We start from the raw sequence: 72,089 nt of genomic DNA, 5'->3' as shown, positions 1-72,089 counted from the left end.
GATAAAAACAAGATATGGGACAGATACATTGTATCCTACCTAATCTTATGAAACCCTAAAGTTGGAGAGAGAGAATCATGTGGGAGAATTATTCCAAATTTCTATTTAAGGAGTCATAAGGTCACAAAGCTAAGAGGTTGGTCAAGTATGAAAGCATGAAGTGCTAAAGAAGGAGCTAAGGAGGAAGAGAGCACAAAAACTCTATTTTGATAGGTGACCACAGAGATGATTGCATTGGTATGATGAGCAAGAAGACTCAAGGAGATGAACCTTGAGAGGAAGACAAGCTATCAGAGCCATAGTGATTGAAGCCAAGAAAAGGATTGAACTAAAGTATGATCTAAAATTTGCAAGATATCCTGTGAGGTGTATCAGATCAAAATCCCTTATTGTTACTCTCTAGCAATTGTAACAGTTAGTATAAATCCTATGGACTTAGGTTGGTTTAATAGCCATGTTGTAAATCCCTTAATAGGGTAACATTCCAAGTGAATGTTCCAAAGTCCTTTGACCAGGCCCATTCCTAACAGTATGGTGAAATCCTCTAACAAGGTTACATTTAATAGTGTGTTGTAAGCCTTTAACAGGGTAGGCCTTTAACAGGGCATCACTTCAAAAGAGTGAGAATTGAGTAGCATGTTACTGGTGGTTTTTTCCAAATTGGGTTTCCACGTAAATCACTATGTCATGTGTTGATCTTGCATTTTTTATTCTTGCATGTTGATTTGTTGTAACTTGCTAAGATGGTTGTTTTAAGCTTGGATGCATGAATAGTTTAATGGGCTCATTATAATTGGTGAAAAAGTATTATTAGGGCATGTAGACCTTGGATAACTAATTCACCCCCCCACCCCCCCCTCTCAGTTATTCTAATACAATCCCAACAATAGGATCCATCAAATAATAATTTCAAATGAGACTGCTATTCTTTTACCATACACAGGTGTTCATTGAGAGAATCCATGATCAAAGGATATGCGCCCACTAAAGGTGCATTGACTAGTTGATCTACAATGACCCACCCTTGAATACTTTCCTATCCACATATTGGATGTCAAATTCACCAAGCATCATGACTCATTTAGTCATTTGGCTTGTAAGAGTTATGCACGAGAGTATGTACTTTAATGGATTATTTTTAAGATAAGTTGGACAGTGTGACTAAGCATATAGTGGAAAAGTTTCTAATTAGCAAAAACCATTGATAAACATGCCTTTTCCATTGGAGTGTACTTAAGCTCATAAGAGACAAGGGTACAACTGATGTAGTACATTACTCTTTATTTTTTGTCATCATCTAGTTGAGCCAGAAGTGACCCCAATGTCTTTAGAGTGGATATACATAGGATTAGTGGTTGTCCTATGATAGATGGAACCAAGATGGGTGGGTTGGCCAGGAATTATTTGACCTTCTCAAAGCTCTATTGATAGATGAGACCCACTTGAAATACTTATCCTTTTTTAGTGGGTATGTGAATGGTTGACACTTATTTGCATTGTGAGTTGAGCCTTTGTACTGACTATAGCTTTCCCTATACTACATAACTATCTCAATATTCTAGAAGGGGGAATTTTGATGATATCTTTGACCTTTTTGGGGTATATTTGTATGCCTCTTTGTGATACTATGAAACTTAGAACTTTTCCCTATGCGCATCGAAGACACACTTTTTAGGTTCAATTTAAGACGATACTAATTGAGATGATAAAATATTTTTTCGAAGTCATAAAGGTGATCTATAATATGATTTTATTTGTCTAATATATCATCCACATAATCCTTAGGTGTCTTTTGGATCAGGTCATGGAAGATGGTTTTCATTTCTCTTTGATAAGTTTCCCCTCTATTCTTTAAACAAAAATGCATTGTATTGTAATAGAAGGTACCTCAGTGCATTGTGAATGTTGTGTTGTGTTGTGTTGACCTTCCTATGAAATATAGATCTAGTTATATCCTAAAAATTCATCCATGAGAGACAATATCTTATGTCCGATTGTGAGATTCGCAATCATGTAAATGTTGGGTAGTGGAAAGTCATATTTGGGGAAAGCCTTATTAAGGTCTCCAAATTTTGTGCAAATACCAATGTCACCTAATGATTTTGTGAGTGGTACCATATTGGAGAAAATTTTAGAAGTCCATTTCCCTAATAACTTTGGCATGAAGGAGCTTCTCCATTTTGGGCTTAACCAATAGTGCAACCTTAGGATGCATTTTTCACAATTTTTGTTTCATTGGTTTTGCCTTTGGGTTGACAAAAGGGTGGTGCACTAATAACTTCAAGTCTAGTCATGTAATATCTTATTAAGACCATGCAAAGTTATTGATATTCTCTTTGACGAATTTGATTATGCAATCCTCATCTACCCTTGATAATGTAGTTGTAATGTATGTTATTCTTGGGATTTAGATTGTGCCTAGGTTGATGGGATTTGTTTCCTTGATAAGAATGGATGAGACCTCTAGCCAATATTCCTATTGGAAAAGGAATAAATATCCATCCTCAGGTTCCTCAAATAATTTTTCACCATCAAATATGTCCCTTTTTCTTTGAGTTTGATGGTGCTCCAGAGGATTTTTCACCATGGAATCCTTTATTCTCTATTTTTTATTTTTATGTTTTATTTCTTTTTTGAGACTAGAGACTTCTTCCTCCCTTAAGTAACACTTTAGTTCTAGTTTATAGATATATGTAGTTTTTCTTTTCTTATTTGTGAATTATTTCACCTCCTATGAATCTTAGGAGTGCATCCTCAGTATGGAACTCATCGATATGTGGTATGTTGGTTAGTTACAATCTATGAGTTCAAGATGGCTAGTTCATGGGGCATAGAGGCTCAAAGAAAAATTTCATCATCAACAATATCACCATAGGCTCTCTTTTCTTCCTCTTCTAGGATGATTTTGACTTCCATGAGTTCATTTTGGATGTTAAGAAAGGTAATGCCAATCTTGTTAGTGCACCCATTCGTGAGGAGTTGAAGGGAAATGACCTAATTATGGGGTTGAACATGGGCCTCCATGAGGTCTCTGAATTTTAGATCCCTCACAACCTAGGCCACCTCCTTGGTAGTCCTATTACTCAGTGGCTATTCTAAATGATTTGGTATATTTATCCTTAATGTATTTGAGCAATTCTTGATCTTTCAAAGGGAGATCTCTGTATAATGAGTTGTCAATACTGGGGGCCATCTCTTTCCCATTTAGGATTCCATTGGAAAAAATTGTTGATGGCCCTAGTTGCTTCAATTGGGGTTCATTATCTTTCTTTGGGCCTTGATGTGATATACACCCTTGTGTACAAGGATTAAGGGGTAAGACAACAACATTAAATACATTTGATAAGCTATAATCACCATATCCTTGGTGGTTGATCTTGACACATGATAAAGTGTATACAAGGATGGTGTGAGGATCATGTCAATTACCAGAGGAACAAGCAAAAAATGTGCCTATAATTTGATTACGGGAAAATGGTTATTATGGGGCTAAAAGGCCTCTAACACACAACAATATGTGAAGGGTTCAAGATCATATCAAATGGTGACCTTAGTGCCCTGATACAAAAAATTGATGCACTAATTGTAATTAGATGGAACAAAATTCACCAAATAAATCCAAGGTTGATCAAGGAGGATTCTTTAGGGGAGGTCAAGATCAACCATGTAGAAAACTTTTTCTTGAGTGGTGGGGCCCACTTTGATAGGAATAAAGATAGTGCCTTCTAATGTTATTTCCAAGTTGTTATATGTCTTGATGGTGATTATGTCATCCATGATGTTTTCCTTACAGTAGCCTACTTGCTTGATATATTTCAAGGTACACAAATTGAGACTTATTATCTATCATGACCCATTTGACTACAATGACATTAAGCATGATTGCAATGAAGAGTGGGAGGTTATGATTTGGGAAAATGATGTAGATAAGTCTCTTACTAGGTTTTTGAATCGATGGCATTTATGTTTATGGGGACACAAAACTCCTCAAGAACGTTATTTGAGTCTCTTGATGGAGTGAGCTTGTACAAAGGATCTTTGAGATGGATATTTTGGCTAACATGTTCCCAAGATATTCCAATAGATTATATTGCACCCCAAGGGAGTAGTTTCATGCGGTCCTATGACAAAAATCCATCCTCACCATATTGTAGCAATGCACTGGCTTTCTATTCCCTTGATATGGATCACATTCACCAAGGGTTTGACTTGGGACATGTACCTGATAAATTTATCATAGTCAATGTATGCAATTGTATAATATTTCCCATCACAAAAGTCTCCCTATTTGTGTTTATTTTTATTGTTGTCATTGTCTTTTTTTGTGTTGGTGTTTTTGTTGTTGGCATGCACTTTGCCTGTGTTATTATTATGTGGAGGGAATACATTTTGGTACATCTGAAGTCTAAAATGAGGAAAAGCTTATGTAGCAGTGAGCATAGTGATATCCTTGTGATAAATGATATCTTGCATGTAATATTTGATCTTTATGTACTTGACTATTATACACCCTTTGATAAAGTGATTGACATAGTATTCATTCTCCTTATACTACATAGGTTTAGGTTGACTCTTGTTGAGTGGTTATGTATATAGGTATACCATGATATTACCTATTACCATCTTGTCAAATATGACATCTAATGGTTCTTTAAGAGGAGTAAAGGTCCATTTTTAAATTATTTTGGATGTGTGGTTTTTGTTTAGCTATCACTAATATTGCATTAGTTTGATTGGAAGCTGCCTAATGTGAAAATGTTGGCGTGCATTTTTGGCATGTCTATTGTTGGGGTTTTTGGTATTATTGTTGTTTAGAGGTTGGTTTTTGTTGCAACTCTTGTTTTTGATATGTAACTTTCTAGTAACATGAGGTTGTTGGTTTTGATGTAATGCCTACCACATGGACATGCTTTGTGTCTATAGCACCATCTGTTACCATGTTCTTGTTCTTGTTTTGATATCATGATTTATCATTTGAGTTAGAATGATCCCACTCTTAATGGATTTATTTGTACAATTTTATGACTCTATCCTTGATGAGTCCCTTCTCTAGGTTTGTACCTTCCTCTCTTATCTCCATGTAAGTTTTCAAATAGTGCATACACATATGATATCCAAGTTTTGGGTGTGTGTTATCGATGAACATCTTAATAAGGTAATTTTCTAAGAGATCGCAAGATACTCATACTATAAGGGTTTGTTACCTTTGTAGGTAATCGACAAGGCTTTTGCCTCACTTTTATTTTGTGAGACATAAGTCAACCATTGATAGCTCATTTTCAACAAAGTGAGCATATTGTGATATAAATTGTTCAAAGAGTTTTGTAAATGTAGTAATGGTACCATGGGGCATGTGATAAAACCACCTAAGAGAGAGGTCCTTGGGGACTTTTTGGAAATAGACACCTAAAGAATATATTATTGTAGGCCACTCCCTAACATGCCATACATAACTCTTTGGTATGTACCACTGGGTCTCCCTTCCCTTTGAATTTTTTTAATTTGGGTGTTTCAAAATGCTTTGGGAAGGGTGTTGATGTTATAGAATTATCAAATGGATATAGACACACGTCCTAAAATTTAAATATATTGGCCTCATTTCCAACCTTGAGCTCCCTAATGATATTTCTCATTTCCTCCCACTCAAGGTTAATAAGTAAGGCAAGGGGTGCCCCCAATCCATGTGACCTGGCACATAGTATGTATCTAATGGAGAAGGAAAGTATAGAATGTTTTGATGTGTAAAGTGAGAAGCTTATAATTATGACTATCTCACCATGACTGGAGCTTTTGGCTACTACAAGTGCAAGACATACTACTAGTGTAGATTAGGCAAGCATTATTGTGCAAGGTAATTGTGAATCTTTTCCACAAAAGGATAAGTTTGTTGTTGCAAATTTTATGCATACTATACCATTGGATTGATGAGGAGTTGTTGTTATTGGGCTTGGTAAGGGTGAATGAAAGGTTAAGAGGCCATGTTTTTCCTAATGCATGATAGTTGTGTTCCTGCATGTGATAGTTCTTGGATGTTGGCTTTGAGTGACATGAGGTAATTCACATAAGGGGTTACTCCCATCTATGACTATTGTGCTACTGGAGTAACTTGGCTACTTTTGAGCAAAGGTAGGGCCAAGTAGTTGGTGGTGGGTGGTAGTAGATTTTTTGGAGGAGGAGGTGGTGGTTGTGATGGTTACACCTAGGTCATTTTTGGTAGAGTAGGTGCAATGGGGGTTATGGTTGGAATGCTTCTGACATGCATTTGAACTTTTATCAATCCCCATGGGATGAGTAGGAATAGTTTGGCCATGCCTTGGATAGCTACAAATGGGTTAGTGGGAGTGTTGGATGAAGTAGTAAGGGGTTGATTATAAGGTCCTATTTGTGGCATCCCTATGGTTTATTATGGTGTTGGTTATGAGCCTTGCTAAGAAGGAATGGTTGTGCTACTAGTAGGCAAGGGGCATGATGTGGATGTTTGTGACAGAACATTGTGGGTGGTTACTTGGGTGATTGTTTATGTTGTAATCGTTAATGGTGTGGATGTTAATTCAAAGGGTTTTGTGATAGAAGTTGTGGCAATGAGAATGCTAACAACTATTGTTTACAATGCATTGGGTTACTATGACATGGCATGGTCCAATGGTTGTGCAGTGGAAGGTTAGTTGATTTGGGGGATGGAGGTACTTATTAATGTGGATCCTACACTTGGGTTTGTAATCTATTGTACCATTGGTTGATAGAATTTCCTTGGGATGTACAAGGGGTGAGTGGCATTTTTGGGACCAATAGCTAGACCTGATCTTCCAAAACCAAATATCCCAACATTATTTCTCTGTAGATGTGCTAGAAGAATGTCTCGATTATTAGGATTGAGTTATAGTTTGAATTTTTCTATTGTCTAAGATAAGACTCAGATCCTTTAGATATGTCTCTTTCCATCAACTTTTCTAGGGCATCATCTATATAGTCATCAATAGTTTTATGCATCATATCATTGAATATAGTTGTCATCACTCACTAATGTTGATATCTGATTGAAAATATCATTGATTGTTGAAGAAGACTATGTGTTTCAATCATTGTTTTGTCATTGATGTCAAACCTACTATTTTCTAGTAAGACAATTGCTTATATGTTTCAAGTAGTATCACTTAGTTGATTGATGAGAAGGATTTGATCAACAAGATGTAACAAAAGTACCTAGAGGAAAGGTTGAGTTATGATTATGTAATGAAGTACAAGAATTAGTTAAGACAATGATACCATAATGTATTGATTATCTACTTGAGGTTACAAAATGACTGGCTACACTTAGAAAGTTTAGAAGAATAAAGTTAAATAAAGTTCATTTGCCAAGCTTGACCAAGTGGATAGTAGGTGTCGAGCAAAGTTAGTTCAAGCTGAGAAAAAATTTAGTTGAAGTTGAGTGAAAGAAAATTCTAGTGGATGCTGAGCAAGTTAGTAGATGTTGAGTAACTTTTCAGTTGATTCCAAGTAACGTAGTATGTGCCAAGCATCAAAAGATTGATAATGCCAAGATGCTGCATTATGACAAAGATCAAAGATTCACCAAATCAAAGCCAACAAGTTTGTTTTCTTGGAACTTGTGAATCAAGAGAAAGATAAGATTGATGAGATGGTGGCACAAAATCTTATGTAAACCACTTTGGAGGAAAATTCAAATGGATCCTAAGAGAATTTTCTAGAGAAGATAAGATATGGGGTAGATACATTGTATCCTACCTAATCCATAAAAAAAACCTAATTTTAATGATGGATAATGAGCAGGAAAATGTTCTAATTTCTTGTATATAGGAATATCTAGTTATGAAGCAAAAGAATTAGAGATTTTGGTGTGAAAATCTAATAAGGAGAAGGAAAGGGCTTTCTCTTGATCAAGTGACCCAAGTGAAGAAGTTTGCAATGGCATACTAAGTAAGAAGGCTTAAGAGGATGAATGCTTGAAGGGTTAACAAGTTGTCAGAGCTACAAAGAATGAAAGCCAAGTAGAGTTGAGGACTGAATAGAGATCTTTAATGCAAAGTTGTATCAAATCAAAGCTCTACTATTACTTTCTAACAATTGTATCAGCCTAGGTTAAATCCTTTGGAGTAAAGTTGACTTTATTGTAAAATCCTTTAACAAGGTGGCATTCCAAGTGAATGGCCTAAAGTCCTCTAAAAAGTATCACTTTTAGCAAGGAGACTGAAATCCCTTAACTGGGTCACATTTAATAGTGTGTATTGTAACCTTTAATAGGGCTGGTCTCTAACATGGCATCACTTCAGAAAAGTGAAAAAAGAGTAGCATGTTACTCATGGTTTTTCCCAAATTAGGTTTCCATGTTAAATTATTATGTCACATGTGCTGATGGATGTGTTGTGTTTCATGCTTTACATTTATGCAAGTTGATTTGACAGTAACATATAAGTTTTAGTTGATACATGCATGGATAAGAATGTTTTATGGGTTCACTAAATTGTGAAAAGTTTTATTTGTACATTTGGACCTTGAATAAATAATCCACCCCTCCCTTAGTTATTCTAAAAGAACTCCAAAAATTGCTATCAGATTCATCTACTTAAGAGGCTTAGTTTTAAGGTACTAGAAGCACAAAGATCAAGATGTCAAAAAGAGAAGTATCCAAGCTCAAAAAAGATAAGTTTTCTACATGGAAAATTTTGATGAAGCTACACCTTGGAGGACTTGGAGATTATGCACAGTCTTGCATTTCAGTGGAGCATGTTGATCTAGCAAGAGCCCTAACTACTAAAGATATGAAGAAAAATAAATAATACAATCAGGCAATGTTTGAGATTGCCTCTGGCCTAAGCTATGCTGAATTTGATGATATCAAAGGCCTTAACAATGCAAAGAAGATGTGGGATGCCCTAGACACCATCTATGGAGGAGATAAAAATGTTCAAAGAGCCAAGTGAGAGAATCTCAAAGGTAAGTTTCATGACATGAGAATGGAAGAATGTGAGAATATTGCTCGATATGTTGCTAGGATAAAATAAGTTGTTAGTGCAATAAAAGGTGCTATTGGTAAAATTGATGATGATACTGTACTAAGTAAAGTCTTCAGGACATTATTGCCTATTTATGCCATTAGATTTTCTACAATCCAAGAGTTAACATGTATACCAGGAAATGATCTAACCCTTGAAGGTTTGGTAGGTAGATTCACTACTTTTGAGCTATCTAATTTTGACAACTACAAACCAGAGAGTATTGAATCAACTTTCAAAGAAAAATTGTTATTGAAGGATTTTGAGGAGGTAAAGCATAAGAAGAAGAAAAGAAAGATAAAGTATGCATCAAGTGACAATAACAAAGATGAGGAAGATATTGAACAATTGGAAGCATTGCTGGCTAGAAGATTTCACAGAGGAAAAGTAAAATTCAAAGATAAGTAACCCATCATTTGTCTTAATTGTAATGAAGTTGGTCATATTGTTGCAAGATGTACATAGAAGAAGAACTACAGAGAAGGAAACAAGCACAAAAGTAGAAGAGAAGATAATGGAAGAGACTACAAGATAAAGGCAAGAAGTCATGCTACATTGCTGATGAGCATGACTCTAATGAAAATGATGATGAAGTGGTATATGTTGCAATTAAGGATGAATCAGATGAGGATGAGGCAACTGCATTTATGACTTTTGTGAATAAGAATGACAAATGGATCATTGACAGTGGGTGCTCACATCACATGACTGGAGAAAAAAGTAAGTTCATTACCTAAACTTGTTATGATGGAAATAGTGTAAGGTTTGGTAATAATGCACCATGTTTGATAAAAGGAAAAGGGTCTATCAAACTCACAGAAAAGATTTCATGTGACAATGCTTATTATGTTGAAGGATTGAATTACAACTTGTTAAGTGTATCACAATTGAACAATTTGGGATGCAAAGTTGATTTTTAAAATAAATCTACCAAGATATATGACACAAATGGAAACTTGATTGGAAAATGTGATCAAACTAGAAGCAATCTGTTCTATCTAGATATAGAAGATGCTACTTGTCTTATTGCAAAATTTTATGATTTATGGCTTTGGTACATGAGATTATGTCATGTTAATTTTGATAATCTGATTAGTATCAATAACATGAAAAGATTTAGAGGTTTGCCTAAGTTGAAGAAACTAGATAATATAACATGCAAACAATGTCAAATAGTCAAGATGACAAAGTCAAGCTTATACCTCCAAGGAAATACTTGAAATTGTTCATACTAACTTGTGTGGACATATTGAAGTGCAAAGCTACAAAGGAGATAAGTACATAATGCTACTTTTTGATGATTAATCTAGGATGATGATAGTCATGTTTCTAAAATGAAAATATGATGCTTTTCAAATGTTTAAGTTTACTTGGCAAGAGTTGAAAAAGAAACAAGTAAAAGTCTGAAATGCTTGAGATTAGATAGAGGACGAGAATTCACTTCAAATGAATTTGAGATGTTCTGTAAGGACAGAGGAATCAAAAGACATACATCTACACGTAGGACCCCTTCACAAAATGGAATTGCTGAAAGAAGAAACAAATCTATAATGGATTGTGCCAGAACACTCATGATGAGAAGAATGTTGCTTTGAAATACTAGAGAGAAGTTGTATGTACTACTACATATACCTTGAACCATGTACAAGTCAAGAAAGGTACTCACTCAACACCTTTTGAAGTATGGTATGGATATCCACCTAATGTTAAATACTTTAAGATATTTGGAAGAAAATGCTATATTCTTAAAGATGTTAGGAGTGGAAAGTTTGATGCAAAAAGTGAAGAAGGTATATTCCTTGGTTACTCCACAAGAAGTAAAGCTTACAAGTGTTTAATTACTAACACTAACAATATTTTGGAAAGTGAAAATATGAATTTTGATGAGCTTACAAAAGTACATGAGGCTAAACCTACAAAGGAACTAGAAGAATACAAATCATTTGTATATTTCTATGAAGGAATGCCTATTGAAGAAGATGCTACAAATCAAGTTGTAAACCAATAGTAAGTCTCAATAACTTTTGAGTCACAACCTATGAATGTTGAGTTGCAGAATGAAGAAAATGCACATTCTGATTCTAAGATTAGCACACATGAAAGAGATGCTAAAACACCTGACAGAGATGTACATAGTGACACTGAAGCTAAGAGACAAAATGTAGTTACAAGAACTGAGCCTAGACTATCCAAATATGTTAAAAGACATCATCCTACAAATCAAATCATTGGAGACAAAGATGCAAGGCCAATAACAAGAAATAGATTGAGAATTGAATCATGTTTGTTAAGCATGAAGGAACCTAAGACAATGAAAGATGTATTGGAAGATGATGACTGGTATAAGACTATGGAAGAAGAAATTTAGAAGATAGAGAAGAACAAGACATGGAGTCTAGTACCAAGACTAGAAGACAAGAATGTGATTGGCACTAAATGGGTATTCAGAAACAAGTTATATGAGAATGGTGAAGTGACAAGAAACAAAGCAAGACTAGTTTGCAAAGGGTATGCACAAGAAGAAGGAATTGACTATAGTGAGACATTTTCCCCTATTGCAAGAATGGAAGGAGTGAGAATTTTTCTTGCTTATGCTGCATACAAAGGTTTCAAAGTTTATCAGATGGATGTCAAGTTTGTATTTCTGAATGGCATATTAGAAAAAGAAGTCTACATAGAACAACTAGAAAGATTTGTTGATAAAAATAATAAGAACATGGTATGTAGACTACACAAAGTCCTATATGGATTAAAACAAGCACCAAGAGCATGGTATCAAATACTTTATACTTTTTTGAAGATTGGGTTTGAAAGGATTGATGATAACAATAATTTGTACATGAATATAGATAAAGACAAAGGTATACTATTATCTGAAATATTTGTTGATGATATCATATTTGGAGGACAACATGCTTTGTGTAAGGACTTTGCAAATCAGATGAAGCAAGAATTTGAAATGTCAATGTTTCGTGAGATCAAATTCTTTGTGGGACTACAAGTATATTAGATGAAATATGGTGTGTATATCACTCAGTCAAAATATGTTAAAGAAATATTGAAGACATTTGGACTAAAGGATTCCAAACCAATAAGTACACCTATGGTGACAACACTCAAGCTATCAAAGAATGATGATTCAGTTGAGGTAAATCAAACATTATATAGATCCATGATTGGAAAATTGCAATATGTAGTACACAATAGACCTAATATTACATTAGTTGTGGGGATAGTTGCAAGATTCTTTGCTAATTGCAGAGAGAATCACTTGATGGCTATGAAAAGGATAATGAGATACTTGAAAGAAACAAAAGATTTTGGTTTATACTATAAGAAGAATGAAAAGCTTGAACTGAGAGCCTACACTAATGCTGATTGGGCTAGAAATATTGATGATAGAAGGAGCACCAATGGAGGAGCATTCTTCTTAGGAAAGAGACTTGTTACATGGACTAGCAAGAAGCATAGTTCTACTTCCCAATCTACTGCTAAAGTAGAGTATGTTGTTGTTGCTATTAACTGCAAAAATATTGTATGGATCAAATAGCTACTTAAGGGAATGAAGGAAGAAATCACAAAACTAGTGACACTTTATTGTGATAATACAAGTTCTATTAATATATCAAAGAATCCTATGATGTAAATAAAGACAAAACATGTTGCAATCAAGTATCATTATGTAATGGAATTGGTTCAAGACAAAGAGGTAAAGATGGAATATATTAACACAAAGGAGCAAATTGCTAATATCTTCGCAAAAGCATTACCTAAGGATGATTATGAGTATCTAAGAGGTAAACTAGGGGTGATACCCCTATCAAAGGCTATGTAAAAGATAGAGGGAGTGCCCTGCATCAAATAAACTGACACTCATTTAATACAAATTGATGCAGTGGATCTTACTTTAGGAATTGCCTAAAGTAATCATAGAACTGGAATTACAAATAAGTCACAAGCAAGGTGACAGAGGGAGAACATTGAAGAACTTACAAAAGCCTATATCTACATATATTAAAGATGCTAAGTGTTGAATGTATGCCTTTGGAATTGTTTTCAAAGAGGAGAAAGTACATTAAACTGATCAAGTGCAAGAGGAACAATGGAGAGAATACATCATCATAAGATTAAAAGAGAGAAAGAGGGAGAAACCAAAAAGCAATTAGAGGAAGGATTAGAACAAAAGAGGGAGATATTTTGCTGATCAACTTAGTATGAAAGAGAAAAGATATAGAAGGAACTCAGAGGGAGTTATATAAAAGATGGAAGTTGTTGATAAAGGGAGAAATTTCAAATAGTAGTTTTCTTTTTGGTATTGTCTTACTATTTTAACCTAGTTAGTTTGATGGAACAAGATGTTCATCATTTGTTTGACTTGGTTGATCAGTTTGCTTTGCCATCAATGAAAAAGAGGGAGATTGTTGATATCTAATTGAAAATATCATTAATTATTGAAGAAGATTAAGTGTTTCAATTTTTTTTTGTCATTGATGTCAAACCGTCTATTTCCTGGTAAGACATTTGCTTATATGTTTCAAGTACTATCACTTAGTTGATTGATGAGGTGGATTTGATTAGCAAGATGTAACAAATGTACCTAGAGGAAAGGTTGAGTTATGATTATGTAATGAAGTACAAGAATAAGTTAAGATAGTGATAACATAATGTATTGATGATCTACTTGAGGTTACAAAATGACTAGCTACACATAGAAAGTTCAAAAGAATAAAGTTAAATAAAGTTCATTTTCTAAGCTTGACCAAGTGGATAGTAGGTGCTGAGCAAAGTTAGTTCAAGCCAAGCAAAAATTCAGTTGGAGCTGAGTGAAAGAAAATTCTAGTGGATGTTGAGCAAGTTAGTAGATGTCGTGTAACTTTTTAGTTGATGTTGAGCACTGGTAAAATCTAGTTGATGTCGAGTAATGCAATATGTTTTGAGCATTAGAAGATTGATAATGCCAAGCTGCTACATTATGACAAAGATCAAAGATTCACCAAATAAAAGCCAAGTTTATTTTCTTGGAACTTGTTAATTAGGAGAAAGATAAGATTGATAAGCTAGTGGCATAGAATCTTATGTAAACTATTTTGGAGGTGAATTCAAATGGATTTTATTAAGAGAATTTTCTAGAGAAAATAAGATATGGGGTAGATACATTGTATCCTACCTAATCCATCAAAAACCCTAATTTTGATGGTGGATAATGAGCAGAAAAATGTTCTAATTTCCTGTTTATAAGAATGTCTGGTCATGAAGCAAAAGAGTTAGAGAGTTTGATGTGAAAATCTAATAAGGAGAAGGAAAGGGATTTTGCTTCATCAAGTGACCCAAGTAAAGAAGTCTGCAATGGTGTATTGAGCAAGAAGGCTTAAGAGGATGAATCTCTTAAGGGTGAACAAGTTTTTAGAGATGCAAAGAATGGAAGCCAAGAAAATTTGAGGATTGAATAGAGATCTGTAATCTACAAGTAAGGTTGTAATTTATATTAGATCAAAGCTCTACTGTTACTTTCCAACAATTGTATTAGCCTAGAGTAAATCCTTTGGAGTAAGGTTGACTTAACAATCATTGTAAAATTCTTTAATAGGGTGACATTCCAAGTGAATGGCCTAAAGTCCTCTAACAAGGCTCACTTTTAGTAGGGTGACTGAAATCCCTTGACCAGGTCACATTTAACAGTGTGTATTGTAACCTTTAAGAGGGTTGGCCTTTAATAGGGCATCACTTCAGAAGAGTGAAAAAGGAGTAGCATGTTACTGGTGTTTTTTCCCAAATTGGGTTTCCTCGTTAAATCATTATGTCAAATGTGCTGATGGATTTACATTTCTACAAGTTGATTTGACAGTAACATATAAGTTTTAGTTGATACAAAATGAATGCATGCATGGATAAGAATGTTTTATGGGTTCACTAAATTGTGAAAAGTTTTATTTGTACATCTGGACCTTGAATAACTGATTCACCCCCCCATCAGTTATTCTAAAAGAATTCCAACAACTAATACATGACTCCTTTTTAAAGATCAAAGGTCATGACATTCCAACATAATGTTCCCCAAGACCAAGTAAAAGTTATCTTCTTCTAATCTTTAGGTGTTGTCACTAGTACATTTGACCCCATTTTTTGACCAATATTGGTCAAAATTTTGACCCAAGTTGGTCAAAATTTGGACCAACCAATTGGTCAAAGTTTTTCCCATCAATATTTTGACCATCTTACTAGTTGGTCAAAAATATCTCAGAGTCCTAACATAGTCTACACCAGGCGTTGGTCAAATTTTTGACCAATGCTTGGTCAAAAACTATAGATGGTGGTCAAAAATTTTGACCAATACCTAGTAGAAAAATTTTAGGTATTGGTCAAAATTTTGACCAACGTTTGGTAGAAAACTTTCAAGTATTGGTTGAAATTTTTACCAATGCCTGGTAGAAAATTTTTGGGTATTGGTCAAAATTTCAACCAATGTTTGGTAGAAAACTTTTAGGTATTGGTCAAAATTTTGACCAATGCCTAGTCGAAAACTAGCAACAATTGGTCAAAATTTTGACCAATGCCTGGTAGAAAACTTTTAGGTTTTGGTCAAAATTTTGACTAATTCCTAGTAGAAAACTTCCAGGTATTGGTCAAAATTTTGACCAATACTTGGTGGTTTTCTACCAGGCATTGGTTGAAATTTCAACCAATGTTTGGTCAATATTTTTTTGAGGCATTCTATAAAATAGTTCATGTGCCTTGCCTATGATTTGACATTTTGCATGCATCTTGCACTCTCTCATCTTGATGATGGATTACAGAGAGTGATCTGAACCAATGATGCTAAAAAACACACACAATCAATTCCAAAATGAAATTGCATTACAAATGGATTGTGGTTATCTAATATTTTTAATTTTGCATGCATGTCTACTAGGACAATCACAATTATATGCATGTCATTTTGGATTTGATTGTGTGTGTTTTTTAGCATCATCATTTTAGATCACTCTTTGTAATCCATCATTAGGATGAGAGAGTGCATGATGCATGCAAAATGTCAAATCATAGGCAAGACATGTGAACTGTTTTATAGAATGCCTCAAAGAAGCTAAGAATATTGAAATACTTACAAGGGACTATTATGTTTCTCTAAATATTATAGGCTTTTTTGTCTTGCAATCATAAGGATATCTATGTTTGTACACTTCTTCCATGATAAGACATGAGTGTTCATCTAAGATCTTGACAATTGTCACATTTAAGTCATGGGCCCCTCCTCGACTTTCATGCTTTTGGGTAGGTACAAATACCTTCCTAAGTATCAAGGCATGTTGGATATTGTTGGTTATAATTTTTTTCATTAACTATATAATTTTATCACTCTTAGCTATATTCAAGATACTCATGTACTACTGGGAACATCTTTTATAACTACAGACTGCCTACATACCCTATATCTCTAGAATTTGTGTTCACAACAAATGTCAACTCATATTTAGTACACATATGTTTAAAAACTTCTAGATGTTTTGATTAAAAGGAAAACACATGTTGAAATAGATTTGGATATTGGGTTTTTTTCTGCCCAATTAGTAGATTTTAGAGAGGAGGAGAAAAAGAGAGAGTTTGGCAAATTAATAAATTGCATGAATGGCAGCAATACAGGAAGGAGATAGTAGAAATCAAAAAACAAACCTAGATCTATATACATGTTACATGTTTTCAGACTGGCAAGAAACACTCTATACATATCTAGGGATGGTCAAAAAATGATTATCACAAATCAATACTAACTTACAAGAATCCTCCAAGAGGAAGGCTACAAGTACATAGTTCAATTGAATTCCTAGACGAATAGTTCAATTGAATCCTCCTCCTAGAGGAAGGCTACAACAAATACATAGTTCAATTGAATGGTCTATAGGTACCATCAGGATCAACATTTTGAACAATCCATGGATGTTGTAAAAGCTTGTGCAAAGGCAACCTCTTTGAGGAATCTTTCTGCAGTAGCTACATAACCATGATAAAGTGTTACCATGATAGTTAAAAATTTATATAAGTAGTGAGACAGAAATATCTAACAAAATTGTCTTCAGAATATCAAGGAAACATATACTAACTTGAGATATTAGATCTTTAGCTATAGTAGAAACAAGTGGCTTTAAAGGAAATTTCAAATCCACTTTCATGATGCTGCATAAAAAAGCTAGCCATGGTCAAATCCATGCTTGAAATAAGCAAATATAAGAACCCTTCAAGAATAAGGCTTGAAACGAAAAATAAAAATACTAAGAATTGAAACATAGTATGGCTTCTCAAACCTTTTGTAAGTGTCTGAATGCTCCTTTGCTTCAAAAGGAGGAACCCCATAAAGAAACTCATGTTGGAATATTCAAATGGGAAGAGTACTTCTAAGAGGGGGGTGAGAATCAAAAGTATGAATTGTTAACCTTTCAAATTCATAATAACATATAACTGAAATTAACATGTATGCAAGTAAACAAACATAAAATGAGAGCATGCATCAACACATAACACAAGAGATTTTGGTTACCCAGAAACCCACCAGGAATAAGAAGGTAAAACTTGGGTGGGGATGACATCCACAAAATTACTGCAATAATGAATTCAACCACTTCTGATGGTTTTCCCTGCTAAAGGCCTTCCCTGTTAAAGGCTTTACATTGTGTCAATAGTGACCTATTAAAAGGATTTATAAACACTTTACATGAAGTTTCACCCTATTAAAAGATTTACGTAAAGGTTGTTAAACCTACCTAATACATAGGATTTTCTTGTCCTTCTCAAAAGACTTTCCTATCTAGCTGTTAAGATAATGTATCACCATAGGATTTCAACTTCTAATAAAATTATAAGAGAGTATTAGAACTTTTGACTTGATTGAATCCAATCTTGAATTTTTAGGTTCAAGCACTTGATCTGCTCGTTCTCTTCTGATCATTGCTTGATTTGATCTCTGTATATGTCTCCTATTCTGCTATGGTCAACTAAATATAAATGCTATCCCTTTCACTAAGTTTTTAATTTCATACTGAGATTTCACTATAATCTCCCCTTATGCAACTTTTCTTCTGCACCTATAATGGTGCATTCATCTTCCTTATAAAGAACGCGAAGACTTAGGGTTAGGTATGGATCTACGATCCAAATTGAATCTCAAATTCCAGCTCATATTTTGCATTTTTCTCATTGGTTGCATGCCTTCACAATTTTCCTGATTGGTTGCATGTAGATTTCATAGGGAATACAAATGACTCATCCTTATCCTCTTTCTCCTTTGAGATTTCTCTAAGTCAGGTCCAAAAATGACTTACATCTTAGTTTGTGCAGGCACAAACTCTTATGTTGATCCTGTGTTGCTCGGCACATGAAGTATTATTGATGCTTGGCACATACTGTTTCTGGATTGCTCAGCATCTACTACATTTCCTAGTTTGCTTGGCACCTATTGTATCCTATATAACTCGACATATGTTATTTTGAGTTGCTTAGCATCTAAATTATTATATTACTTGACATCTGAATGATTCTATTACTCGACACATGAACAATTCCTGTCTTGCTCGGCATGTGTTATACTGTAATCTGCTTGGCACTAATTGTGACTCGACACCTATTGAAATTTTGGCTCGGCATCTATTGTGTACATGACATGTATGCTAAAAATGGTTAAGTGTGTTGACACTCATTTTTTAATACTATTTATTTGACCAACAACTCATAACACAAGATCCCCAAACTCCATATGTCTACCCCAGAATCATGCTCATTGTTTTCCACTGGAATAGACAATTGCAAATATGTAAATAATCTAGAAGGTGGAAATGAAGAGAAAATTAAATATTATCCACTAACATACCCATTTAAAGAGGCAAGTAATCCAAGGTTCCACACATTGTTTGCCTTCTATCAAAAGTGTGCACAGACCAGCAAAAATTGAAAATTTTCAGCCCACCTTGACAAGTGAATTTGTTAATAATGTAATGATCAGAAAGATATCCTTGCAAGTTTAAAATGAGTATCATTAGAAATATATTCATCCTTGGCACTTACCTATATGCCAATTAACATGTTCTCTGGCTTGATATCCTAGTGTATGACATGCTTTTCATGGCAATATATCAAAGCTTTTGCAAGAGATGTAATATACTGTACAAAAAAAAGAGTCAATAGTTTCTAGATTAAAAAAAGAAAAGTATATTATAAGCCATTTCCAATTGTACTTACAGTATTTGACCACCTTTCACTAAAGCATTTACAATGTTGGAGCTCTTTGTAGAGCTCACCTTTTATAGCATATTCAAGAATAAGATAGACCCTACTCTGAATAAATTGATGAATTGAATCAATTAAAGAAATACCAGGGAAGGCTTCAATGAAAAGTAAATGTCACCTAAAAGATTAGAACATTTTAGGATATGCACCTGATCATAAAAATATCCAAACAATTGAAGTATATTTGGATGGTAGAGATGACTATAAATTTCAATCTCCCTACACAACTAGTGCTCTACCTGTGACCGCTGGAGCTAGTTCTTGAATAGAACTTTTAAAGCCACAACAAATTTGCTCTATTAACACAAGTGAAAATAGCTGGTGATTGCTAAAAAAAATTATGCCAGGAAACAAAATTCTAGAAACATAGGTATGGAATTCTAGACCCATGTTGAAATTCATATTGAAAGTCAAAATTCTAGAAACATAGGTGCAATTTTGGACTTTAAAATAGTTGTTTAAGATACTATCTAGACCATGCTATTAAAGTTCTAATGAATTCTCATAAGGAATTAATTCTATATTGAGTACAAAATATAGCAAACCTTATAGCTAGTCGAGTATGTCTATAGACTGTCATTCACTGCAAAGTGACATAGGTGAAATGTTAAATAAGATTCACAATCTCCTTAAGGACTTAGGAGGAAATGTAAAGTGAATATTCTCAATATTTAATTATGTATACATAAGAACCACCTCTTTCAACATTAAAAGAATAAGTGGATAGTTTTGTTGTTATAGCCAAGGTTTTAGCTCTACCTTGAGATAAAGATACAAGAGATATCTGCCCAATATTTGCTGTCAGTATTAGAATAGTTTAAATAAGAGACTTCTTTTTAGTAGTTTCAATTTGAGAAATTGTTGTAGTGGCTAAACTTATTGATTTCAGAACTACTCCATGAGCACATTAGAATGGATAGAGCACAACTTGAGCAAGAGTTGAAGTGCATGTACTCTTTAGAATCAAGGACCATGATTGAGTACATGGGCTTGAGAGAGTACATTGTGTAGATCCATGCTAAGTGGGTCATGTATCTATAATTGGTTTAGTTTAAAGAATAAAAAATCAAATAAAGAACTAAGATAGAATGGTCAAACATTTGTATGCAAGACAAGTGTGTCAGAATGTATAGAGGACAGAAGAAAGAAAAATTTTCTTCCCCTTTGAGCTTTATATTAGCCTACTGTGGGCTTAAGTGTGCAAGTTGGATAGGGTGAGAACTTGATGATATGATAACATATAAACTGAATCCTTGGCCAAGGTGCATTAACCACATGCTAGTACTTGTTAGTTCTTAAGATTCCAGTTACAATCCTAGTCAAGAGTCATACTAAGATAGCATTAGCTATAGGGTGACCAAGAATAGTTGTAGGGTCTTACAATAGTTCCCACATGACTTGACATAACCAATTTCATCCCTTGTGAAGGGGTGGGCCACTTTGAGTAGGAAGTGAGCAAAGGGGATTGGTAATTGATTCAAGTTTGGGTGGATAAACACATAGGTATGGAATTCTAGAATTTTTAAATATTTCCAAAATTTCAACATGGGTATGGAATTGAGTTTTAGTTATGTGATAGCCTATACCAATTAAGATGGCCATGATCAACTTGTTAGGTAGAATCTTAAACCAATGAGCCTACTCGATTTCAAAGTAGCATTCCCCACAAAATCACAAAAACACTAAAAGACACTGGTCAGTTTTACCATTAGATTTGGGATTTGCATAATGTAGTCCAATTGATCAAATGTCAAGAAAAAAATGATTGACAATAACTAAAAACTAAAAGTGAGCTAAAAATTTGACTATGGTTGAATCAATGAATTCTACAAAGAGATTCAAACTTTCACTGACACTGCAATTTCACCCACAGAAATAACTTATTAAATAAAATCTAAAACCAATGATGCCATGTTTAAAACTCCATACGATTTTCCTTTTCTTCTATCAATGCCTACCTGGGCATGGATTGAGTTATGTGTTGGCCTAGGCCCCTCATAGTGATAAGATTGCCATGATCAATTAATTCTAGATGAAACAACATGCTTTAACTTATAGACCTAAGGAGTGCACATCTAAGTATTGTAGAAAATCCTGCATATCATCAATGAGCATAAGTACTAGTACCACACATAGATATGGACACTTGACAAAACTTGATTTTGTAAAATACACCAAAGGTCAGAAATAAAATCGATTTCAATCCACATAAGGAACAAACTAAGCACTATTTCACTGATCAACCATCTGACTAAAAAATCATGAGAGATCACAACACTGCCAGTTAAGGCATACCATTTCTAACATAAAATTATATAGTGTCAAGGAATGTTTAAATTGTAAACCCTCCTAAACCATAAAGAAATAGTAACAAGAAATAGAAAACAAGAAACACAACACCCAAATGTTAAAATTCCTTCATATCTTAGTTGCCACAAGTTCTTTGTAGATAGAATTTTAGCTTTCCTCTTCAATTGGGCAAGATAACATAAGATTATACACCAACATTGATTTATTAAAAAAGAAAGTATATAGAATTTGAATCAAACGCAGCACTTGGTATCTACCTTAACTCATGAGAAACTTTAATTTATAGTATGTAAAAGTTGAAACATTATTTCTTAGCATAGAAAAATACCTTAATAATATTATGAGGTATTTTTTCCTTGGATAGTTTGTCAATGTAATTCCTGAGATCACAATCTATGTATTCAAATACCAAATAGACAAAGAGTCTACCATCATTTCATTTCATGTGATGGACATCAAGCAACCTGCATAATTGCTTTAATTAGCCCCAATGAGAAGACCGATAAATGCAATGTAAACAAATACATAGGAATTATTGTCATTGAGAAACAATGCATGCAATAAAAATAAACATAGAGGAATTATTGGAATTGAGATACAATGCATTCAACCTAAATAAATGCAAATGAATTGTTGGCTTTGAGATATAATGTGTTCCTTACCTTACAATGTTATGATTTTGAGATAACATCCTTAGAATGGATATCTCACGAAGGGTATGTTAGTTTGAGCTTCACTCAGTTTCAAGAATACTATAATATTGTCTAGTTAACAAGGCCAACCATGTGAAGGTGGAAGCTTAGTTGGCCTCACCCACCTCCCCCTAACATCAATCTAAATTACCCATTATCATCTAACTATATACTTCATTCATTCATTCATCTATTTATGAACTATAACATTCAATTAATACAATCAATAACATTCATTAATATGTTATAAAATTCATTAATACACAATACTAATCAAGACTTCATCAACACATAACAATATTTATTAACATAAAATAAAAATTAGTATTAATATGCATCATTCATAGATAATTACTTAGAACAAAGTTCTTTCATTATCCAACAAGGTTTATCAAAGAGCATTTTTAAAACATCATTTCTTCTTTTGATTTTTCTTCGCTCTCTTAAGAAAAGAACTCATAGGAGCATCCATATTTGCATCATTATCCTCCTCTTCTGGCACATGTAATGTCAAATTATGATGGTTCCTTCTCTTTGGAGGAGCAGGAGGCTACTGCACTAAAGGGGGCTCTATTGCAAGAACAAGTAAACGAGATAAATTGGCATACTCTTTTTCTTTTCTAACTGTTACAAGTCTATAATTAAGTACTAGTACAACATAACATGCATTTTTCTTACTTGACAATGCCACATCATATACATTAACATTTTGATCCGTCACCATGTCAACATGTTGAACACTTGGAACATGCTCCACTCCTTCACCATGATGTTCAACATCTCTAAAATATTCAAAAAAAGGATACATGTCAAATTGCAATTGAAGATGTTAAATTGTATTCATAATTGCACAATTAATTTCCAATAGTAAATTAATACCTCCACCACTATAATGCACATCATGGCCTTCGTCACGAGAAAGTTCTATGATAGGATATGAAGGTTGCAATAAAATGTTATGCACATTTTATGTAGTCAATTTACATTCAAATCTAATACCAAAAAAGAATCTTCTCAACTATTCAGTTTCATTTACTTTCCATCTGACCAATTTACCTGTGAGATATCATTTGGTGCACTAGATTCTTGGGCAAGGCTTTCAGATTCTTCATGTAGGTGTGTAGCCACAACTTTATAGCCTTCCTTCAAGGCAATTTTTCTATCTTTATCTGTGAGCTCCACATTGAATTCTATGACCTATATTTTTTGCTTAATATCACTAGTTTTCCATGTATGGTTTCATTAAACAAAATTGTTTGCAACATTATATAAAAAAATAAATATGAAATTTCATTGCTCCTACTTACAAGTTGAGACTGGAGATTCATATAGCCACTAGAGCCAAGTTCGTGTTGGCCAAACTTTTCTAGTCTCGCTTTTGTAGCCACGAATGTGTCTTGCAATCTATGAACAATTTCAAAAATCTTAGATTATATATTTACTAATATCAATAATTAGTGCATGATTACAATGTACTTAATACTATCATGACATACCTATTTTTTCCCTGTGCTGCTTCATTTACTTTATTTTCACATAGCTTTTTCTCCTTTGCATCTTTTATTATTTCATTCCACTCCATTAATGGAATCATAGGAGGACAGTCGTACTTTGGGTTACCCTTAAGAGCCCTTCTATATTAATCCCTCATAGTCTTTATATGCTTTGATGCTCTTTTGAGAAGTAGGCCAGAGTCAAAAATGTTTTTTCCAAATTTCCCCTCAAAAGATGTAATACTGATTTTTTAATTCCACAACTTGTAAATTCCACCTTTAAAAAATAAAATTAGATTTTTAGATCAATAACTTTAATATAGTACAATAAATGGAAGAAAAGAAAAATTATGTAGCAATGATATGAAACTACGTACCTTTTACATATCGTGGGTCCAAATAGTCTCAATGTCATATGAAAAAATGATCAAAGAAAGCATTATTACCTACAAAAACATAAAGAGATTATCAGTCCAAAATGAGTACTGTAAAAGTAAACTAAATTTATACTTTAAATAATAACAATTTTAAAGCACCTGGAAGCTTTTGTTCTTTTAATAGAAACATAGTTTTCTTGTTGGGCAATAATGTCCCTGCATATGAACTAGTACTAATCACATGTACTACTCCAGGAAATGGATTAGCTTCAAAAGTATTGCTCTTTGTTGCTCTATCAACTGAAACATCATGACAATTAAAGAAGACACCAAATGAAATGAAAGACAAAGAGACACTACCAGTCACACTTTTATCAAAATTAAAATCTAGATTTACTAAATGATGAATTTTAATTTTTATTGCATTCATAGTAGAAAAGAACATCTATTGAGCAATAGAGAACACCTATGTGAAATAAAGGAAATAAGATTGTAACAATAATAATCAACATCTATGTCATGGAAAGAATCATAAGTTTAGTGCAATAATTAATGTTCAACATTCACAACAATAATGAATACAAGTAAAAACAAACCTATGTAGTGAATATCATGAAATTGAATGGGGCTACTGATGTTCATTTCGATTGTGAGGCCTAATTTTCAAAGTTTTGGGAGACTTTATTTTCAATGCTTTATTCATATAATTTGTTAATCACAACTAGTATAGTTAGGAAATTTGTTAATGAGGAGATCAATGAAAAAAAGAGCCTTAGTGGAGGACATTCATATTCATTTTGCTGAGCAATCCTCCATGCACCCTAATAGCACTCTTGTTCATTTTAACATTGAGGACATCAAGGCAACCACAAAGAATTTTCATAGAGATAATATTATTGGTGTTGGGGGGTTTGGGAATGTTTACAAGGGGGTTTTGTTAGATGGATTGGTTGTTGTTGTGAAGAGGTTCAAGAATTGTACTCCAGCAGGTGATGCAAGTTTTGTGCATGAGGTACAGGTGATTTCTAGTATTTGACACCATAATTTGGTGGCACTGAATGGTTTTTGCATGGCCCCTATTTCTCTAAAGGGCCACCATAGAATCATAGTCTATGAATACATGACTAATGGTAGTTTACATGATCATCTCTTTGGGCATTGGTCTCACACTAGACTGAATTGGGCTGCCCACTACAAGATTGTGGATGATATTTTAGTGTAGATATGAGTTTCACTACTATAGATTCTCAACATGGCTGCTGACATTCATCTCATCCTCCAGACCTAAAAATGGTGGTTCAAGCTTTGATAAAACTCTCCTTTGCAATTTTGTGGATGACAAACTTGTAGCTACTCAACTTTACTAATTCGCATTATAATTTTCTCCCTAGTTTCTTAGCTCCTTCATCATTTAAAGTAGATATTATTTCTTCTAGGGTAGCATCTACTTTGTTCAATGTGAAAATGATGTTTTCATAACTAGGAGGCATGCTACTCAAAAAAATAACTTTTGAATCATTATCATCTATTTTAGCTTTTATCCTAGTTAGTTGGTTCAATAGTGAGAAAAATTTAGATATCTCGAACAACGTTATCACCTTTCATTATTTTTTGGCTCAAACAAATTCTACTTTAAACTCATCTTTGCACTCTTTTCTTTTGATCCAATCAAAGCATTCAAACCATTCCACACCTCCTTTGAGGTTTTTGTTAATTTGAAATGGTGAAGGTATGGATTTGACAATCCAAGATCAATTGAAGCTAATGTTCTTTGATCTTTCATAATCCATTTTGTGCTTCCATCAACATCATTTGGCCTTGTTGTTCCATTTACTGCATCCCACAAATCCTTTTCAACAAGGGCCAATTGTGATTTGATTTTCCACATGGAATTTTGAACCTTCAATTTTTTTCTATTAATATGCTATTTTTATCCATTAAAAGGATATTTCTTCAACTCCCCTTTATAATCTAAATAATGTTGAAATTGTCTGATTCCATTGATAATGCATATTTAACACTTCTACAACTTTACCTACTTATTGACTCTAATCTAGATCATACAATATTAAACTTTAAAGCATGACATACCATTGAATCACTTAAAAGTATTACAAGCTTAATTCTAAGCAAAAGTAAAATTATACACTTCAAAGTTTAAATAATACCCACTACCGCCAGACCTCTCCAATGCCAAGATACATCACAAAGTCATACACTTAGTGAGATTTAACACACAAAGAATTATAAAATACTTATTACAAGTTCTATGGTGCTATCAGTGGAAACCTTGATTTATTGGCTCTACTTGAATGGAGGATTCACTGTCAATCTATAGACAAACAAGTGTAATGGAGGATTCACTTTAGTTAGTCCACCACACAAGTATGAATCTCACTTTGAAAGTGTAGTTGAGTTCTAGGCTTGGGAATAGATCAGCAGGTTTGTAAGATTCTCTCATGCAATTAAACAATCAAGCAATATCATAGACTTTTCCCAAGAGAAACCTTTTATCTTGTATACTGCCCACAACACTACTTTGTAAATCTCAGACATGTGAAAGAGAATAGATTAGAGATTGAATGTTTAATCTTCTCAGATACTTTGTAAAAAATTGTAAATATGACCTAATAACTCGTTGGCCTTAGCAAAAGAATTGGCACAACACTTCCATAGGTGCCTTCATATTGTCCAACACAGACTTCTCCACTTCATCCCCGATCTCTTGCTCTGATACCATAAGAGAATTAGGGGCAGAAATTTGAGGAAGAAGTTCTACATAAATATTAAATACACATAATATGCTCTTATTTTCCAATCAAATATAGTACACTTATATAGGAGCTTAACCTCCTATATTATAGGAAATTTTTGAAAAAAATTTCCAAATATATTGTGTTGTTTGAACAACTTAAAACATTCACACCACTAATACAATAATCTACAATAACCCATAACAATCCTACCAAATTATTATTTTGTGCATCTATGATGTAATATTCCTGACAAGGGATGTCCACTTCAACTTGCATGCTTATGCAACAACTCTTCAAAATTTAGATCTGGGAATGGTTATGGACTTGACATGATGTTTTTGATAAAAATCATAGATAGGTAGTATTAGAATTTCTCAGAGAGTTAATTACTTTATTCACATGAGAAGAATTGTAAAAAAATACTACATTATTGTGGAATTGCTGAAAAATAACAATAGGCTCAGAGAAATTTCTTGAATAGACAAAAACCTATGTTAGAAAGAGACACATCCCCATCCCTTAAACCTTCGTCCCTATCTACAACAATTTAAGGATGGCAGAGGATGCCCTATGGGCATCTCCCCCAACCAACAAATTCATGAAATGTCAAAGAAATGTATCTCATTAGGGTATGTCAGGAAGTAGTTAGAGGATGCTTGGCCATCCCTAAGGTGGCTTAGTATTTTGAAAAAAGTCATTGATAACATTAAATAGAGCTAAGAGGACTCTCAAATATATCATGACAACATTGTTACAACAATATAACATGATGGCATAATAAAAGCAGCAATAAATATATCACAATAGGAAATAACAGTACAACAACAATAACATCAATCATTATGGTGGTGACATCAACAGACTGTACTAAAATAGAAGTAAAAATTGTGATTTAGATTCATAGTTGATGATATAATAGTTAACATGGCAATAATTTTGGATTTATGATCTTACTTTTTAGAAAGGTCTCAAACATCAAAATTCTTGATATCGTTGGAGTCTGTCATTATTCAGTTGAAAAAGAAAGTAAAGGTGCATTAGCCATACATTGGTATAGTGTGGTATTGGACATGAAGTGCAAACAAACAATGTCTTTTTGGAATGTGGTTGGCATGAATGCTTCTGTAGAGATCATTTAAGCACTAATATCCTAGTTCAATGTTCAACAACTTGTAGAAATACCTCTTTGCCTGTCTCCATGTCTCACTATGTGTGGGTATATATATGTGTGTATGTATGTATGTGTGGTGTGTGTATGCATGTGTTTGTGTGTATGCAGGATTTTGTAGACATCATTTAAGCACAAGTATGCTACTTTGATGTTCATCAACTTGTAGAAATACATTACAAAATATAGCACATTACAAAATATAGCAAAACAAGGTTTTACCAGTTCTAGTGGGCATAGACAAGGATGTTTGCATGGTCCTTGTTATCGACAATGCACTAGGCAATACTAGACCACCAACCGAAGGAGGAGTCCACACTTCATCATGAGCTAAAGAATACAATATTGTTAGCAAAGACATTTGAAATGGATATAGATCAAATGGGATACTAGCTAGAAGCATCCACAAAAAAAATGGTAAGTGTTATAATGTTGATTTAAATAAACAAAAAGAGTGTTACTGACAAGAGGGTTGTGCGCTAAAACCCTCACCATGTTCACCATGTGATCTCACAACTAGCACATATGTCTATACAAGAACACATAAAATTAGATATCATGATCCATAAGATACTATAAAATATTAACATCTATTGAACTTCTATTATTGTTGTAGTCAAATTACTGCTTACCTTCAAAGATTGGATTCTACAGTCCAATTCTTTTCTCAATGCGTCTTTCTCCTCGCTTCTGTCACCCTCAATGATAACGTTAAAAAGTTCATTAGTGTATCTTTGTTTTATTTTTTTGGTGATGAACACAAGGTCAGCACTAAGGGCAATGTCATGTAGAAATGACACCCGTATTTCAGATCGCATTTGATCAGCAATCATTCTAGCTTTTTCCTATCATTTGCGACATCAAATATCAGTAAAATTTCATCAAAATAAATCCAAAGCCATAAATAAAATAACATAATAATACGACATTTGTTTCTATATTAACATAAAAATTTACAATAATTAATGTTTACCTTTGCTAAAGGTGTCTGAGATGGTGCATCCATGTCGCCCTGTGAAAAAAATTAGTAGGTCTTAGAAATCAGTAGCAGAATTAAAGTAATAGAATTACCCATAAAAAATATTACTAATAAAGTAGATTGTATATGTAAATCATTTTTCTTAAGTTAGCCAAAATTTTGGTGTAACTAATGTGTATATCTAAAAAAATATTTGACATGTTCTACTTAATATTTATATCTGCACATATGGTTTGGAAAGAAAAATTTGATCATACATGACCCCATCATAGTTGACATTGATCCTACCTAGACATTTCATTGATCATCATGATATTCATCCATGTCATCATCACCATCATCGTACTTGTCACTTTGATCATTGTTGTCACCACCACCATCTTCACCATCATCATCATCTTCATCACCATCATCATCATGACCATCATCACCATGATCATCACCATCTTCATTACCATGATCATGATTTTCATCAACATCATCATCATCATTATCACCATTATCATCAGCATGACCAAAATCATCACCATCTTTTTCTTCTTCATCACTGAGTAACTGTCATTCTTGATAATCATTTACTTCATCTTATGCTTCTTCAATATTTTCTTCCATCACATTATACTTTACCAACCTTCCTCTTGGGTCATGTCTAACAACAAACGACCAACCTGGTTTGTGTGGAACACCAAAGTAAAACACTTGCTCATATTGGCTTGGAAGAACATAAGGCTCATCTTTGACTGACTCAAATGACCTTGTATTAATCATAGTAAATCCACTATTATGTTCAATAATAATCTTATCAGGATCATTTCGATTCAATCATAACCTGAACCATTTGAAGAAAAATAGAACTATTTTGAATGAATTAAAGTCACACTCAAGTATATCATCTAAAATGCCGTAGTATCAATTTTCAGATTATTGAGGATGTATGTTAGTTTTAGACAAAATATTGATGACCACAAAGACAACACTTATCCCAAAATCACATGTTTTCTTTGTTTCGTCTAACTTTTTTGTGCAAAATTTATAGCCATGATAGTACATAGCTTTATGGTGTTTGACCTACAATTATTCAAACATGTCAAGATTATTTGCATCAATCTGAGATTTGATATTAAACTTATGTCTCATGATTAGTAATCTTATGCGTACCTTTGTATCTCTTAAGCCATATATTAGATCAAGTACCATTGGTGTAACATTGAGATCTCTATTATGATGAGCTTCTTTAACCAATGATGCAACACCATCTCATGTTAATGAGTGACTATTTTCTTGAGACTATTCAATCCATATCATCATCTAATCAAGATTGTTTGCAATATACAAATATAGTGCATCCCACTCATGACGAACTATAAAGAAGACAATTACACTAGTTAGAAACAACTTATATATATTGATGATGGATAAGAATTATTAAACTACAAAAAAAAAAAACTTATAATTACCTCTCACCCTCCTCAATCTATCTTTCCCTATCAGGTACTCCCCTTTGAATTTTTCATCAGAGGTGGGATCCCAAATGCAATCTACATGGATACCTGCTGCAAACTTTAGAACATATTCACTAATGTACACCGTGGTCTAGTATATATATATCCCTCTATGATAAAACCCTCAGGATATGCTCTTTGTCAAATGAAGTCCTTCATAAATTTCAACTGTCTCTCAACCATCCACATTGACCTAGTTTATATAGATCCACACAATTCAATCTCCTCAACTTGATGTATGAGGTAGTGTTCTTGAGCATTGAAAAAGGTTCGAGGTAAACACTTTTGCATTTCACACATAAGCTGTGGAATTTTTGTCTTCCAATATTTAATATCTTTTCTATCAATTTCTTTAGATGATAACCATCAAAAAGAGATTCAACATGAAAATACACATAAATGAGATTTCAAATAAAATTATACAATAGATTTCAGATAAAAAACTACAAATCTAAGAAAAAACACTTATAACCTCATGTATTTTCCAAGATCATATATAACTTATTTAATATTGTTGTCAAATTGGTGTGGAAGGGATAGAGGTAGGACATACTACAATCATTAAAAAATGATCATTTCAATATATTATTAAGTAATGCAATAGGTAGTACTTCCAATTTTACAAATATACTGTAAATAGAGAACATGACTTACCTTGATGAAGGTATGTCAATCATCTATTTTCAAACTTGGCCCAAAATCACTTTTCTTTGATAGAAGAGTGCTTATATTTGCAGCAAATCCTGTTGGAATTTTTTTTTTTTTATGACTTCTTTTAACGCATCACTTTGTTGCTCCATTAATAACCAAGGAAGGGCACTTGTATTTATGCAGTCTCCATTGCTATTCGATTCAATGAAATCTTTTAGTGCATGATTAGATTCATGAATGTCAGTACAAATTTTGGCAATTTGTTCTCTATCATGCCTTCTATCCAACATTTTTCATAGTGTCTCTGCTACATTCTTTCCAATATGCATAGCATCAAACAAATGCACGATTGAGAGATCCTTGTAGTATGGTAACCTACTAAATTGAGTAGGATAACTTTTCATTTCTCTAGGAAGTTGGTCATTGATGCCTTGACGACCTTCATGAGCATCAATTACAACATTATTAAATATAAGACAATATCAAAATACATATTTTAAATGTCAGACGAAAAATTGGACATTACCTCAATGATTTAGTCGATCGTATTCCAACTTTCATAGATGAGGTGTCATTCTCCGTGGCCTTGATGATGTCTCTTCTTTCCCATTGAAAAAATATTTTTCGATATTTTGATACCTATGATTATTATGGAGAAAGTTCCTAAACTCATCGAACACCTACTTTTCCAAACTTCTTGAATGACGAGATTTCATCTTTGGACCACAAACTAGACATGTGAATTTTCCCTTTGTCTGAAGACCTAAAAGATCATGTACAATTGGATCATGTAAAATTATTATGTGCAACTTAAGCATACAATAGTAATGTGTAAGCACTATAACTGACCAAAAATATGTGATCTTAATAATATAACATACTACAAAAATGAGTTAGCCTAGGGGCATCATGTATTGTCCATATAGGCATTGCATGGAATTAAAATTGTCAATGTCCTATTAGTCTAGAGATGTCATACATAGTGACGCCATTCCATAACTTCAACAACTCATCAACTAGGGGCTCAATATACATGTTCATATCTTTAATTTGGTACTTAGTAATTGAATGAACATTAACATTACATAATTATTATGACCATTTTCATGCACTATTTATAAATTAAATTAGATAAATATAAAATGGAAAATACTTGGCACAATCATTGATAACATTATGTGCTCCCTCTTTATGGACATCCAAGGAGGAATTTTATTGTTAATAACAAAAATAGGCTACAATAAGTAAACAGATCTCATATATCCATATGGATTGACACCGTCTACTTCCAATGAAAGCTTTAGATTATGAGGTTCTTCTTTAAAGTGTGACCATATTTCTTCTATCTCTTTAAATGCAAAACCATTAATAGGCATTCACATAATGTCATCTTTATTTCTATTACATACATGGTAATCCATAAATTGTGCCAAGCTAGCATACCTGAATAATCATTGAAGACATGGAATAATGGGAATGTACTGAAGAACCTTGTGAGATATCTTTTTTGTTATTTGATCTAACCGATATCTACTAATATGACAATCAGGGCATTCTGTTGCAAATTCATGTTGTTTATGATATAGAATGTGATCATTGGGACATGCATGTATTTTCTAATACTTCATTCCAATCTGATTCATAATGTTAGATAATTATTGGTAGGAATGAGGAAAAATGTTTGATGGTGGTAACAAAAACTCACTAATCAACCTACAACAAAAAATATGCATTGTTAATATAATGAATAATAATTGTATGCTAACATTGAAGATGACAAAAATGGCATACCTTAGCATACATGAGATTGATACATTGGATATACCATTCATAACCTTTAAGTTCACCAACAACACTATAACTGCGAGTAGAGTTGTTTGGGAGCCTTTGTATAAGGGCTTGTGTGCCTTCTCAAGTAAAGGTATATCAAGACAATCTTCATCAACATTATCAAATTTGCTAGTACCATCATTGTGAGCCTCTTCATCACTTGCGCTAATACCATCTTCTTCAATCATGTCCTCTGGCACATTATCATCTTCTTCCATGGGAGTGTTATCCTCAGCTTGGATATTCACACCTCCATGTTCCTCTAGTAGGAAATCCGCATTCAATAATGGATGAAAATCGTGGCCCCCTTCAATGTGACCATGTTGCCTACAATGACTTTGGGCTATTATGATTAGAATTCTTTGATTCTTTAAGCCCTTAGACTTTTTGCAAGGACAATAACATTTATCAAGATTTCTTCAAAACTGAGCCCACAATGTAGCCATTGTCTCATTATTTTGTTCTAGGTTCATAATGTTAGGCATGGTCTATCTTCACAAGAAAATACATTTGCAAATAAATTGGACATGTTGTAGTTAATATTTATATCTGCACATATGGATATTGTTGATTAATTTTTTCAAATGTAACTAAAATGATCCTATAATTTCTAGAAGGCCTAAATGTTTGCAAAATGTGGAGTTATAGACATTATATCTTAATTATTTGCAAAATGCCTCAAAGTGATGTCACAAGGTGAAAGTTACTTAGGTGCTATCAGTAGCGTGCCTTGACTAATCCTGATCTCAACAAGTAATAATTTTCTTTGAACTTAAGATTCTATTTGATGCCAGTACTTTTAGACTAGAAAAGAAATAAAGGGCTCATATCTTCTAACTATGTACATGCAGTATCTTCTGATTATGCAAATGCAGTATCTACTTGTTGTAGAGTTTCCAAACACCAGATGTTGTGACAAATCTTCGCTTAGAAATATTAATAAAAAATAATGTTTCTAACCAGACTAGAAAGTTCAATTGAATTACAAGAATAGGTGAAATAAAGTAAAATTCAATAATCTATGATATCCAACTAGTACACGGTATACAGAGTTTGATTCATTATTTCTAATGAGCTCTTTATGCATTTTTTCAACTATGAATTGTGCTGGTAGCATATAACAAAAAAATACATATTAAATTCTAATCAACGATTTTGTATGAGTTTTATACAAAAAGATGATAGTAAACTGTATACAATGAATTGCAAAAAAAAAGTTTAGGAGAAACCTAGAGTGAAGTCTAGAATATTAAATTTCCAATAGGAAGGAATTGGAAAGCAAATAGCATGCACCATTTAAACATAAGTATATTTTATTAGACAGGGAGATATACCCTCCCTATACATGGCCTCTCTTTAACCTTTGTAAGGCTATTTCGAATATGTGCTATTGCATGGACCAATACAAATGAGTCTTAAGGTAGTCACACTATTGAGTTACAATAAATGAAACACAAAATCTGTAGATTTTAGAACACACAATAGTCTTAATAAAAGAATAGAAATTCCAATAGAACAAAGGTTTATTTTTATTTCAGTTGACTTATTATACATGCAATTGTATAATGTTTATATTAGATAAATTATAAATTTGAATTTAAAACTTTTATTTTCATTATTCTCACTGGATTAAGGATTAAAAACTAGGATAATTTTGGATATAGGATAAAGGATAGGTCAAAGAATTTGGAAAACTTTTGTGCATATATCATATTATATATCATATTTTATTTGAGAATAAGGAGAATATATTTCTTATTCATATTGTATATAAGATTAATTAGTATTTAATTATATTTCTTTCTTGCTTGCACTCTTAATTGAAAGAGTTGTTGTTATAAAATTGTTGACAAGTTGGAGGAAAAAGATTTCAAATGTGGTACTATTGCCAGTTTACTTTTTAAATAGTGGCTTAAGTCAAATGAAATACTTGACTACTGATTGGTGAAAATAAATCTCTCAAGATTATATGAAACTTTTGGTGTATCAAATAGTAGATATCTATTGATAAATACAAGCATAATATATTTTATTAAAATAAATTATTTGACACCTATTTCTATCAAAGAGACTCTTATCCTTTATATCCTCAATGCCAGAAACTCAAGTAAGGTGCTAATTACATTCATTGACTTCACTGATTGCGAGCAATGGGGCTTGTTTCCTAAAGTCCTAGGACATGTCTAATGCCGTGAAATGTTTCTAGAAGCCATGGGAGCAGGCATGAGATAATTGATGTCAAGCTTATTGCTTATGTATGTAAGACAGATTGTAGAGGAAAGTCTATTAGCTAATCATGTTTATAAATTTGTGACTATATGATAACAGAGAATGCAAATGGCTTTCACTATCAGATGAATATAAGTATGCACTACATACTTCTGTAAAACCAGGAAAGAGTTGGTAGAATCCTGCCACAAGATATTACAAAGAGGCAGTACATTGGGTGATAAGTATTGTCATAGATGCATTAGCTATGAAAATTGTAGCATGCTTAAACATGTTTACAATAAGAACACATCCCTAGGGTTTATGGGTCATTCATCAAAATTTGAATTCCAAGGTGTGGCAACATAGAACAAATTGGCTTAATGGTAAAATTCCATATTAAGATGATTAAAGCATTAAGATTCTGTCTACGATCCAAAATGTTGTATACTAGTACAACATATAAATTTAAGCTTTTTTTATTCAAAGTATGGACACAAATAAATGATAGATTGTGGCTCTTTCACTAGTTTTTGTAATGAATTTTTTTAAAAATCAATGATTAATCTTCATATTTTATTCTTACATCCATCTACAAATCTAGAAAATATTATGATGTCTTAAACCATTCTACCTATCTCCAAAATTCAAAGAAATGCTGTTAAAATCTATGGTAGACTTGAAAAGACCTGAGCTAATCCAGTAGCCAAAGTTTTGCTATCTTAATTCAAAAACCTACAAAGGCTCCTAAATGTTTGCCTCTTCTGGTCAAACTTGTCCAAGACTCTATTAATCTTGAACTCACCTTGCTTCAATAGCTCAAAAAATTATTAATGTTTGTGTGAGATAAACCATGTATGCCTATCTAGAAGATGTCCACAAATTTGATACAGATGGAGAAAATAATATTACCCATTGATCTCAATTGCCAAATCTAGTAGAATACTTGGTTTGTTTGCTTCAAATAAAATCAAAGGCAAAGTCAAATGTGTTATATTGAAAGTTTAACCATGTTATTTTTAAGTGTTTCCATCAAGTTGAAATACAAGTCCAAAGGACATTTGCAATGCCAAGCATTAGCAACAAGATTCAAACATAGCCAACTAGAGCATGTTTTTGAGGAAGAACAATGGACCCTTACAACTACCTTCTTCAAAAATCAAGTCCTTGGCAGTATAGGGCCCCATATAAATATGACCAAGGTCAAGATTGGCAAATGTTCCATGCAAATATGGAACTCCTCAAAGATTTGCAACAGTGCAAAAAGGTTAATTACCAAAAATGATAAGACAAGAATCATTGACACCAATTTAACAAGGGTCATTGGACGAGGTGAAATAAACCCAACAAACATATAGGTGGTTGAGAAATAATGCACAACATCTAAATAGCCTAGAGGAAAAATATACAAGCTAATGTAGAATTAATGGATATTTTCCTAACAGCTAGTTCATAAATCATCCAATGCATTCCCTCATCTACCCATTTCAACCTGAGAATTAGAATTTTTTTTATTGGAGTGTATTGTTTAATTAGTGAGGTGGTTTAGCTTTGGTAGAATGTGAGGTTGATGGTTGTCATTGATGTCAGCATCATTATCTCAACCTTTGGTGTGTTGGTAGTTGTAAAAGATTGCAATTGCAGATTTTTGTTATAATATTGCTACATAGAGGCAAGGCTGATGAAAAGGCCCAAATTGTCTAGCATATTTTGATAGATTTTAGATGTGTAATTATTTTTTCTGAGTATTGGGTGGAAGTTGAGAAGTTTTTGTGGTTTTTTGTGTTTTTGTTTGAGATTAAAGCTCCAAATTGGAAGAGGTATTTATTCCAGCATCATTTAACTTCCAAAAGGTCATATAATATTGAATATTAAGTTGTGACTCCAGGTTCTACATAGTTGACTTCTAGTGAGGAGGTGGCTTCTAAATGTTGAATTTGACTCTTGATTTGTATAGGTGGTTTTTAGCATAGATACTTGAAAGGAGATGATATTTCAACTTTGCATCTCATTATCAATTTCAAAACTTTTGTACATAATTTTCCCAAAATGTCATCAAGAAAATGCTTAAGTTATAAGTTATTATAAATAATACATTAACATAAAAATTTGGTACTGTTAGTGTTCTGATATATTATAATAATAACATGTTAGTGTTCTTAAGATAGTTTTAAGTTTTAGCCTCTCAATGAACAAATCAAGAAAAAAAAAACCTAGTGCTAAATAGGCTTAGCAGTTAAACAAACAAGATTTTAATATAGTCATGTATCCATTGTAATGATGTTCATAAGTCTAACTAGAGGTAGTTTTGTGATGGTTATTCTCCTTAGTTTTGTAGGATGAACTATTTATAAAGTACAATCTATGAGCTCTTTGTAAAGAACCAAATGTAGAGAATATGAGAATAACTATTCAAAAATCTAATGTTTTGGTTTAGCCTCCTGTGTCTTTCCACTTAGTCATATGCAGTTACATTTATCCCCAATTTCCATATTTACCACAATTAGTTTAATTAATACTTAAAATCTGGGTTTTTTTTTACTCGCTATGTTTTTATTGGCTATCTTAAGTACAACTTTTTATATTTAGTTTAGTCTAATACTCAAGCTTGTCATCTTTATTTTATCTTTTATCAGATAGTGGGTTGCCTAATACCTTTGAAAGGCCAAAGTGCCTCCTAGCATGTAATGATCAATTAACCTTGCACAAATTGATATTCGGGTTTAAATTAATAAAATAAAAGGGAAATCATTGAGCCACTCTCACTATTTTATAAATTTATACCAATAAAAAGGGTTAATTTTTAAAGATACGTAGAAAAATTCAAATGCATAAAGAACAACAACCATCTGTTCTGACATATATTCTTTCCACCAACTGCTATCATAATTTTACCACATCTAGAAGTAAATAATTAAAACATCAAATGCAACAGTTGGATATCTTCATCTTAATGTACTAACTTTCCTATGTAGTTTTCAATGTTAAAAAGTAAGGTTACAAAATTTTAGCTCCAATTAATCATTTTTCTATTATGGAATTTCTATTGACACCTTGCACTCTCGAAACAAGTTGTGCATGTTCAATGGTCTTTAACATGTCATTTAGCCACTACACATCATCTCACCTTTATTTCTTCCTCCTATAGCATCTTTTGTCTCTACATTAAGGCATAGACTTAAGTCTATTTTGACTCTTATATGGTATCAAAACTTCATATCTACATAGGCCTTCTCCATTTGGACACTTTTTTGTAGGAGTTTTTGTTGGGTGCATTTTGATGCAAAATGGACCTCACAATTGAGTCTAGAACACCCCAAAAAAAAAAAAAAAAAAAAACTCAAGAAAAATAGACTCTCAATGAATAAATCAATACAATGGATACACAATTATATTAAAATCTTGTTTGTTTAACTGTTGAGCCTGTTTAGCACTTGGTTTATTTTTTCTTGATTTGTTCATTGAGAGGCTAAAACTTAAAACTATCCTAAGAACACTAACGTGTTATTATTATAATATATCAGAACACTAACACTACCAAATTTTTATGTTAATGTATTATTTATAATAACTTATAACTTAAGCATTGTCCTGATAACATTTTGGGAAAATTGTGTGCAAAAGTTTTGAAATTGATAATGAGATGCAAAGTTGAAATAGATAGCTTAATCACCAAGAAACCCCTAATGATGTCAATGTTTAGAAAAGGCTTAAAGCTCAAAAATTGGCCTTGGCCACTATTACTAAAACAACAAAAGTACATAAGAAACTTAACCAAAGCTTTGTAAAATTTGTTTTACGTAAAAAACAATGAGGATAATGTAAGATGATAGTCACAATTAACAATGAACTAAGTATGATAGAGGCCAAATTAACAAAGGATTATTTTCCAGCTACAAGTGTTAAGGATAAAATAAAAATTGATGATAGGCAACCTCTCTCAAAATCGAATGGAGACTAAAACCATTCATAGAAAAGGAGGGGAGATTCCATAATGCTTTAACAAAACTTTATGAAAACTAGAAAAAAAAAATACCCATTGATAAATGAGTACTAATATTTCCATATTGCAAGTTGGAAGAAAAAAACACCCAATGATAAATGAGTGCTAATATTTCTATATCCAAACACTCCCTATTATGCTCATATCAATATAAATTGTGTCTCTATTTGCTTCGAAGGCTGGGGGAAGAAATTAATTGAATTCTTCCTTGCTTAAAGATGAGGATGATGTAGATATTATCAAGATGTCCATTTTCATGACTAACGTCTACAATAAAATGTTTGCTCAATTTGTGGTGTGAAATAAGATGTTTTAATTTGTGGGTGATATGAAAAAAGTAGAGGAGGCATTTCAAGGGAAGTTATACAAATTAGAGGGCTTTTGGTAAGATGATAGACATGATACTATGATAAAGTATTAGCTTTGAAAGACTAGAGGGGAGCTCAAAAAGGTTCCAAACTTCAAACGTAAAGGGCAAAGAATGAGGGTTAGGATGAATTGGGTAAAAGAGAGAGATAGAGGAACCAACTATTTTTTCAATCTGATCAGACATAAGTAGAAATGGGAGAATATTGAGGAAATTAAGATTAGTGGTGGAGTGTCTTATGATCTTGATGAGATTTGTAAGGCTTTCCTTGATTTCTATAGTCATTTTTTTAACTTTTCAACATGACAAAGACAATTACAATGTTTGCTTTTGTGTCTAAATATGATTCCATAGAAGATTTAAAAATCGATGCAAAAATGTTGTCTAGAGATTTTGTTGTTGAAAGTTAGGAGACTATATTAATTGTAAAAATATTACCTATTCATCTCTTCCCCTGCTATAAGTGAAAGAGATTGAAGGGATTCATTCCACTGGTTAAGCTTCTCTAGGTATCTGCCCTTCTATTTATATTTAATGAAAGCTTCAACATATATTCTTGTTTCTATGTAGCGAAGATCAAAATGTTTGACTTGGTAGAATATAGGGATAATTTTGGCCTCACTTTCTTGCATGAGAAGTAGCTCATCCAAATACCAAGGTGAGTTTGCATATCCCTTGGAAATGATGGCTATGTGGACTGAAACAGAGTAGATGGCTGTCTGAATAGTGGAAGGAAATGAATCTTCAAGTTTCTTCTCTTTGGAATCAAGAAATGTCCAAATTCCTAGCTTCTCAAGGAATAGATGGCTATGTAGATTGAAACAGAGTAGATGGCTATCTAAATAGTGGAAGGAAATGAATCTCCAAGTTTCTTCTCTTTGGAATCAAGAAATGTCCAAATTCTTAGCTTCTCAAGGGTAATTTATTGGGGAAATAAATTTAATTTATAAAAAACCCCACCACCAATCAAAAAAATGACAATAAAAGGAGAGCATGGACCACAATAGTGGACTAAAATAGAGTAGATGGTTGTCTGAATAGTGGAAGGAAATGAATCTCCAAGTTTCTTCTCTTTGGAATCAAGAAATGTCCAAATTCCTAGCTTCTCAAGGGTAATTTATTGGGGAAATAAATTTAATTTATAAAAAACCCCACCACCAATAAAAAAAAATGACAATAAAAGGAGAGCGTGGACCACAAAAAAGTGCTCCCACATGGCCTTCCCAAGGCCATGAGTGGTGTGTCCCCACAAAATATGTGGATATCAATCCCAAAAATGGGGGTGGCATGATGCAACAAGCCCATAAAATTTGTGCGTTGACAAAGACATAGTCAGCCCCAAAATAATGCCTTCACTAATGAGCATAGCATAGTCACCACAATAAACAAGGCAATCATCACCAACCTCAAATAAGAACATATTATTACTAATATGGCTCTCCATCCCAATGCTTTGCCCAAATCCCAGCCCAAGAAAGGAACAAAGATGATGGTCTCTAAGGACATGTGCGCATGGGAGTGCAAAAGAAAACACTCTAGATCATAAGGAATACTAACCTCCAAACAATTGGAAACCTCCAATAATCACTGAGAGAGCATAAACAAGCTTTTATTTATGAGAGATAACACAAGGTATAGAGTCCAAAGTATAAAATATGTGTGGATAGGACTTAGATGGCTCCAAATCACTCCACCAAATCAAGGCATGTGAGTGGGCCTTAAACAACATAGTAGGAGAACCAAGGCCCATGTGTGAGTTTAAACAAAATTGGAATGGAGCTTACAGGTCTAAAAATTGTGTAAAATGCACATGGGGAGTCCATATGGGACTTGGCATGGGTTCTTGCAATAGATTCGAGGCCACCTCATCAAAGAAAAAACCAAAACTTCCAAAAATACTACTCCCAACTTGAGAATACAGCTAAACCATTGATGTAAAAGCTAGGAGAAAGTTATATTTTAGCACATTACAAAGAATAGATTGCCATACATGTTTTTTAAGATGGAGTTTTTTGTGTTAAGAAATCTCGATGAATGTGAATCTGCAGTTGATGTCATTATTTCATAAAGAACAAGGACTTAAGAAAGACATCATTGTACTCATCAAAGTAAAAAGAGTAATAGTGGAACACAAATGGGAAGAAAGTGATAAATCATTTCAGGGTTTTGTAATCATACTAGCTAATGTTGCTTTCCCAATCTGTGGGCACACCCATTCATCCACAAATTGGAGAAGTTAGAGATTTTGCTATTGTCCTGATAAGCATTAAAAAAAGAGTTTTTTCGATCTCCAAATGGGATATCAATGGCAATGAAAGGAGCTTGACCTTCTTAGCCTCGATGATGGAAGATTGAAAGCACATTGAGGCATGGATAAAAAATGTTGCATTGAAGAATGAAGAGCACAACTCAGAGTTGAATGCGATTGACTCATTTTTCGATCTTCAAATATTTTCCCCTTTCAAGCAGCCCATTGAATCTACTAGTTGCTCCTTCAAATGTAGGGGTGATTCAAACATATTTTAATTGAAGCTTAAACCCCAGAGGCATCTGCACACACGAGACCATCAATCAAATTCATAGATGAAACATTGACCCAGAAATCTAAACTTAACACCAAATCTACAAACCCTTGAGTTGAATACACATTAAATTATATAGGGTATTGCTATGAAATCCATAAAATTCAATGAATTACCTCATAAATTATATGTGAATCCCTCAATTGTTTTCTTAAATGTTGAATGTTGAATATACAATGTTGCTTCTTATGCTTAAATGATATAACATGGAAGAAAGCTAAATTGTACTGATTGATAGGGTTATACAAGTGACCAAGGTTATCTATTCATCATAAAATAATAGGCCATAAATCAAAAAAATTCATCAAAATCGTGCACATAGAGAAGATGAAAAAAATAGTAAGAAAATTCACATACCAAACACTGCTTGCAATGGCCGAATAACAATGAATTAGGGTAAATCGACCTTTTTTACATTTTAACATGATGAAGCCAAATAAAAATATTTTTCCTTGCAAAATTTCACCAATCTAAAACATTTGAATAGATGGTAAAAAATTTTGGTCTAAAAATGGGGTCAAATGTACTAGTGTGTCTTGATCTAATTTTATCCTAAGAACCCATCCATTATTGAGTACATCTCATATCCAATCATCATATCCACTATCATGTTGGAGTTGATGAAATCCAACTCTAAAGACACCCAAGATCACCTGTATGCAATAACCTGTCAAAGAGAAGCCAAGGAAGGAAGAGTGTGGAGCAAGGGAAAAATCCTACATGGACATGAGAGACAACATATGAAAACACACAAAAATATGTATTTACAATATGAAAGAATTGATATGAAATACAATGAGGGAGAGGTGGCTTATAAAGGCCTCAAGGAAGTCTGTAGAACAAGATGGAAGGTGGTAGAAGATAAGGTTGATAACCAAGCACCTTTCCACAAAAAGCTGGAATATGCTAGAAGGGAAAAAACTCTCGTGTTGTCAAAAACTAACCACTACAACTATTAACTACTAAATATTAAATAAATGCATTAACCTAAGTAAGCTTAAGTAATAGAATAAATAATAAATAAATAATTATTTACGCTAACACCCCCCCTTAAGTGCAACTTAGGGAAATGTCGTAAGCTCACAAAACTAAGAAATACAGAATGGGTCCTAGTAATGAGGCCATGTTAGGTACCCATGTACAAATGCAAAGAGAATGCAACCTCTGTAAACAAGGAAAGAGAGAAAACCACATGGGAAAAACCCTCCACCAAATAGAGGTAAAAAATTAGTGAAGAACTGAAGAAGCCTCCAACTAGGGAAATGTCCCCTAAAATAGGAACAAGAAGTGATCATGAAGAGCATCACTGAAGCATGAAGAAGCTGCAAAAACTCTGCCATCAAAAGAAACTATTGATCTAAAGAACCTCCATGGAAGAAGAAGGCACAAATCGAGCATGTCCATATGGTAGATGATCCATCTCACCGAAATGCATAGGTAGCCAGCCACTACAATCGCCTTGTATATAGGATCAACCACTGAATAAATAGTTTACACTATCGAACCATCAAACTATGGATGCATTAGGACAATAGCATAACCCCCCCTTAATGCAAATAAGGTGAGATGACAAGCAATTGAGAAGGTGGGCCAAAAATCTCTTGCAGACAGAACCAAGAATGATGAGAGAGGAAGAGGTACAAACACCTATAAAGACACAGTCACACTGACACTACATGGGGCTAATTTCAGGGAAGGGACACTCACTTGAAAAAGGGATAAGGTCTAAAAATAGCAAACAACTATCCCCCCCATGGTGCTTTATAAAAATAGTGCATGTACAACTGACTCAAAAATAACGTTCATGAACTCAAAATGCAAAAGTGACACTTTATCTCAGTGTGTATACAAAAGTGCTTACAAATGATGTCTACAATGATCAAAATAAGGAAAAAGCTAACACAAAAGAAAGGACAACCTAAAACAAAAGAAACCATGCCAGGAAAATGATCCTCAGACCTAAAACATCTAAGATATCCACCATATAGAAAAAATGCTAAAAACATGATAGAAAGATCATGGGTCAAAATCTAAGGAAAAAGACCACATTTCTGAAAAGATAACAAAACCATCTTTCTAGAAATATAACGTTTTCAAAAAACTAAAATGGGATGCAAAAGATATGCATGCCAGAGTCAAAAACATAACTTCGGACTTCAACTGAAAAAATTGTCAATAAAAACATCAAAACCTAAAAATACCTACACTAATGTCTCCATCTTGGAACTAGTTTTTTGGTGCTTCTTTTAGATCAGACAAATACCTCTGTATGCTCAAGTTATGGCCAAAAAATTGAAGGTAGATCCAAAATGACCCTAGGAGATGTGCAAGCAAGGTCTGCCAATGCAACACTGATGTCATGCTAATGTTAGCATTTCACTGAGGTAAAATTTGATGGCCAGTCAGTCATCATAGCCAAAAAAAATGCCACGTGGTAGGTCCATGTGGCAGACTAGCTAACGTGGCAGGGGCCATGTGGCAAAGTTCCATGTGGCAGCCTTTCCATGTGTCTCACACAAGAGAAAATTGCTAGTGGTGGTGGTGCCTAGGAGGAGAGCTCGGTGGCACCGCTATCTCGAGTAGTGGTTTGGTGGCTCCTTGGCAGAGCACCAGCCAAGTGGAGGAGCCACTGGCCAAGCAATGATCTAGAGGCATGTGGGAGGCTGCTGGGTGGCCACCGAGTGGCACTATTTTTTTTAAAAAAATTATGTGTTTCCCATCCGTACAGTTCGTACGACAACGTCCAAGGGGCCTCAAAAAAATTTCCAAAAAGCCCTGTGTCGAAAAATGAAATTTTTTATATGAATCTTGATTGCAAATGACCTTCCAAATCCAATGGTAGTGTTCATTTAGGTTCAAAGTGCTTCAAAATTTTGTTGTTGCAATTTGAAGAAAAATGCACAAACAAACTAGGGTTTGTCTCTCCAAATCACGGCTTCAAAAAACCTTCAACGAAGTAGTAGCATGGAGGCTCTAATACCATGTTGGATTTGATGAAATCCAACTCTGAAGATGCCCAAGATCACCTGCATGCAAAAACCTATCAAAGAGAAGCCAAGGAAGGAAGAGCATGGAGCAAGAGAAAAACCCTAAACGGACACGAGAGACGACATATGCAAACACAAGAAAATATGTATTTACAATATGCAAGAATTGATATAAAATACAATGAGGGAGAGGCGGCTTATAAAGGCCTCAAGGAATCTTGTAGAACAAGCTAGAAGGTGGTAGAAGATAAGGTTGACAATTAAGCACCCTTCCACAAAAAGGTGGAATATGCTAGAAGGGAACAAACTCCCATGTTGTCAACAACTAACCACTACAACTATTGACTACTAAATATTAAATAAATGCATTAACCTAAGTAAGATTAAGTAATAGAATAAATAATTAATTACTAATTATTTACTCTAACATACCATGTCTATATTTGGTAGTGGAAAGTCACCCTTAGGATAAGCCTTGTTTAAATCTTTGAAGTTTGTGCACATCCTTATAAATTTTTTTGGTTTAAAAATAGGCACACTATGGAGATCCACTCTAAATAGTCAATAGCTCTTATAAATCATGCCTTCAACAAATTCTCTAGTTAATCTTTGATTAGTAATGCCACATAAGGGTACATTTTTTGTAGCTTTTGTTTCACTAGTTTTGTTCCAGGTGCAATAGATAGATGATGTATGATTAGATTAGGGTCAAGAATTGATATATCAAAATATGTCCATGCAAAATTGATTTTATTTTCTTGGAAGAATGTTGTGAACTATTTTTTTTCCTCCTCCGACAAGGATTGAACTATTTTTGGTTCTAACACTGCCACAATGTGGTTTTCACCATCATAACACTTTGTCTTTTTCTTTTTGATCTTTAGACTGAGATATTTGATATCCACCTTTCTCATGTTCCCCCTAGATTCTCTAGTAGAAGATGTTATAGGTTCAATGTCATTGAGGTAGCAAGCTAGAGTATATTTATTCTAGAACATAGGAACTTCAATGGATGTTATATTAGAGTTTCATTCAATAATCTCATGATGTATGAGGGAAGAAACACACATTTTATGGATCTAAGTCCTATCTTAAATCAAATGGAACAATTCAAACTATGACTCAATCCTAAGAAGTGTACATTTAGGGTTACATCCAACACACTATTACGATACATTGTATTGACAAAAGGAATTGAGGTTGATCTAGAAAAAGTACAAGAGATAATGGATATGTAACCACTTCAAAATATTAGTCAAATGAGAGGATTGCAAGGGAGCCTATACTCAATTAGAAGATTAATATCACATACGATGGATAAAGCACAATCATTTACTAAAACTCTACATAAAGTAGCCATAAGTAAATAGAATGATAACTGTGAAAAGAGTCTAAATTAGGTGAAGCAATATTTGGAGAATTTTCCTGTGTTAATGCATCCTATTTAAGGCAATCCATTTATTCTATACATAATAGCTACTACCACATTACTGGAAGCACCCCTAGCACAGGTAGATGAGAATAATAAAGAACTAGAAATATACTATATCAACAAAAAATTGGTCTCATATGAGATGAAATATAAAATAATTGAGAAAGATTTATTGTTAGTAGTCTATGCTTCCCAAAAGTTGAGACATTACATGCTCTCTCATTCTATCAAACTAATTACAAAGATTGATTACTGAAGTATATGATAAACAAAGATATGCTAGCTATAAGGTTATCCATTGAATGGGTCATGATACTTAGCGAGTTTGACATGAGTATGTTGATCAGAAGGCTATAAAAGGACATGTAATATTTTCTCAATTGGAAAAATCACCATTACAAGATTATCACCAAATGACTACAAAGTTTCATGACAAGTTCATCATGCTTCTAACACAACATACATGGAAGATTTAATTTGACAGTTCATTCACTCAATAAGGATTTGGTGTTGTAACTTTTTTTATCATGCGGAAAATGTATTCTCTACCTAAGGCATACAAGATACTATTTCCTTGTACAAATAAAAATTTCAAAATATGAAGCCTTGATTAATGGTATGACAATGACCATTAAATGGAAGGTAGATAAATTACATATATATGAGGACTCATAGTGGGTCATAAATCAAGTAAACAACATCTATCAGACAAAACATGAGAAACTATTGCCTTATAAGAGAATGGTAAATGATATCAAGAAGTACTGCCCCTATGTTACCTTTCAATAGATTATGAGGACATAAAACAAAGCTTCTAACACCATGCCTATTCTTGCCTTCATGTTACACATGCCAAAGAATGATTTATGGTATGAATTTCTAGTAGAAGAATTACATACCCTACCTATGATTCTCTTGACTCCCAGATGGTTTTTTCTATTGTAGGAAATGACTCATCCTACTACCACCATATCTATTCTTATCTTCAAGACCAAGTTATTCCTAAAAAACCTAACTCAAAATGAAAGACATAATCTTATTCGTAACTTTTCATGGTACATAGTGTTGAAAATAATTGGTTAATTGTGTATTATCTTTGATGTTACACAAAACTTCATATCATTGTTAGTCAATATATGCTGAGCTCAGTTGGGTGATGATGATAGTTTCCTATGTCTGTTGAGCATTCTAGAGTTTTCCTAGTTCAGAAGTTAGTGTCTACTAAGTTCACTCAGGAGACAAAGGAGAGTTGGAAGATGATGATTATTAATTGAGCTCACTCAGTTACCAAAGAGAATTCATAGAAGGAAGTTTCTACAGAGTTTACTCGGGAGACAAGGCAAGTTGGCATGAAAACCAGTGTTAACCAAGCTCACTTGGTTAACAAAAGAAAATCCATTTTGGTTAGTGTTTTTCGAGCAGGGTTGGCTAATGAAGGATTTTCTTATTTTGGCATATTGAGTTAAATGAATTTTTCAGTTGGTTTGAGTTGACTAAGGAGATGAATATTAATTATTCTAAGTTATATTCAAGCTGACTTGACAATGTGTAAGATATAAATATAAGGTCAAGTTGTGGATTAAATGTGTGCAAGTAATAGAAGATTTGAAGATGCGTAGAGGAAGAAAATTAGAAGGATAAGAAAAATATCCTCATTGAGTTGCAAAGATACATTCAACCATAAAGGATCAAGTATACAAGCCAGAATTGAGATCTATAATTAGCAATTTAGTTGCATCATAAATTAGGTCATCTCATTGTTACTCTCTAACCATTGTCGTAGTGATCTAAATCTCTTAAATGAATTGTCTTAACAACTATTTGTAAATCCTCTTAAAAGGTGGTATTTCTATTTGAAGTGTCTTGAAGACCTCTAATAAGGCCACTCCTAATAGGGTGATTAAATCCTCTAACAAGGTCACATGTAACAGTGTGTTTTGTAACCTTTAATAGGGTTAGCTCCTCACAGGGCTCATTTTAGAAGAGCAAAAATAGTAACTAGTTGCAATTGGTGGTTTTTACCAAATTGGGTTTCCACATCAAATCTTGGTGTCACTTGTGTTCATGCTATTTATTTTATTTGTATGCAAATAAGTTAAATTTAAGGTTAATCATAGTTAATCATATTAAGATTAGTATATTCAATTACAATTGATTCTTAATGCTTGTTGAGTTACAAAATTTGCTAGTATTAACTGAGTGTCTGTGTGTTTGTTGAATAACAATAGAATATGTTTTAATCAAAATTTATGTTTTGATTTGTATTGACATATAAGGGATATGAGATTTAACTGATTCACCCATCCCATCTCAGTTACTCCTCTTATATTTCCAATAAATGGTATCAGATATTTTGGTGCCTGAAGAGAAGGTTTCAATGACCTAAGCTAAAGATTAGGATGTCTTACAAAAGAGAGATTCCCAAGTTGAATAGAGACAAATTTTTAGCATGGCAAGAACTTGTGAGTTTACACTTGGAAACTATCATTGATTTAGGTTGTAAATATCTTGATAATTAATACAAGCCTCCTACTAGAACATTAACAATTGAAGATATTGCTAAAAAGAAAAATCATAACATTATGATGATTGACATTACTTCTGCTCTTAATTATGTTGAATTTGATGAGGTCACAATTTGTACTACTGCTCATGAAATGTGGACCAAACTAAAAGACATCTATGTAGGTGATGAAAATGTAAGGAGAGCCAAAGTAGAAAGTCTTAGATGCCAGTTTGATGAAATGAAGATGAGAGAGGATGAAAACATTGTAAAATATATTGAGTGAGTTAAAGCAAGTGTGAGTGCAATCAAAGAATTTGCAGGAGACATTGATGACAAAATAGTTGTAAGCAAGGTACTCAAAACCCTTCTTCCTATCTATGAAATTAGAGTGTTTGCTATTCAAGAGATGAGATGTGATCCAAATAATAAGATAAATTTGGATGCTCTAGTGGGAAGATTGAAAACTTTTGAATTGGATAACTATGATATCCATGTTCCTAGTTCCAAAGATATTGAGTCTATATTTGAAGCCAAGCTTTCACTCAAGAAGAAAGGTGGAAAATCAAAAGGCAAGCAATCAAAAAGTGAAGAAGAGAAAGAAAGTTCAGACGGTGATCTTGAAGTTTTTGAAGCCCTATTTGCAAGAAAATATTCCAAAGGCAGAGGAAAGTACAAAGGTAAGATTCCTCTAATCTATTTTTCATGTAAAGAAGTTGGTCACATCACTGCAAGATATCCCAATAAATTAGGCAAAGATGAAAAGAAAATTAGTAAGTTCAAAGGCAAGAAGGAATTCAAGAACTACAAGAACTACAAGAGCAAAGGTAAGAAATCTTGTTTTATGGATAAGGATCCAAATAGCAGTGATAATGATAAAATGGTCTATATAACTATAAAAGATGAATCAGATGATGAATCAGAAAAAATGGCACTTAGTTCTCATGTTAGTAAGAATGATACATGGATTATTGATAGTGGTTTCTCTTATCATATGACTGGTGATAAATCAGAGTTTGAACATATGGAATACTATGATGGTGGAGGTGTTAGATTTGGAAATAATGAACCTTGTGTTAGAAGATTGGTTGGAAGCATGAATGATAATGATATTCCTATGGGGGAGTATTGTAGATAATATATTATATTCATAATTGAGTTTTTCATTGATGTTAGCATAATACTTTTCTATGGTATCTAATAGAAGAACAATAGAAAGATCAAGATGGTGTGAATGGCTAGCTGAGTATTCTAACCATCTGAGGTTATGAGAGATACTTTAAGTATCTAGTATATGCAGTTAATGTCAAAATAAGAAAGGATAAGTCTAGAAGAAGTTATGTAAGTTTTGGTGATGTCTATTTTGAGATAGAGTCTATAGAGGCATGTCTTGGTAAACTTGTTATATCTCTTAGCAGAGATGATATTCTAAGGATCAAGATTGAGGACATGAAGAAGACATGTTGGTGATGACATGGTTAAGTTCACTCATAATAATATTGTGTGTATGGAAAGTTATTCAAGTTTCAAGGCAAAAGATTAATGTTATCAAGTGTAACATGTTCTTAATGTGGTCCTATAATAATTAATTGAGAAGGTCTAATAGTTGACCCAAGGAATTGTCTTGAGGATTTGGTATAAAGGGAGGACATTTTCCTTTATCAAGTATGACATAAATTATACTGATGATTAGCAACAGATAGTACAAAATGTGAAGTTGAGCAGAGTAGTGTAGAAGTGAAGGAAACTTCATTGCTGAGGTTTTGCTAAGTGATTTGACATTTGATATTTGGATCCAAGGTCTCTGACTTGGTCTACAAGGTTTGATAGTGATTGGTCTAGTTGATAGGAAAGAGGAAATAGGAAGATAATAGTAAATTAAATTTTTGAGCAATGAGCTCTTCTTGTAGTTGAAATTGCATGTTTCGGCAATGGGCTCTTGTAGCATACATTGTACTACAACTCTTAACATGATTGGCACAACTTCTAATAGGGTTGGAATCTCCTAATAGGGATTCAAATTCTCCTAATAGGGGCCCTATGTACTAAATGTTGTAATAGATTCCTAACAGGGTCCATCCTCTAACAAGGAATATTTATATTAGTACATCATCTTGTGGGCATCATTCCCACTGGGGTATTCCTTCTAATCAAGGGTTTCCCTAGTCAACATGTCTAGTGTAATTGTCTATGTGAATTTTATTATGGTTTCTTTTTACTTTTGTTGAATGGTTAAGTTTTTTTAAAGAAGATAAATGTTTTAATTGTTAGATAACTGATTCAACCCACCCATCCCCCACCCCCCCCCCCCCCCATAGTTATCTTGGTGGACTATTATTTCTAACAATTGGTATTAGAGCATTAGGTCCTTGAAGGAAAAGTTTAACAACTTTGGGAGATCCATGGTGAATGTGTTTAGGAAAGATAGTCTGAAGTTCGATGGAACAAATTATGATAGCTTGAAGGAAAAGATGAAGACACATTTGTTGTGTACAGGTCCTAAATATTGGATCTTGACAAAATCAGAGAAGACAATCATTACTGAAAAGGATTTGGAAATTTGCACCAAGGTAGAAAGAGATCTTTTCATGTGTGACATGAAAGCTAGAGAAGCACTATTGACTACACTTCCTAAAATTGAGTACAATTAGGTAAAATCACTTGCTACTTCACATTTGATTTGGAAATCTTTGGAAAAATAGTTTTGAAGGTGATGCACATTCTAAGAAGTTGAGGCTAAAAATTTGGATTTGTGTGTTTTAAGATGCTAAATGATGGAAGATGAATCTATAAGAACATATATAGACATGATATCAGAAATTAATGTAGGTATCAAAGCTCAAGGAGGAACCAAAGAAGATGATGAGGTTATATGGAAGATATTGAAGACTCTAACACCATGATTTAAGTTAGTAGTTTAGATGATACAATTATTGATATCTTGTACCAAATATTTCACAAAGGAGACATTGCTTGGAAGAATTGAAGTAGTTGAGAATGAACTTAGACAGTCTAGAGAGTTGACCAAAATAGAAACATCTTTTAGTGCCTTGAATATTTGACCTAGTCTATCAAGAAGCACAAGTGCTAGAAGAAATTTTGCTAGCAACAGCAGATCTGAGGAAGATAGAAAGATTGAAGAAGGAGTAGCTCTTCTAGTAAGAAGAGAAAAAGGAGATAAGAAAATCTTTAAATGTTGGACTTGTGATGAATATGGTCATTATGCATCTAAGTGTCCTAAAAGAGAGAAAAATTATAAGGGAAATTGAAAACCTAGAAAGGATAGAGAGTGTTTGTATGCAAATGAAGATAATGATTCTAATGAACAAGCATTAAGTGCTAGTGATGATGAAATTGGATTTGTGGAAATTGAAGAAGAAAGTCCAAAAAAGGTAGCTTTATTGTCATAGGTTGAGAAGAAATCTAATTGGATAATTGATAGTAGTCATTCACATCATATGACTAGTGATATAAACAAGTTTGTTGACTTCAAAAGTCAAGATGGAGGAATTGTTAGAGTTGAAAACAATGCAGCATGCCAAGTTAAAGGTATTGAATCTATAACTTTTGATGGTAAGACTAACATTAAAGATGTATACTTTGTTGATGGTTTAAAGCACAATCCTTTGTGTGTTGAACAATTAGTAGACAAAGGTTATCAATTGTAGTTCATAAAAAAGATATACATGATCAAAGATAAATATGGAAAGGTAATTGGAACATGAACTAGATCTAAAAGTAATGTATTTCATTTGAATCCTACTAAAATGACATGTTTGGTTGCAAAGGTAAATGACAATTGGTTATGGCATAAGAGATTTTTTCATATAAACTTTGATTGTATTGTGAGGACTAGTAAAATGTTTGTAGTTAGAGATTTGTTGAAGATTGTAAAGCCTACTAACACAATTTGCAAGGAATGTGTTTTGGCCAAGCATAACAGAACTTCTTTTCCTAGCAATAGCTTTACCACTAGAAAAAAAATTGGAGATTGTACACACAGATCTCAATGGTCCTAAAAATACTAAAGGATTCTATGGTGAAAGCTATTTTATGATTCTAGTTGATGACATTTCTAGAATGATGTGGGTTGTATTTCTTAAAGATAAATCTAAGGCATTTGATAAGCTTAAGATATTCAATAATAGGGTTGAGAATGAATCTGGTAGGAGAATTTACTTTGAATGAGTTTAGCATGTTTTGTGAAGAAAATAGAATTAAAAGATAGTTATTAGCTCCATGAACTCTTGAATAGAATGGCATTGCAAAGAGAAGGAACAAATCAGTCATAGAAGCTACAAGAGCTATGTTAGTAGAGAATGATGTATCCAAAACATTTTGGAAAGAAGCTATGAATACAACAGTCCACACTATGAATAGAGTGTAAGTAAGAAAAGACACAAACAAGACATCTTATGAATTATGGTTTGGTCACTCACCTACTGTTAAGTATTTTAGAATTTTTGGGAGTAAGTGTTATATCAAAAGAGATGATGATATTGGTAAGTTTGATGCTAGAAGTGATGAAGGTATGTTTCTTGGTTATTCATTGAAAAGAAAGGCTTATAGATTTTATAATTAGAGAACTAAGACTATAACGGAAAGTGCAAATGTGATCATTGATGAGAAATTCAGGATACAATAGAGAATAGCTGATTACAATTCAGATGATGATGTTGTCACTAAGCCAAGGAATGATGAGGTATTTCTTGAGACTAACAAACATTTTCAAAATGAAGGAGAGCCAAGGTAGGAACAAAGCTCAAAACCTTCAATAGAGCCAAGAGTTGAGATAATAACTCCTACATCAAGAAAGAATATGATAAAGAATCACCCATCAAAGAAAATCATTAGAAGCAAAGACAAAGGTGTGATGACAAGAAGCATAGTCAATGAAGAATTGTGTTTGATATCTCATGTTGAGCCTAAGAATGTAGATGAAACATGTAAAGATGATTATTGGAAACAAGCCATGAAAGAAGAATTGGATCAGATAGTAACGAATGAGACATGGGAATTGGTCCCCTAACCAATAGACAAGAATGTGATAGGAACTAAATGGGTATTTAGAAATAACATGAATGAACTAGGTGAAGTTGTAAGAAACAAAGCAAGATTGGTATGTAAAGGTTACTCACAGTAAGAAGGGATAGATTATGAGGAGAATTATGCTTTAGTGGCTAGAATAGAAGTAGTAAGATTATTCTTAGCCTATGCAGCACAAAAGAAATTCAATGTATATCAGATGGATGTCAAATCAACATTTCTAAATGGAGGACTTGAAGAAGAGGTATACATTGAGTAGCTTGAAGGATGTCCTTTAACATATGAGAAGGACATAAAATTTAGATTAAGGAAAGTATTGTATGGATTAAAGAAAGCACCCATAGCCTGGTATGCAAGGTTGGACAAACATTTGACAAAGCTTGGATATAGCAAAGGTATGGCAAGTAGTAATCTATAGTGGAAAGAAATCGATGATGGTTTAATAATTTTGGTAATATTTGTTGATGATATCATATTTGGAGGAAATGATGAAGAAAGTGAGAAGTTTGCTGAGGAGATGAAGAAATGATTTGAAATGAGTATGATAGGAGAGATGAAATATTTCCTAGGATTGTAGATTGTATAGAACAAAGAAGGAATCTTTATTTCTTAGACTAAGTACTTGAAGGATTTACTGAAAAGGTTTGGTTTAGAAACATGAAAAACTATTCGAACACTTATGGTAACTTGACACAAGTTATCTACAAAGGATAATACACCTATAGTTTAGCACAAGAAGTATAGATCTATGATCAAAGGATTGCAATATCTAACTCACACAAGGCCAGATATAGAAAATGCAGTTCAAATTATTGCAAGATTCTAGGCTGATCCTACAGAAGCACATTATGTAGTAGTAAAAAAGATGTTTAGATATCTGAAAGGAACATTAGAGTTTGGATTGTGGTATGACATATCTAATGGTTTCACTCTAAGTGCTTATACTGATGTAGATTGGATAGGTAGTATGGATGATAGAAAAAGCACCATTGGAGGAGCCTTCTTGGAAGATTAGTTTCTTGGTTAAGCAATAAGCAAGACATCACAAAGTATAGTGGAAGTAGAGTATGTTGTAGTAGAAAATAATTGCAATCAAGTCATTTGGATGAAGTAGATGCTAAAGGATATAGGGATAGAAATTAGTGAACCTGTTGTCATGCATTGTAACAATACAAGCATGGTAAATATGTCTAAGAATCTAGTGTTGCATTCTAAGACCAAGAAAATTTCTATTAATTATCATATGTTGAGGGAGAAAGTTGTAGAAAAGGAAATCATATTGGAGTATGTGAGCAATAAAGAGCAAATTGCAGATATATCCACTAAGCCTCTTCCCAAAGAGACTTTTGAGTATTTGTGAGGTATGCTAGGGGTTATGCACCTTCCTATAGCAAAGTAGAAGATGTAAGATTGCATCAGTCTAGTGTAATAGAGCACCATTATTGTCTAGACTGAATGTTGATGCTTCCTATATGGGGGAGTATCTATGATGGATAGAGTCATCTAGGACTCTTGTTGTATATTTTCTTGAATAGTGTCTTTTTAGTTGTTGTAGAGTTTGATGTAGTAATGTTGGTTACTGAAACCTTTGAAATTGATGTTAATGGGGGAGACTATTATGTCAAAAACATTATGCTAAGGAAGATATTTGACATGAGTACAGTATGTTTGACATAAGCACAATATGGAATGATAGTTTGATAGAAAGTACACTGAGGTATATCATTGGGGGAGAATGATTGATAAAAAGGATTTGATAAGATGAACAGTCATTTGTTGGTATTCTTGGAACTATATTTTTTCATCTATGTTGCCATCAATACCAAAGGGGGATATTGTTAGAAGATTGGTTGGAAGCATGAATGTTGATGATATTCCTATGGGGAAGTATTGTAGATGATATGTTACATTCATGACTAAGTTTGTCATTGATGTCAACATAATAGTTTTTTGCGATATCTGACAGAAGAAAAACAAAAAGATCAAGATGGTACAAATGACTAGTTGAGTATTCTAATTATCTGAGGTTATGAGAGATACTTTTGAGTATCTAGTATATGCAATTAATGTCAAAAGAATAAATGATAAGTCTAGAAGTAGTTATGTAAGTTTTGGTGATGTTTGTTCTGAGATAGAGTTTATAAAGGCATGTTCTAGTAAACTTGTTATATGTCTTAGTAGAGTTGATATTCTAAGGATTGAGGTTGAGGACATGAAGAATACATATTGGTGATGACATGGCTAAGTTTTCTTGTCATAATATTTTGTGTACAAAAAGTTATTCAAGTTGCACTGTGAAAGATTAATGTTATCAAGTGTAATTTGTTCTTAATGTGGTCCTATAATAATTAATTGAGAAGGTCTAACAGCCAACTCAGGGGATTGTTTTGAGGACTTGGTATGAAGGAAGGAAATTTTCCTTTATCAATTATGGCATGAATTATATTGATGATTACCAACAAAGAGTATAGGATAAGAAGTTGAGCAGAGCAGTTTGGAAGTGAAGGAAACTTCATTGCTGAGGTTTTGCTGAGTAATCCGAGGTTTGATATTTGGATTTGAGGTTTGTGACCTAGTCTAAAAGGTTTGATAGTTATTGGTCTAGTTGATAGGACAAAGGAAAGAGGAAGATAATAGTAAATTAAATTTTTGAGCAATGAGCTCTTCTTGTAGTTGAAATTTCATTTTTGGGCATTGCTAACGGGTTGGAATCTCCTAATAGGGATTCAAAGTCTCCTAAAAGAGACTCTATGTACTAAATATTATAATAGACTCATAATAAGGTCCATCCTCTAACAAATAATATTTATATTAGTGCATCATCTTGTGGGCATCATTCCCACTAGGGTTTTCCCTCTAATCAAGGGTTTCCCTAGTCAACACATCTAGTGTAATTGTCTATGTGCATTTTATTATGGTTTCTATTTACTTTGGTTGAATGGTTAAGTTTTTTTAAAGAAGATAAATGTTTTAATTATCAAATAAATGATTCACCCCCTCCCCCTCTCAGTTATCTTGGTGGACTATTGTTTCTAACACCTTGTTGCATAAAAGGAAAAGGTTGTATTTCACTAACAAATGAACTTAGATGTGATAATGCTTACTACGTTAAAGGACTAAAGCATAATATACTGAGTGTGGTGCAGTTGAATAATATTGGATTCAAGGTAAAATTCATGAATGGGAAGGCCAAGCTACTAGATGGAAAAGGAAATCTAGTTGGGTCTGGTAATCAAACCAAAGGTAATCTATTCTACCTATATCTCAGTGAAAGTTCATGTTTTATTGCTCAAGTAGAAGAGAGCTAGTTATGGAATAAAAAGTTATGTCATGTGAAATTTGATAATATAATCAAGATAAGGAAGAAGAAGAGTAAGAGGTATTCCTAGTTTGAGGAAACCTAAAATGGATCTATGCAAAAATTGTGAAATTGTAAGATGGGAAAGACTAGTTTCAAAAGAAAGGACTATCATTTTGAAGAAGTCTTGGAGCTAGTTCATACAGACTTATGTGGACCTATTAGAATAGAAAACTACAGGGGAGATAATTATTGTATTCTCTTTGATGATGATTATTCTAGAATGATGACTATAATGTATTTGAAGAAAAGTCTGAAGAATTTCAAAATTTAAGTGGTATTTGGCAAGAGTAGAGAAAGAAACTGGAAAGAAGATGAAATGTTTGAGATCAAACAAAGGTGGGAATTCATTTCTAATGAGTTCAATGAATTCTACATTGAAAGAGGTACTAAAAGACAAGTATCAACTCTTGGTACACCACAACATAATGGTATAGCTAAAAGAAGGAACAGATTTGTCATGGATTGTGCAAGAACTTTAATGATAGAAAAGAGTGTTGCAATCAAATACTAGAAGGAAGTAATCGGTATTGTAGTGCATACCTTCAACAAAGTACAGCTAAAGAAAGACTCAAATAAAACTCCTTATGGACTATGGTATGGATACAAACCTAATATAAGTTACTTGAAAGTATTTGGTAGAAAATATTATATCTTGCAAGAATCTAGGAAAGGTAAATTTGATGTCAAAGATGATGAAGGCATATTCTTAGGATACTCTTGTAGAAGAAAAAAAATATAAATTTTTTAATTTATCAACTCATTAAATCATGGAAAGTGCACATGTAAGAATTGATGACTTTGCAAAAAAAGAATGAAGAAGAAAGCAGAAAAGAACCTAAGGATTATAGAAGATTTGTGTATTATGAACCTAATACATTGGAAAATCTAATTGGAAGACATGAAGCTTCATCTCTTGAGTCCCCAAAATCTCAAGAAGTACCCAAGTTACAACTAGTGGAACCCAAGTCAAAGTATGAAGGACCCAAGTTGCAGTTAGTGCAACTCAAGTCATCAGAAGGACCTGATTCATAAGAAATGGGACCCAAAATTGAAGATCATGTTGAACTATGTGAAACAAGTTCCAAATCCAAAGTGCCTATATTAGCAAGATATGTCAGAAGGCACCATGTACCTAAGTAGATCATTGGAGACAAGTCTGATGGTACAATGACAAGAAACAAATTGAAAGATACATATTTACTTGCTAAATTTGAAACTAGAAATGTTAAAGATGCTTTGGATAATGAAAGTTGGATTGAAGCAATGAATTAAGAAATAGAAAAGATAAAAAAGAATAAAACCTAGACTCTTGTTCCTAGACCCAAGGATAAGAATGTGATTGGCACAAAGTGGGTTTTCAGCAATGAGTTGAATGAAGATGGAAAAGTTTCAAGAAACAAAACAAGGTTAGTTTGTAAAGGTTATTCTCAAGAAGAAGGTATTGAATATGGTGAAAATTGTGCTCTCGTTGCAAGATTAGAAGGTTTTAGGACTTTATTAGCATATGTAGCATATAAAGGTTTCAAATTTAATCAAATGGATGTGAAATCTACATTCTTGAAGAAGAAGTTAACATAGAACAACCAAAAGGTTTTGTAGATCCTAGCAAAAAGGATATGGTCTATAAATTACACAAAGCATTGTATGGTCTAAAGTAGGCTCCTAGAGCATGGTATGAAAGACTTCATAACTACTTGATAAAGATTGGTTTTCAAAAAACAAATGATAACATCAGTCTGTATATCAAAGAAGGACCAGACAAGAAAATTGTATTGGTAGAAACTTTTGTGGATGGCACTTTATTTATAGGAAATGATGACTTTTGTAAAGCATTTTTAGAAGAGATGATTATAGAATTTGAGATGTCCATGTTTGGAGAGATAAAATTATTTTTTGTATTGCAAATCCAACAAAGGAAATATGGTGTCTATATTACTCAATCCAAATATATTAAGGAGATACTAAAGAAGTTTGGAATGGAAGATTCAAGACCACTTGGAGCACCTATGTCTATTGTGTTAGTTTGTGGTGACTAATCAGGGAAGTTATGTACATGCTTAAAAAAAATTGGGCCCTATTTTATTAGGATTTTGGGTCAACATGTAATTATTAATTATAACCCTAAAGCAATAAAAATACTTGTATAGAAGGGCCTAGGGTTAAGGGTTTTTTCATAAGTTGTGATGCAAAAATTGCTTCTTGTGGTGGTATTGAGCTGTAAGGGATTATGGATTGTAATCAAGTTGTAATCACTAGATCATAATAATATTGGACTTTCTATTTGGTGGATGTAGCCTAGGGTTTGGGTGAACCACATTAAATCTTGGTGTCTTGTGTTCTCTTCTGTGTGGTCTATTATTTTTTGATATTTTTTATATTTGCATGTAATTTTTATTTCTATCCATGGTTAAATCCTAACATAATAGACATAAGCTTTCCAAAAATGATGATTCCAAAGAGGTAGATCAGACCACATATAGATCAATGATTAGAAAATTACAATATGTAGTGCACACAAGGCTTGATATTGCATTAGTAGTTGGTATGGTGGAAAGATTCTAAGTAAATCCTAAAGAAAATCATATGAAAAAAATCAAGAGAATCATGAGGTATCTAAAGGGTACTAAAGATTATGGTTTATGATACAAGAAAGGAGGCAACTTAGAGTTACAAGCCTTTACTCATGTTGATTGGACAAGAAGCATTGATGATAGAAAGAGCATCGGTGGTTGAGAATTTTTTCTTGGTAAAAGGCTAGTGTATTGGATAAGAAAAAAGAAAAATTTCATCTCTCAGTCTACAATAGAGATAGAATATGTGGCAATAGCTATTAATTGTTCCAATGTTGTTTGGTTCAAGCAACTGTTGGCAGGTATGAAGATAGAAATGAAGGATCCAATGGTTATATCTTGTGATAACACTAGAGAAATTAATATATCAAAGAATCCTATGATCCATACCAAAACCAATTACATTGCTATAAAATATCATTTTTTGAGAAAATTGGTACAAGATAAAGAGGGAAGATTGGAATATGTGAATACCAAAGAACAAATTGTAGACATATTCACTAAGTCATTACCTAAGGATGCCTTTTTGTATCTAAGAGGTAAGTTAGGGGTCATTCCTTTATGTGAAGCTCATTAAATGAAGTTTAGTGATGCATCAGCTAGAGTATGTTGAAGATCAGTTAGTTGATGCAATATTGAAAAGGGCACATTACATATGAATCAATACATGAGGTACATTTATATTCACTAAATATTGTCTTTGGCATGAGATGAAAAAGAGGGAGAGTTTGTTGTCATATCTCACAAAAAATTTATAGAGGGAGAGTATAAATTTCATAGAAATTTTATAAAGGAAGAATTTTGTTTGAAGATATCAAAGAGGGATAACTTGGTTTGATATCAATAGGGAGAATTTTCTATCAGAAGAAATTGTTGAAGATAGAGTTTTGTTGATAGAGGGAGAAATTGAAGGCAGAGGAATTTCACATTGATAGAGGGAGTTCTCATGGATAAGAATCAAAATCAAAATAAGGATATGTTCCTTACTTTATTCTTGCTCTAAAATTTCATTGTATTATGACATGTTGTGTTTCCGTCACTGTTAAAGAGGGAGATTGTTGAAAACAATTGGTTAATTGTTTACTATCTTTGATGTTATACAAAATGTCATAACATTGTCACTTAGTATATGCCAAGCTCACTCAGGTGATGATGATAGTTTCTTGTGTCTACTCAACATTCTAGAGTTTACCTTGTTCAAAAGTCAGTGTCTGCCAAGTTCATTTGGGAGACAAAGGAAAGTTAGAAGACAACAAGTATTAACCAAGCTTACTCGGTTACTAAAGAGAATTTGTAGATGGTAGTGTCTACTGAGTTAACTTGGAGACAAATAAATTTGGCATGAAAACCAATGTTAAGCAAGCTCACTTGGTTAACAAAGGAAAATCTATTTTGGTTAGTGTCTACTAAGCAGGGTTAGTTAATGAAGGATTTTCTTGTTTTGGTATATTGAGTTAAATAAATTTGTTAGTTGGTTCTAGCTAACTGAGGAGATGAATATTAATTATTCTAAGTTGTATTCAAGCTATCTTGACAATGTGTAAGATATAAATATAAGGTCAAGTTGTGGATTGAATGTGTGCAAGTAATAGAAGATTTGAAGATTCTTAGAAGAAGTGAATTAGAAGGATAAGAAAAATATCCTTGTTGAGCCGTAAAGATACATTCAATCAGAAAGGATCAAGTATACAAGCTAGAATTAAGATTTGTAAATAGAAATTTGGTTGCATCAGAAATTAGATCATCTCATTGTTACTCTCTAACCATTGTAGTAGTAATCTAAATCTCTTAACTTAGTTGGCTTAACAAATATTTGTAAATCCTCTAACAAGGTGGCATTCCTATTTAAAGTGTCTTGAAGACCTCTAACAAGGCCAATCCCAACAGGCTGATTAAATCCTCTAACAAGGTCTCACACACCTAACAATGTGTTTTATAATATTTATCAAGGTTGGCTCCTAACAGGGCTCACCACAGAAGAGTGAAAATAGTAACTCGTTACAATTGGTGATATTTCCCAAATTTGGTTTCCATGTTAAATCTTGGTGTCACTTGTGTTCATGCTATTTCTTTTATGCATATGCAACTAAGTTGAATTTAAGGTTAATCACATTAAGATTGGTATATCAATTTACAATTGATTCTTAGTGCTTGCTAAGATACAATACTTACTAGTATTAAATGAGTGCTTGTGTGTTTTCCAAGTAACAACAGAATGCAATTTAATTACAATTTATGTTTTGATTTATATTGACATCTAATAGATCTAGGATTTATTTTAGCAGTAATTGATTCAGCCCTCCCCTCTCAATTACTCCTCTTATATTTCCAACACATAGTTATAGATGACAATTTATACAAATGGGAACTAGACAATACCTTAATTAGGTTTTTAGAACACAAAGAGTTAGAGGGCACATTAGTTGACACACATGGAAGCATTTGTGGATCACACTCTAGTAGCTTAAAATTGGCTCAAAAACTACTGAGAATGGGTTACTACTAGCCAAAATAGAGAAAGAAGTGGTTAAATGTACCAAATCATACAAATAGTGCTAGCTACATAGAAATTTGATCCATGCTCCTGCTATAAAGCTTATACTTTTCATCACTCTCTGGATGTTTCAATAGTGGACCTTTGATTTGATTGGACATATTTACCCATCATCCTCTAATGGACATAAGTTTATCATAACTACAAAATAATACTGTGATAGATAAACAAGTAAATATGTTCATCTTGAATTACATCATCTATAGGTATGGTATCCCATCTTCCATCATCACAGATAATGGTGGGAAGTTCAAGAATAAAGAAATGAAACAATTTTGTGCAAAATTCAAGGTCAGACAACATTCTTGTCCATCTACTATCCTCAGGGAAATGGATAGGTAGAGGCATCAAAAAAGACCTTATTGAAAATCCCACACAGAATGATCAAAAAAATTGGAAGAGATTGGCACCTTCAAATTAATCTAGCTCTCTGGGTATACATTTAAGTATTAGAATACCTACTAGGGAAACACTCTTTGCATTGATGTATGGAGCAGAAATGGTCCTATCTTTTGAGGTTGAGATTCCTACTTTACGAGTTTCTCTAAAAGGTCTTATTACAGATAATGATCATAGAATATATAGGTACAAGAGATGGTACTACTAGATAAATGTCACAAAGTGGAATTTTATCACCTAAGAGCCTATTAAAAGGGGATGTCAAAGAGTTACAACAATAAAGTGTAACTAAGGGAATTCCAGGTGGGTTATCTCATTCTAAGAGAATACCCACAAAATTAACATGAAATAATTTAGAAGGGTAAGTTTGAGGCAAACTAGGTTGGTCCTTACATTATTACTGAGGTCTTTGGGTCAAGAGAATATTAGTTTTAACAAAAAGAAGGAGAAATTCTCAAGGAACTCATTAACACCCTTCATCTGAAGAAGTTCTATAGTTGATGTTTTGAAAAGTTTTTTTGTATATAACAAAAGGTCCTAAAAAAATAATAAAAATTAGAAAAATTCATGCGATTATCCTAAGACTACAAGGTTACTACTTGACCCTATTCCCAAGAGGATCTCTCATAACTATCCCCTTCTAAAAGATCTATTACACCAATTATTACTTCAATTCTTTTCTCTCCTAACTCACCTAGACTCCTAGCTAGGCATTTCTTTCTATCTTGGAAGTTAAGGCACAAACTCTAATGCAACATCCCACACTCATCAAAATGTCTTCCTTGTGATTTATATAAGATTCTCTATAAATTTAGGACTTTGTCTCACAAACCCACTTCTTGGAAATCTAAATTGCTCTTAGAAATCCTAGTAGCCCCAGAGCCCCCAATTAGGCCTCCTATCAAGGTTTTCACACAAAAGCTCCAAAAACTTGTAAAAAAGATATCCAATTGATTAGTGATGCAGATACCTTTTTCAAATAAATTTAATATTTTATATGTTTTAGGTTGTCACCCTATTTGTACATGACTTTAGCATAAATACCCTATTTTAGGGGCTTTAAGGATTTGATTGCAACATCAAAGATTTTGACTTCAATTTCCTATCAAATGAACTTTCTTGATCACCAAAATTGACACAAGGTATCCTCGTACCCTTTTCTTCATCTCCACCACCCAAACTAGTACAAACCAACCCACACTTCTTTGTCCAAAGCTCTACAACAACATGTAACTCTTAGCTGAGTATAGAAGACTTACCTAGGAAATGCTTGTAACAATAAAAACCCACTCCTTAGCACTCCCAAATGAATATGTACACTAGATATAGTGTTCCATTATTAATTCCAGAAGGCCATGGTGATTTTAATTCAAGAAAGAGCCATGAAACTAACTACAACTCAAAATAAGATAGTGAACTATATAGTAACAAAATAAATTTGAAACACCTACTTACTCAGGTCTTCAAGAAACCAAATTTCTATAGAAAAACCTACATTCAATATTATAATTATCCATGAAATGAATAAATCCCAATCTATCCATTCACATTAGATGTTAGGGTATGTAAGGTAACTGTAACTAAAAATGTTTCAAAATATGTTATTGCTTCAATGCCAATTCATACAATCTGAACACCAACCCTTCTCCTGGGTGTGTGATGGTGTTTGATAGTGTTTTTGTATGTGTAGGAACCCTTTGTATGGACCCAACAACTAAAAAATATAGGTTCTTTCAGTTGGCAAGAACTTGTCAAATGCAAATTTTGCAAAAATGCAAAATCGCTTGAGCAACTTTTGCAACTTTTCCCTCTGACCATGTATGGACCCCAAAAATTTACATATGAGTTTCATTTGGTCCAAACTAACTTCTAACAAAAATTCCCAACATTAGAGTTTTTTGTGAACTTCTGGTCAACCCTTGACGTATTCAAGCCATTTTAAGCAATGTTATCAACCTAAAGACTATTCATTTGATCACCTATCTATCTAGCCCTTGGTAGACCCTTGGGACTTTATATTTAGTCCTTACCTATTTATGGTTAGATAGAAAGAATTTCAAGCCAAAATATTTCAGGACCTTAACCTAGATCCTAGGTGTTCTTTCACCATTCTCCCCCTGGAACAAAGAACTCATGGTGGATCAACATTAAGAATTTTAGAAGAGATACCTTTCTTCTTAAAATCACTCTTAGCTATCCATGTTTCCTCAAATTCTAGTTGATTCCTTCACTTGATGAGATGTTCCATATAGATGTCATGTCTAGTCTTTTTCTTCACTCTAGAATCCAAAACTCTTTCAACTTGAGGCTTGGGATTGGTTGGAGTACTAACCTCCTTAGTATCCTCGTTGACCTTTTTTTCTTGGTGTCCCTCCTTGATATCAAGTCCCTTATACTGAACTAAATATTTCACATTAAAGATAGGGGAAATTTCCAAATCTTGTGGTAGATCTATCTTGTAAGCATTAGAGACATATTTTGCATGCACTTTACAAGGCCCTATCCTCCTCATTTGTAACTTAGTAGCAAAAATACCTTTTGTAAGTCTCAAGTCTCACTTTGTTCAAATGCACTAACACCCAACCTCCTACCTTAAATTATACATCTATCCTATTTGTATCCATATTTGACTTCAACTTTTGAGTAGCTTAACCCAATGTTCTATTGACCTGTTCATGTACCTCCCTTATGGATTGTGCAAAGTTATACTCAAGTCCACTCATTTCTTCATGTGGTTTCAGTTCCCTAAGTTCACATATGGCTCTTGGATAGTAACCATATACTATTTTAAATGAAATTTTCCTTGTAGTTTTGTTCATATTATCATTATAAGGAAACTCTTCTTGTGATAGGACTTGATCCCAAGTCTGACCATACTCCTTTGTTAGACATCTTAATATGTTTCCAAGTACCCTATTAATCACTTCAGTTTGACCATCTATTTGTAGATGGTAAGCTGAACTATGTGCTAAATTTGTGCCTAATCTCTTTGATACATTTTTCCAAAAGTGTCCCACGAACTTAACATCCCTATCAAAAACAATGTCAATGGGTAACTGACATCATCTATGGTTTTGCAAGGAATAAAATGGCTCATCAAACTGAACCTATCAACAAAAAAAATATTGTCCCAAGCTAATTTTTTCCTTGGAAAACCAACTATAAAATCCATGACAATACGTTCCCATGGTCTATTAGGTATGGGTAAGGGTTGATACAACCCTACATTTGTAGAAGTACCCTTCACTTTTTGACATACCATACACTGATCAACATACTTTTTGACATCTTTCTAGATTCTTGGTCAATAGTATAATCTCTCCACTATCTCTAGTGTCTTATTTACACCAAATTTTCCACTGAGACTTCCATTATGCTTTTCTTGAGTCAAATTTTCTCTCATGGACCCTCTAGGCACACTCAATTGATTACCTATAAACAATAATCCATTTTTAAAGGTAAAATTAGAATATTTTCAATAAAAATAATGATTATATTCTAGACATACCTTTTAGATCTTTGAAAAGTCTTCATCCTAAGCATACAAGTCCTTAAAACTGTCCACCCCAATGCTTTCCAATTGGATTTCTTGGATGGTGTGTAACCTTTTTCTTAAGGCATCAACAACCTTGTTTTATTTTCCCTTCTTGTGTTTAATGGTAAAGGTATATGACTAGAGAAACTCCACCCATTTTATGTGTCTTAAAATCAACTTCTCTTGAGAGTTAATGTAACTCAATGCTTGGTTGTCTATATAGAAAAAAAACTCTTTCGATAAAAGGTAATGCCTCCAATTTCTTGAGTGCTTGTACTAAAGAATAAAATCGTAAATCATAAGAGGAGCACCTTGACTTGGCCTCATTTAATCTCTCACCAAATAAGGCTATTGGTCTCCTTTCTTGACTCAAAATTGTCCCAACAAAAACATTACTTGCATCACATTCCACAATGAACAACTTGTCAAAAATAGGTAGCACAAGTATAGGTTTTGTAGCCACCTCTTTCTTTAACCTTTCAAATCCCTCATTTTCTTCTTTGGTCCATACAAACTTATTTTTCAATCCATCTTTAATAGTATCCAAGGTTGGATCACATGCCTCACTAAAAATCCTTATGAACTTCCTATAAAATTGTGCCAAACCATCAAAACTCCTCATATTTGTACCTATTTTTGGTGTAGAACAATTGAGTATTGCTTCAACTTTATGCTAATCCATATTCAAGTTACCTTGTGAGACAAAAAAATCCAAGGTAAACTAGTTCTTACTTCAAAAAATCACTTTTGTCTAGGTTGATGGTTAATTGCTCTTCTTGAAATATCCTCCAAACAATTTCCAAGTGTTTCAAATGTTCCTCTTTATCATTATTGTAAATTATCATGTCATCTAGATACCACCACAAAGTTACCTATGTAATTCTTTATTACTTCATTCATAAGCCTCATGAATGTACTAGGTGCATTGGTGAGGCCAAATGGCATGACCAACCATTCATACAATACTTTAATAGTTTTGAAGGCTATCTTCCACTCATCACATTCCTTCATTCTAATTTGGTGGTACCACTCTTAAGATTAATCTTGGAAAAATACTTAGCACCCCTAGACAATCCATCAAATCCTCTATTCTAGGGATAGGAAACCTATACCTTATGATTATCCTATTGATGGCTCTAGATTCTATAGATAACCTCCATTTACCTTCCTTTTTAGGTTCCAACACCACTTGAGTAACACATGGGATGATTCTCTTTTTAATCAAACCCTGATACAACAACTCTTGAACTTACCTACCAATATCCTTGTTTTTTTCTAGAGTCATCTTATAAGAAACCTTGTTTGGTAGTGAATCTCCTAGTAAAAAGTCTATTTAATAACTGACTACCCTTTGTGGGGGAAGTTTAGAAGGTGTACGATCATTGATGATGTCCTTGAACTAATCTAATAATGCTTACACTTCCTTTGGTAAGATATTTTGTTTTTTCAACTCTTCTTCCTTATGCTTCAACATGATTGCAAACCCAACCTCTTGTTCTTCTTTGAAATCACTCAAAAAATCTTTTCCACTCATAAGTAAGAGGTTTTTATCTGTGATTATATCCATGCCTTCCTCAACAAGTGACTAAATCTTATATGTCACCCCATCCTTCTTGAATGTGTACAAATTCTTCTTCCCATGATAGACAACATCCTTGTCATATTTCCATGGTCTACCTAGAAGTAGATGAAAAGAATCCATAGGTAATACATCACAAAGTATCTTGTCCCAATACCATCCTATTGAAAACTCTACCCAAACTTGTTCATTTACAAAAATATTATGGCCCTTATTCAACCATGTAACTCTAGAAGGATGAGCATGTGGAATTCTTACTGATTGAAGTTTTTGAGTAGCCTCCTCTGATATGATATTATTGGTTGATCCTAAATCCACTATGACTTTACAAACTTTTCCTTGCATCTTGAATTTGATTGTGAAAATCGCTCTCCTTTGTTTGGGTTCTTCTATGCTTGGTTCTTTAAGAAAAACTCTCCTAAACATCAAGTTTTCCCCTTTCTCTAAATCAAGACTCACTTCTTGATTAATGCTACTATTCTAGTCCTCTTGAACATAGTTGACCTTCCTTTCACCTCGTGAATATGATGCCTTTTCAAGATATCTATAAGTAGAATGCCCTAGTTTCCCACATTGATAACATTTCATGCTAGTAAAATGTGAACCTCTACTATAAGTGTTTGATCTGCATCTACTTCTATCATTATAACTCCCTTCTCTACCATAAGTGCCCCTATTAACACTATCACTACTTGGTTCACTAGATTTTTTATCCCCTTGTGACCTAGTGTCACTAGTTCTACCTCCATATCCACCTCTATGAGTGCCTCTAGCATCTCTTCCTTTTCTGCTTCCTTTAGTATGAGAGTCTTGTTTCTTCTTATTCCTCTCTTCCACCTTAAGAGCTAGTTGGAAGCATCTTTGTATAGTAGTGGGGGCCCATAGACTAATTTCTTCTTGGATACCCCATCTCAATCCTCCTAGCTACCTAGCTAATTTTACTACTTCATCTTCTTAGATCTTGGATCTTATCCATAATCTCTAAAACTCTTTAGTATAAGAGGCTACATCCATATCTTTTTTTTTTAAGACTTTGTCTCTTCTTGTGTATTTGGATTTCATAATCCTCTAGCAAATAGTTCTCCTTAAACTTTCTCACCATTGCCTTCCAATTAGTTATAGGTTTCTTGTTTTCTTTCTCCCTCTCTTCTTGGAGAAACTACTACCCAGTTAGGGCTAGTCCCCTTAACCTATATTTGGAAACTTTCACCTTATGTGCCTTAGTAACTCCACAATCAAAGTGATTCTCCATGCTCTCTATCCATTCCACCATTAAATTAGGATCCATCTTACCCATGAACAAGGGCACTCCTTCAAGATACTTACCAATCAAAGCTTTGATAGATTTAAGAAAAGGTTCTTCTTGGATTAGAGGATTAGGTTCAAGTTCTACATCTTCTTCAACAACTTCTTTGCCCTTGTCTTCACCAATATCAAGTTTTTCCTTCACCTTGTCTTTTATTTCTACCACTTCATCGAGTTTACCCTTCATAACTTCTAGGGCTTGTTCCAGGAATCTATTCTTATCCTCTCTTTTTTTCACTTCTTTTTCCAACTTAACATTTTTCATCATGGTGGTTTCTCCCATTGATTCACCTTCAAATTCAAACATACACTATCCCTTATCCTAGACCTTTTTAAGGCACTAATACTACTTTGATGTAACTAGATCTAAAACTCCTAGTTTAGGCCTCAATGACCAAAATATCCAAGGATTATCCTAAGCCTATAGGATTACTACTTGATCCTATTCCCAAGAGTATCTCTCACTATTATCCCCTTCTACAAGATCTATTACATCAATTAATACTTCAATTCTTTTCTCTCTTAACTCACCTAGACTCCTAGCTAGGCATTTCTAGCTATCTTGAAAGGTAAGGTACAAAATACAATGCAACATCCCATACTCATAAAAATTTCTTCCATATGCTTGATATAAGCTTCTCTAGAAATTTATGGCTCTATCTCACAAACCCATTTTTTTGGAAATCTAAATTGCTCTTAGAAATCCTAGTAGCCCTAGAGCCCTCAATAAGGCCTCCTATCAAGGTTTTCACACAAAAACTCCAAAAAATTGTAAATAAGATTTCCAATTGATTAGTGATCCAAATACCCTTTTAAAATAACTTTAATATTTTGTAGGTTTTAGGTTGTCACCCTATCCGTACATGACTTTAGCATAAATACCCTATTTTAAGGGCTTTAAAAGTTTGACTACAGCATCAAAGATTTTGAATTTAGTGGCCTATAAAATGAATATTATTGATCACAAAAATAGACACAAGGAATCCTCATACCTTTTTCTTCATCTCCACCACCTAGACTAGCACAAACCAACCTACACTTCTTTGTCCAAAGCTTTGCAACAACATGTAACTCCTAGATGAGTATATCAAACTCAACAAGGATATTCTTGGAACAATAGAAAACCCACTCCTTATCACTCCAAAATTAATATGTACACTATATACCATGGTGGTTTAACCAATGGAATTCAAGAAAGAGCCATGAAATTAATTACATCTCAAAGAAAGATGGTGAACTGTATAGTACCAAAGTGAATTTGAAATACCTACTTACTCAACACTTTAAGAAACTAAATTACTAAAGAAAAACCTACATTAAATCCTCTAACTATTCATGAAACAAATAAATCCAAATCAATCAATTCACATTGGATGTTAGGGTATGCAATGTATTTGTAACTGAAAATGCTTCAAAATGTGTTATTGCTTTAACTCTAGTTCATACAATCTAAACACAAACCCTTCTCCTAGGCATGTGATGTTGTATTATAGTGTTTTTGAATAAGTATGAACCTTTGTATGGACCCAATAACTTAAAATACAAGTTCATTTAGTTTTGCAATAAGTTGTCAATGTTGTCAAATGTAACTTTTGCAAAAATGCAGAATTGCTTGAGCAACTTTTGCAACTTTTCCGTCTAACCATGTATGGGCCCAAAAACCTTACATACGAGTTTCATTTGGTACAAAAATAAATTATAACATGATTTTCCAACATTATATTTTTTGGTCAACCCTTGACCTATTCAAGCCATTTTAAGCAATATTAGCAACCTAAAGACTCTTCATTCACTCACATATCTATCTACCCCCAGTCACACCCTTGGGACTTTATATTTAGTCCTTAATAATTTATGGTTGGGTAGAACCATCTACAAGCCAAAATATTTTAGGACCTTAACCTAGATCCTAGTTTCTTCTACACCACAATGACACAGAGGGTCCAAATGAAAGGAGTGTCTACTATGAGAGCCTCTATCATGTATTGAATGACCATTCATACCTTGACTTATTTTATTTGGACAATTAAATGAGGTTGGAATTTCTCATCATCTATTTGAGTGATTTCTCATTGCTATTGTAATTTGAACTAGGATGTGAACGTACGAGTTACTGTGAGTAGATGAAGTTAAAATTTGGCTCAGGTTATGACAATACATGGTCTTTATGGAAAAAACAATTATAATTACATAGCATGAGAAAGAACTCTAGAATTTTTTACATGCTTGTACACAGTGAATGTTTTCGTCATCCTGACATTTATGTCTTGATGCTTATGTTAACTTGCTATATGAAAAGGAAAGGATGTGCTAGTCATCTTGGCTAGTTATGCCTTGATGCTTAGGCCTACTTTTGATATTAGAGAGAGAGAGAGAGAGAGAGAGAGAGAGAGAGAGAGAGAGAGAGAGAGAGAGAGAGAGAAGTTTCATATTCATATCTTTAAGATATTCTAGCTAGTGAGGATTGTATCGACATTTGATATCTATATAAATACTCAATGATGAAAAGTAAGCTAATGTTCAATGACTTAAACCCTATAACTTGCCTTCATTTTATATTTGTTTTGATACATCTAATATGTCAAAATTACTCTTTAATTGCTTATGAGAA

At 33.3% G+C, this 72,089-nt stretch overlaps 1 pseudogene; it reads right to left on the bottom strand.

Annotated features, from left to right (window-relative positions):
* Positions 1-16,895: 16,895 nt before the first annotated feature.
* LOC149552689 (serine/threonine-protein kinase Aurora-2-like) lies at positions 16,896-69,761 on the bottom strand (annotated as a pseudogene).
* Between the last annotated feature and the right edge of the window lie 2,328 nt (positions 69,762-72,089).

Source organism: Cupressus sempervirens, chromosome 6, assembly GCF_028749045.1.
Source record: "Cupressus sempervirens isolate cs-2001-9-10 chromosome 6, ASM2874904v1, whole genome shotgun sequence".
Classification (NCBI taxonomy): Eukaryota; Viridiplantae; Streptophyta; class Pinopsida; order Cupressales; family Cupressaceae; genus Cupressus; species Cupressus sempervirens.
This window is presented reverse-complemented; position numbering and strand designations above follow the sequence as displayed.